This window comes from Mustela nivalis, assembly GCF_964662115.1.
Source record: "Mustela nivalis genome assembly, contig: HAP1_SCAFFOLD_556, whole genome shotgun sequence".
In the NCBI taxonomy this organism is placed as follows: Eukaryota; Metazoa; Chordata; class Mammalia; order Carnivora; family Mustelidae; genus Mustela; species Mustela nivalis.
Window position 1 is genome coordinate 453,069 of NW_028136103.1, and position 72,089 is coordinate 525,157.

Sequence of the window (72,089 nt, forward strand, 5' to 3'; positions counted from 1 at the left end):
ATACTTCATATGCATAAACACACACACACACACACACACACACACACACACGTGTGTATGTATATGTATTCCTATATATATCTATGTGTATAGATAGAAAGGGAGGAAGGAATAGACGGGAAAAAGAAAATACGCCTAGCGAGTTAGTAGACTTCACCTTTAACTTTTCAACAATGACCTTCAGAATGAACGACTGAAATTCTATTGAAAGAAAAGACCTGGATAGGTCAGTGAAAAATAAACTCTACATAGGAGGATGCAGTGGCTAGTATAGATTTTGTGGAAAGAGAAAGGATGAAAAGGCCTGACTGTACCCAAAGGAATCCTCATAGGCTGCTTTTCCGAGGTCTTGAGAAGAGACAATGGAAAGACACCCGATCCGTGAACAGAGAAAGAAACCATTGCAGAACAACAAGGGATCCTTTTAGAAAGACATGGCTATCCTCAAGGTGTCTGCATGCGATGAGAAAACTCACTGAGATCCACCACATTCAAGCCCATCCAACAAGGCTCCAGACACTTTTTGGAAAGCTTGTCTTTCTTTCACGGAGAGACAATGAGTGAGAGAGAGCATGAGAGAGGAGATGGTCAGTGGGAGAAGCCGACTCCCCCAGGAGCTGGGAGCGGGAGGCGGTAGGAGATCCTGCCAGTCCGGGGTCATGACCTGAGCCCAAGGCAGTCGCTGGACTAACCGAGCCACGCAGGCGCCCGTCTCCAGAAATGGGTCAGCAACAGCTGAGGAGCACCTGGGCGGCACCTTCAGTGAAGTGCCCAACTCTGGGCTCTGGCTCAGGGGGGTGATCTCAGGCTCTTGAGATTGAGCCCTGAGGCTAGCTCTGGGTTCAGGGCAGAGTCCACTAGGTCTCTCTTCGGCTCCTGCCCTTCCCCCCTTCCCCATGAAGAGTGTTCTTGCCCTGAAACCAACTAGGAAAAGCCTTCACAGAAATAAACAATGGTTGAGAGGGGGAGGGGTGGGGAGAGAAGCGACTGACCCGGGGCGAGCGGGAGGTGCTCGAGATGCTGCCCGCCCTGCCAGGGCCGGGCTCTCTCAGCCGCCACCGCCACCGCCTCGCGACACCGTCGCAGCCACCGCGGCAGCAACTCCTGCCGCCCCCGCTGCAGCCCCCGCTGCAGGGAACAGCTGAGCCCAGGGAGCCTTGGCGCTAGCCTCCAGGAGCGCCTCCAGCGCCCTCTGAGCGCGCTTTCTTGGGGCAGCGGGGCCATAGATCCGTCAGGGAGGAGGCGAGGGCGGCGCCCAGGCGTCCCCAGCGGGGCAGGGGCAGGCAAGACCTGCAGGGAGATCCCCTTGGGATTGTTGGAGCTGCTGCAGGGCTTCACGCTGCACTTGGCGACGCACCAGCCTGAGGACCCTGCCCTGCATCTGGCTCTTTCCTGAGCAGGGAGCCTGTTTGGCCCTCTCTCTCGGCCTGTCTCTCTCCCTCCTTCTCCTCTCTGTCTGTCCAAGGAAGGAAGAAAAACTTCCAAGAAATCATCAAACAACCCTCCTGATTCTTGTTGTTCATGAGGACCCCATGCGTCAACATTTGATTTTTACTTCTTGAATGGAAGGAATTGCTTGTTTGATAGACGCATTTGACAGAAAGACAGACACAGTGAGAGAGGGAGCCCCATTGGAGAGGGAGTACAAGAAGTGCAAGTGGGAGAGAGAGAAGCAGGCTTCCTGCTGAGCAGAGAGCCCCAGGCAGGGCTTGCTCCCAAGACCCTGGCATCAGGACCCCAGCACAAAGCAGCCACCCCGGTGCCCCACTCCATGATTCAATCCGTTTTTCACGATTCAGTCCGTTGCATTAGGCAACACGCTTCGAGGTCCTCCTCCACTGGGATAACACTAACCCAGAGGTTGTGTTTTCCTTGGCACTTTTGTGATCACTGAGCATTTTAGGAATCTTTTCATGGGTTTCTTGGCTGATGATTTTCTCCTTGGCATATTTCTGTGCAAGGATTTTGATTGTTTTGAAGGTACCTACCTATCCTTCTTGATTCCTAGTTATCCTCTCTCGAGTTGTATACAGTTCCTTAGGTGGTATCTCCATACAACCTTTCATACTTTTCGTCTTGTCCTTTGCTGGGCAAGATTTTGTGTTTGGAACCTTGGATTCGTAGAGTCCAACTTCCTAACCCTTCTTGGGCTTCCCGTTTTTGGTGGTGTGCTCCACTCATCTCTGCCACCTCCCCCAGATCCTCAAAAGGGTTTGCTATTGTATCTTCCAGACAACTTCTGATGTCTTCTTTCGTATGTAGGCTCCATCAGTCTGGAATAGCGTTCGGACCTCTTCTGTTCCACGTGGATATTCACGTCGTTTAGCACCGCTTGGTCAAAGTCTGCCCTTTCGTGTTGGTCTATTTCCTCGGGTCATTTCAAGAGACCTTTTGTAAGACATCCTATGCCATCAGATTCTCCTCTCACTCTCTTTCTCCCTCAGTCTTGCTCTCGCTTCTTTCTTCAGATTTGCCGGGGAATGACGAGCCCTTTTCGTGTCCAGGGCAATAGGAGAACTGGCTTATCCACAGACACAGGCACTTGCTAGATCAGAAACTGGATTGAATTGAATCCCTCCATCCAGTTGGGGTCCATTGAAACTGTACACTACCGTTCATCCAATCTCTGTACGTGTTCTATTCACCTAGGTAACCTATGAACCTATGGGCCATCCTCAGTCATCTTGGATGGTATTCTGATTGGAGCCTTGCTGGGTAGAGACGGTATAAAATCTTTGGAGAGACGAAGTCCTCCTTTTGCTCTTCTCATTAATAGGAGTTTCAAGCTTTGTTCGTATGTCCCAGGAGTCCATTTAATTTTCCTGAATTTTTAACTTCTATCTGATGACTTGGAGGAATTTACTTCCTGATTCTCATACTTTGTCCATTCTCTGAGAATATCTTTCTATACACATTTCACTCTGTGTTTTTTTTTTTCCAGTTGTTGTACCTTCAGTGTTTCCCCTGCCCCTTCTTGTACTCGCTATGATGTCCCCGTCTAGGTTGGTAGAAGTCTTGTTCAATTTTAGGGTTTCAATACTACCGAATTTTGTTTCTGCCTTCGTGAGCTGATTCTGTCTCTCCTCGAAGCAGCACAGCATTCTGTGTGGTTGTGGGTATTGATGCAATCTAACCAAGTTCACCTTTTCATTAGAGTAGAGAAACCATTGACATTTCATGAAAGGACTGAGCCCCTCAAATGATTCCCATTGTCTTGCATTTTCTTTGTTTCATCCCTTTGTACATCCCCATTTATTTATTTATTATTTTATTTCCATTATTTTTTTAAAAAAACATAGCGTATATTTTTATCTCCAGGGGTACAGGTCTGTGATTCACCAGGTTTACACAACTCACAGCCCTCATAGATCTCTTTTTAAAAATCCCTGTGTTTTTCTTTAAATGTTTTTATTTAAGTTTTTTTTCATTTTTCTCTTTTGTTTTTAATTTTCATTTCAGCATACCAGTATTTCTTGTTTTTACAGCAAACCCAGTGCTCTATGCAATCGGGGCCCTCTCTAATACCCACCACCTGGTTCCCCCAACCTCCCACCCCTCGCCCCTTCAAAGCCCTCATATTGATTTTCACAGTCCTTAGTCTCTCATGTTTCACCTCCCCTTCCAATGTATTTAATTTATATTTTTAATTCTAAATTTTCATTTGTAATTTCAAGTTTCATTTGAATTAAATATATTTAATTCAACTTCATTTAAGTTTTATTATAATTTTTTTAAAGGCTGATACATGCTGTCGGCCCCCAAATCTGCGGTCTCAGAAAGTACACAGAAAATGGGGAAATGGAATGTAGACTTACAAAGAAGAACCATTTCGCTTTTCTAGGTCCTTCTTTTTAAAGAGTAGAAAATATACTTTCCCAGAAAGAAACAAACTCAGAAGGAAAGAGTAGGATGAAAGTTACCTTCATCTGCCTATAATCAGATACTCAAACCAAAAACACTGGAAACTGCAAAAAGATGCCAACTGTTTTTAAAGAAATGCCAGACGACTTTAGGTAAGAATAACTTTCATGCAAATGGAAGTGGAAGACAGACGTGGTCGAATTGTTCAGGAGGCACCAAAAGAATGAGAATCACATTCCATTGAAAGGAAGGAAGACTGAGATTCTGAACAAAAATGTTTTATTTGGTAAAAGAATGTATAATATATATATACGTTATAATATATATAACCATGGTTTATATAATGGTTATATATATATATATATATATATATATATATATATATATATTAGCTTTCTATGGTTGCTACTACAAGATACCAGAAGCCTGGAGGCTGAAACCACAGAAGTGGACAGTGTCACATTTCTAGAGGCTACAATGTTGGTAGGACATGCTCCTTTTGTAGGTATTGTGGATGGATCTGTTCCAGGCCCCTTTTCCAGCTTGAAGTATTGCTCTGGCTTTGGACTTCTTCACCGGGCCTTCTCCCTCAGTGCATATCTGTGTATCCGCACTCTCCCTTCTTAGAAGCACATAAGTCCTCCTGAATTAGGGGCCCAGTCTACTCAAATATGACCTCATCCTAGCTAGTGACATCTCCAGGGACCCTATTTCCAAATAAGGTCATGCTCCCAGGTGCTGGGGGTTAGGACTGGGATACTTCATATGCATAAACACACACACACACACACACACACACACACGTGTGTATGTATATGTATTCCTATATATATCTATGTGTATAGATAGAAAGGGAGGAAGGAATAGACGGGAAAAAGAAAATACGCCTAGCGGGTTAGTAGACTTCACCTTTAACTTTTCAACAATGACCTTCAGAATGAACGACTGAAATTCTATTGAAAGAAAAGACCTGGATAGGTCAGTGAAAAATAAACTCTACATAGGAGGATGCAGTGGCTAGTATAGATTTTGTGGAAAGAGAAAGGATGAAAAGGGCTAGACTGTACCCAAAGGAATCCTCATAGGCTGCTTTTCCGAGGTCTTGAGAAGAGACAATGGAAAGACACCCGATCCGTGAACAGAGAAAGAAACCATTGCAGAACAACAAGGGATCCTTTTAGAAAGACATGGCTATCCTCAAGGTGTCTGCATGCGATGAGAAAACTCACTGAGATCCACCACATTCAAGCCCATCCAACAAGGCTCCAGACACTTTTTGGAAAGCTTGTCTTTCTTTCACGGAGAGACAATGAGTGAGAGAGAGCATGAGAGAGGAGATGGTCAGTGGGAGAAGCCGACTCCCCCAGGAGCTGGGAGCGGGAGGCGGTAGGAGATCCTGCCAGTCCGGGGTCATGACCTGAGCCCAAGGCAGTCGCTGGACTAACCGAGCCACGCAGGCGCCCGTCTCCAGAAATGGGTCAGCAACAGCTGAGGAGCACCTGGGCGGCACCTTCAGTGAAGTGCCCAACTCTGGGCTCTGGCTCAGGGGGGTGATCTCAGGCTCTTGAGATTGAGCCCTGAGGCTAGCTCTGGGTTCAGGGCAGAGTCCACTAGGTCTCTCTTCGGCTCCTGCCCTTCCCCCCTTCCCCATGAAGAGTGCTCTTGCCCTGAAACCAACTAGGAAAAGCCTTCACAGAAATAAACAATGGTTGAGAGGGGGAGGGGTGGGGAGAGAAGCGACTGACCCGGGGCGAGCGGGAGGTGCTCGAGATGCTGCCCGCCCTGCCAGGGCCGGGCTCTCTCAGCCGCCACCGCCACCGCCTCGCGACACCGTCGCAGCCACCGCGGCAGCAACTCCTGCCGCCCCCGCTGCAGCCCCCGCCGCAGGGAACAGCTGAGCCCAGGGAGCCTTGGCGCTAGCCTCCAGGAGCGCCTCCAGCGCCCTCTGAGCGCGCTTTCTTGGGGCAGCGGGGCCATAGATCCGTCAGGGAGGAGGCGAGGGCGGCGCCCAGGCGTCCCCAGCGGGGCAGGGGCAGGCAAGACCTGCAGGGAGATCCCCTTGGGATTGTTGGAGCTGCTGCAGGGCTTCACGCTGCACTTGGCGACGCACCAGCCTGAGGACCCTGCCCTGCATCTGGCTCTTTCCTGAGCAGGGAGCCTGTTTGGCCCTCTCTCTCGGCCTGTCTCTCTCCCTCCTTCTCCTCTCTGTCTGTCCAAGGAAGGAAGAAAAACTTCCAAGAAATCATCAAACAACCCTCCTGATTCTTGTTGTTCATGAGGACCCCATGCGTCAACATTTGATTTTTACTTCTTGAATGGAAGGAATTGCTTGTTTGATAGACGCATTTGACAGAAAGACAGACACAGTGAGAGAGGGAGCCCCATTGGAGAGGGAGTACAAGAAGTGCAAGTGGGAGAGAGAGAAGCAGGCTTCCTGCTGAGCAGAGAGCCCCAGGCAGGGCTTGCTCCCAAGACCCTGGCATCAGGACCCCAGCACAAAGCAGCCACCCCGGTGCCCCACTCCATGATTCAATCCGTTTTTCACGATTCAGTCCGTTGCATTAGGCAACACGCTTCGAGGTCCTCCTCCACTGGGATAACACTAACCCAGAGGTTGTGTTTTCCTTGGCACTTTTGTGATCACTGAGCATTTTAGGAATCTTTTCATGGGTTTCTTGGCTGATGATTTTCTCCTTGGCATATTTCTGTGCAAGGATTTTGATTGTTTTGAAGGTACCTACCTATCCTTCTTGATTCCTAGTTATCCTCTCTCGAGTTGTATACAGTTCCTTAGGTGGTATCTCCATACAACCTTTCATACTTTTCGTCTTGTCCTTTGCTGGGCAAGATTTTGTGTTTGGAACCTTGGATTCGTAGAGTCCAACTTCCTAACCCTTCTTGGGCTTCCCGTTTTTGGTGGTGTGCTCCACTCATCTCTGCCACCTCCCCCAGATCCTCAAAAGGGTTTGCTATTGTATCTTCCAGACAACTTCTGATGTCTTCTTTCGTATGTAGGCTCCATCAGTCTGGAATAGCGTTCGGACCTCTTCTGTTCCACGTGGATATTCACGTCGTTTAGCACCGCTTGGTCAAAGTCTGCCCTTTCGTGTTGGTCTATTTCCTCGGGTCATTTCAAGAGACCTTTTGTAAGACATCCTATCCCATCAGATTCTCCTCTCACTCTCTTTCTCCCTCAGTCTTGCTCTCGCTTCTTTCTTCAGATTTGCCGGGGAATGACGAGCCCTTTTCGTGTCCAGGGCAATAGGAGAACTGGCTTATCCACAGACACAGGCACTTGCTAGATCAGAAACTGGATTGAATTGAATCCCTCCATCCAGTTGGGGTCCATTGAAACTGTACACTACCGTTCATCCAATCTCTGTACGTGTTCTATTCACCTAGGTAACCTATGAACCTATGGGCCATCCTCAGTCATCTTGGATGGTATTCTGATTGGAGCCTTGCTGGGTAGAGACGGTATAAAATCTTTGGAGAGACGAAGTCCTCCTTTTGCTCTTCTCATTAATAGGAGTTTCAAGCTTTGTTCGTATGTCCCAGGAGTCCATTTAATTTTCCTGAATTTTTAACTTCTATCTGATGACTTGGAGGAATTTACTTCCTGATTCTCATACTTTGTCCATTCTCTGAGAATATCTTTCTATACACATTTCACTCTGTGTTTTTTTTTTCCAGTTGTTGTACCTTCAGTGTTTCCCCTGCCCCTTCTTGTACTCGCTATGATGTCCCCGTCTAGGTTGGTAGAAGTCTTGTTCAATTTTAGGGTTTCAATACTACCGAATTTTGTTTCTGCCTTCGTGAGCTGATTCTGTCTCTCCTCGAAGCAGCACAGCATTCTGTGTGGTTGTGGGTATTGATGCAATCTAACCAAGTTCACCTTTTCATTAGAGTAGAGAAACCATTGACATATCATGAAAGGACTGAGCCCCTCAAATGATTCCCATTGTCTTGCATTTTCTTTGTTTCATCCCTTTGTACATCCCCATTTATTTATTTATTATTTTATTTCCATTATTTTTTTTAAAAAAACATAGAGTATATTTTTATCTCCAGGGGTACAGGTCTGTGATTCACCAGGTTTACACAACTCACAGCCCTCATAGATCTCTTTTTAAAAATCCCTGTGTTTTTCTTTAAATGTTTTTATTTAAGTTTTTTTTTCATTTTTCTCTTTTGTTTTTAATTTTCATTTCAGCATACCAGTGTTTCTTGTTTTTACAGCAAACCCAGTGCTCCATGCAATCGGGGCCCTCTCTAATACCTACCACCTGGTTCCCCCAACCTCCCACCCCTCGCCCCTTCAAAGCCCTCATATTGATTTTCACAGTCCTTAGTCTCTCATGTTTCACCTCCCCTTCCAATGTATTTAATTTATATTTTTAATTCTAAATTTTCATTTGTAATTTCAAGTTTCATTTGAATTAAATATATTTAATTCAACTTCATTTAAGTTTTATTATAATTTTTTTAAAGGCTGATACATGCTGTCGGCCCCCAAATCTGCGGTCTCAGAAAGTACACAGAAAATGGGGAAATGGAATGTAGACTTACAAAGAAGAACCATTTCGCTTTTCTAGGTCCTTCTTTTTAAAGAGTAGAAAATATACTTTCCCAGAAAGAAACAAACTCAGAAGGAAAGAGTAGGATGAAAGTTACCTTCATCTGCCTATAATCAGATACTCAAACCAAAAACACTGGAAACTGCAAAAAGATGCCAACTGTTTTTAAAGAAATGCCAGACGACTTTAGGTAAGAATAACTTTCATGCAAATGGAAGTGGAAGACAGACGTGGTCGAATTGTTCAGGAGGCACCAAAAGAATGAGAATCACATTCCATTGAAAGGAAGGAAGACTGAGATTCTGAACAAAAATGTTTTATTAGGTAAAAGAATGTATAATATATATATACGTTATAATATATATAACCATATATATATATTAGTTTCTATGGTTGCTACTACAAGATACCAGAATCCTGGAGGCTGAAACCACAGAAGTGGACAGTGTCACATTTCTAGAGGCTACAATGTTGGTAGGACATGCTCCTTTTGTAGGTATTGTGGATGGATCTGTTCCAGGCCCCTTTTCCAGCTTGAAGTATTGCTCTGGCTTTGGACTTCTTCACCGGGCCTTCTCCCTCAGTGCATATCTGTTTATCCGCACTCTCCCTTCTTAGAAGCACATAAGTCCTCCTGAATTAGGGGCCCAGTCTACTCAAATATGACCTCATCCTAGCTAGTGACATCTCCAGGGACCCTATTTCCAAATAAGGTCATGCTCCGAGGTGCTGGGGTTTAGGACTGGGATACTTCATATGCATAAACACACACACACACACACACACACACACACACACACACACGTGTGTATGTATATGTATTCCTATATATATCTATGTGTATAGATAGAAAGGGAGGAAGGAATAGACGGGAAAAAGAAAATACGCCTAGCGAGTTAGTAGACTTCACCTTTAACTTTTCAACAATGACCTTCAGAATGAACGACTGAAATTCTATTGAAAGAAAAGACCTGGATAGGTCAGTGAAAAATAAACTCTACATAGGAGGATGCAGTGGCTAGTATAGATTTTGTGGAAAGAGAAAGGATGAAAAGGGCTAGACTGTACCCAAAGGAATCCTCAAAGGCTGCTTTTCCGAGGTCTTGAGAAGAGACAATGGAAAGACACCCGATCCGTGAACAGAGAAAGAAACCATTGCAGAACAACAAGGGATCCTTTTAGAAAGACATGGCTATCCTCAAGGTGTCTGCATGCGATGAGAAAACTCACTGAGATCCACCACATTCAAGCCCATCCAACAAGGCTCCAGACACTTTTTGGAAAGCTTGTCTTTCTTTCACGGAGAGACAATGAGTGAGAGAGAGCATGAGAGAGGAGATGGTCAGTGGGAGAAGCCGACTCCCCCAGGAGCTGGGAGCGGGAGGCGGTAGGAGATCCTGCCAGTCCGGGGTCATGACCTGAGCCCAAGGCAGTCGCTGGACTAACCGAGCCACGCAGGCGCCCGTCTCCAGAAATGGGTCAGCAACAGCTGAGGAGCACCTGGGCGGCACCTTCAGTGAAGTGCCCAACTCTGGGCTCTGGCTCAGGGGGGTGATCTCAGGCTCTTGAGATTGAGCCCTGAGGCTAGCTCTGGGTTCAGGGCAGAGTCCACTAGGTCTCTCTTCGGCTCCTGCCCTTCCCCCCTTCCCCATGAAGAGTGTTCTTGCCCTGAAACCAACTAGGAAAAGCCTTCACAGAAATAAACAATGGTTGAGAGGGGGAGGGGTGGGGAGAGAAGCGACTGACCCGGGGCGAGCGGGAGGTGCTCGAGATGCTGCCCGCCCTGCCAGGGCCGGGCTCTCTCAGCCGCCACCGCCACCGCCTCGCGACACCGTCGCAGCCACCGCGGCAGCAACTCCTGCCGCCCCCGCTGCAGCCCCCGCCGCAGGGAACAGCTGAGCCCAGGGAGCCTTGGCGCTAGCCTCCAGGAGCGCCTCCAGCGCCCTCTGAGCGCGCTTTCTTGGGGCAGCGGGGCCATAGATCCGTCAGGGAGGAGGCGAGGGCGGCGCCCAGGCGTCCCCAGCGGGGCAGGGGCAGGCAAGACCTGCAGGGAGATCCCCTTGGGATTGTTGGAGCTGCTGCAGGGCTTCACGCTGCACTTGGCGACGCACCAGCCTGAGGACCCTGCCCTGCATCTGGCTCTTTCCTGAGCAGGGAGCCTGTTTGGCCCTCTCTCTCGGCCTGTCTCTCTCCCTCCTTCTCCTCTCTGTCTGTCCAAGGAAGGAAGAAAAACTTCCAGGAAATCATCAAACAACCCTCCTGATTCTTGTTGTTCATGAGGACCCCATGCGTCAACATTTGATTTTTACTTCTTGAATGGAAGGAATTGCTTGTTTGATAGACGCATTTGACAGAAAGACAGACACAGTGAGAGAGGGAGCCCCATTGGAGAGGGAGTACAAGAAGTGCAAGTGGGAGAGAGAGAAGCAGGCTTCCTGCTGAGCAGAGAGCCCCAGGCAGGGCTTGCTCCCAAGACCCTGGCATCAGGACCCCAGCACAAAGCAGCCACCCCGGTGCCCCACTCCATGATTCAATCCGTTTTTCACGATTCAGTCCGTTGCATTAGGCAACACGCTTCGAGGTCCTCCTCCACTGGGATAACACTAACCCAGAAGTTGTGTTTTCCTTGGCACTTTTGTGATCACTGAGCATTTTAGGAATCTTTTCATGGGTTTCTTGGCTGATGATTTTCTCCTTGGCATATTTCTGTGCAAGGATTTTGATTGTTTTGATGGTACCTACCTATCCTTCTTGATTCCTAGTTATCCTCTCTCGAGTTGTATACAGTTCCTTAGGTGGTATCTCCATACAACCTTTCATACTTTTCGTCTTGTCCTTTGCTGGGCAAGATTTTGTGTTTGGAACCTTGGATTCGTAGAGTCCAACTTCCTAACCCTTCTTGGGCTTCCCGTTTTTGGTGGTGTGCTCCACTCATCTCTGCCACCTCCCCCAGATCCTCAAAAGGGTTTGCTATTGTATCTTCCAGACAACTTCTGATGTCTTCTTTCGTATGTAGGCTCCATCAGTCTGGAATAGCGTTCGGACCTCTTCTGTTCCACGTGGATATTCACGTCGTTTAGCACCGCTTGGTCAAAGTCTGCCCTTTCGTGTTGGTCTATTTCCTCGGGTCATTTCAAGAGACCTTTTGTAAGACATCCTATCCCATCAGATTCTCCTCTCACTCTCTTTCTCCCTCAGTCTTGCTCTCGCTCCTTTCTTCAGTTTTGCCGGGGAATGACGAGCCCATTTCGTGTCCAGGGCAATAGGAGAACTGGCTTATCCACAGACACAGGCACTTGCTAGATCAGAAACTGGATTGAATTGAATCCCTCCATCCAGTTGGGGTCCATTGAAACTGTACACTACCGTTCATCCAATCTCTGTACGTGTTCTATTCACCTAGGTAACCTATGAACCTATGGGCCATCCTCAGTCATCTTGGATGGTATTCTGATTGGAGCCTTGCTGGGTAGAGACAGTATAAAATCTTTGGAGAGACGAAGTCCTCCTTTTGCTCTTCTCATTAATAGGAGTTTCAAGCTTTGTTCGTATGTCCCAGGAGTCCATTTAATTTTCCTGAATTTTTAACTTCTATCTGATGACTTGGAGGAATTTACTTCCTGATTCTCATACTTTGTCCATTCTCTGAGAATATCTTTCTATACACATTTCACTCTGTGTTTTTTTTTCCAGTTGTTGTACCTTCAGTGTTTCCCCTGCCCCTTCTTGTACTCGCTATGATGTCCCCGTCTAGGTTGGTAGAAGTCTTGTTCAATTTTAGGTTTTCAATACTACCGAATTTTGTTTCTGCCTTCGTGAGCTGATTCTGTCTCTCCTCGAAGCAGCACAGCATTCTGTGTGGTTGTGGGTATTGATGCAATCTAACCAAGTTCACCTTTTCATTAGAGTAGAGAAACCATTGACATTTCATGAAAGGACTGAGCCCCTCAAATGATTCCCATTGTCTTGCATTTTCTTTGTTTCATCCCTTTGTACATCCCCATTTATTTATTTATTATTTTATTTCCATTATTTTTTTAAAAAAACATAGCGTATATTTTTATCTCCAGGGGTACAGGTCTGTGATTCACCAGGTTTACACAACTCACAGCCCTCATAGATCTCTTTTTAAAAATCCCTGTGTTTTTCTTTAAATGTTTTTATTTAAGTTTTTTTTTCATTTTTCTCTTTTGTTTTTAATTTTCATTTCAGCATACCAGTATTTCTTGTTTTTACAGCAAACCCAGTGCTCCATGCAATCGGGGCCCTCTCTAATACCCACCACCTGGTTCCCCCAACCTCCCACCCCTCGCCCCTTCATAGCCCTCATATTGATTTTCACAGTCCTTAGTCTCTCATGTTTCACCTCCCCTTCCAATGTATTTAATTTATATTTTTAATTCTAAATTTTCATTTGTAATTTCAAGTTTCATTTGAATTAAATATATTTAATTCAACTTCATTTAAGTTTTATTATAATTTTTTTAAAGGCTGATACATGCTGTCGGCCCCCAAATCTGCGGTCTCAGAAAGTACACAGAAAATGGGGAAATGGAATGTAGACTTACAAAGAAGAACCATTTCGCTTTTCTAGGTCCTTCTTTTTAAAGAGTAGAAAATATACTTTCCCAGAAAGAAACAAACTCAGAAGGAAAGAGTAGGATGAAAGTTACCTTCATCTGCCTATAATCAGATACTCAAACCAAAAACACTGGAAACTGCAAAAAGATGCCAACTGTTTTTAAAGAAATGCCAGACGACTTTAGGTAAGAATAACTTTCATGCAAATGGAAGTGGAAGACAGACGTGGTCGAATTGTTCAGGAGGCACCAAAAGAATGAGAATCACATTCCATTGAAAGGAAGGAAGACTGAGATTCTGAACAAAAATGTTTTATTTGGTAAAAGAATGTATAATATATATATATACGTTATAATATATATAACCATGGTTTATATAATGGTTATATATATATATATATATATATATATATATATTAGCTTTCTATGGTTGCTACTACAAGATACCAGAAGCCTGGAGGCTGAAACCACAGAAGTGGACAGTGTCACATTTCTAGAGGCTACAATGTTGGTAGGACATGCTCCTTTTGTAGGTATTGTGGATGGATCTGTTCCAGGCCCCTTTTCCAGCTTGAAGTATTGCTCTGGCTTTGGACTTCTTCACCGGGCCTTCTCCCTCAGTGCATATCTGTGTATCCGCACTCTCCCTTCTTAGAAGCACATAAGTCCTCCTGAATTAGGGGCCCAGTCTACTCAAATATGACCTCATCCTAGCTAGTGACATCTCCAGGGACCCTATTTCCAAATAAGGTCATGCTCCCAGGTGCTGGGGTTTAGGACTGGGATAATTCATATGCATAAACACACACACACACACACACACACACACGTGTGTATGTATATGTATTCCTATATATATCTATGTGTATAGATAGAAAGGGAGGAAGGAATAGACGAGAAAAAGAAAATACGCCTAGCGAGTTAGTAGACTTCACCTTTAACTTTTCAACAATGACCTTCAGAATGAACGACTGAAATTCTATTGAAAGAAAAGACCTGGATAGGTCAGTGAAAAATAAACTCTACATAGGAGGATGCAGTGGCTAGTATAGATTTTGTGGAAAGAGAAATGATGAAAAAGGCTAGACTGTACCCAAAGGAATCCTCAAAGGCTGCTTTTCCGAGGTCTTGAGAAGAGAAAATGGAAAGACACCCGATCCGTGAACAGAGAAAAGGCAAAGGCTTACCTACCCCAGGAGATGGTAATAGGCATAGAGTGCCATGCCAAGACACGCACGCTGCTGAAGGGTTGTGACTGTGTCTGCTTAGTTCGGCATAGCAAGGTGAACCCCGGGCGTGATCTTGAAGCCTGGGAAAGCAAGTCCCAAGAGGCACCAGCTCTCCTGCCTCTCTTCTTCCCTGCCGCGACAGAGTGAACACCCAAAGCCTTTCTGAGGAAACAGCAGCGAAGTGCGGTTCGTGCCAAGCTGAAAACCACTGCGAAAGCATAGCAGTCGCGGGGAAATCAGAGTCGGTTCTGTGGGCTGCTTTTGTTGCTTGCCTTACCTAGTATTCGCAGCACTATGGTAGCATACGGCATAGAGAGAAATCCTCTTTGCCCTGGCATCCCCTCTGGGAAAGCACAGCATTTTTTGCAAAACCAGATTCGGGTCTGAGGGATTCTCCTGTTGCCTGAGCTGGGCTCCTCAGCACGGTGTAATAAACCGGCATGGATCGAAATCTTCTTTGCCTGTGCATCTCTCTGCCTGAGAGAGAAGCGAGCTTGTGCCTGTGGAAAGAGCCTTAAGGAAAGGGAAATGTCTTTCACTGCGCACCCCAGGAGCATGTCTGTGAAAGGTGCAGCAAGCTGCCCAGTGAGAAGAGCAGGAGCCCTTGGCCTTCTGGTCTGGAAAAGGTTGCCAAGCAGGAGAGCCGTCCAGGCAGGCACAGCGGCCGGTGACAATACAAGTGTCACTAGCTCCCTGTGCATAGAAGGAAGTCTGGCCAGCTAAGGAGACAGGAGGGGATGAGGTGGGCAGGGCGCCTGGTCGTCTCTTAGGAAGGAGTCTGGGCAGAGAGCATGCCTGTCCTGAGCCTCTGGGCTTAAGGTGACAGCAGCTCCTTGGCCACCTGTCCCTGGGGCAGACATGCACTAGCCACCAGGCGCCTACCCTGAATTCGCAAAAAAGCTCCCTGAAATAACGGGGAGTCAGATGCCGTCTTCCTGCAGGATGTGGAAGCTTGGAGGAGGCACGGAGTTTAAGGGGAAGGAGTGGGGACAGTCCCCAAAGCTACCTATTCAGCGCACGGGCGTTTTGCTGGACCTATCACCTCTCCTTTCCTGTGGGGAAAGCACTGGCCAAGTCCGCGAGTCCGCCGGAGCTCCAGAGTAAAAGGCCAAGCGATGCCTACACTGGGAGATGGTAGTGTGCATAGAGTGCCATCCTAGGCTACGCACGCTACAGCAGGGTGGTGGCTGTGTCTGCTTAGTTCAGCCTGGCAGGGTGAACGCAGGACGCGAACATGGAGCCCTGGAAAGCAAGGCCCAAGAGGCAGCAGCTCTCCCGCAGTTCTTCTTCCCTGACGCGACGGTAGCCTTACTAGGAAGCAGCAGTGAAGTGCTGTTCGATCCAAGCCAAAGACTCTGCGAAATGTTCTGCAGGCTGCTGCTGCTTGCCAGAGCCCAGTCTCGCGGTGGGAGAAACCCGCATACAGCGAAAGCCTCTTTTCCTGGGCATCTCCCCTGGGAAAGCACAGCATTCCATGGGAAATGAGAGTTGGGTTTGGGGATGCTGCTGTTGCTTGCCTGAGCTAGTCTCCGCAGCTCTGTGGAAGATACCCGCATGGATCGAAATACCCTTTGCCCTAGCATCCCCTCTGCCTGAGAGAGAAGCCAAGTGTGGGGAAGGCGCAGCACTCCGCCCCCGGAAAAGAGAAGGAGCCGTTGGCCTTGGGGTCAGGAAACGCTCAGGAAGCGGGATAGCCTGCCGTGGCACTAACAGCAGGCCGGTGGCAAGACAAGTGTCACCCGCTCCATGTGCGGAGCGATGGAACCCCGGCTGCTAAGGAGACATGAGGGGACGACTATGGCAGGGGCGCGTGAACCACTCTGAGGAAGGAGTCTGGGCAGAAGCCAGGCCTGTCCAGTGCCTCTGGTCCCAAGGGGACAACATCTCCGTGGCCACCTGTCCCAAGGGCAGTCCTGGGCTTGCCACCACGTGCTATACCCGGAACGCGCATTAACAAACCCATGGAGAAACGGGCAGTCAGATGCCCTCTTACACCAAGATGTGGCAGCGATGTGGGTCTCAGGGGGTGTGCCGGGAAAAGAGTGGAGACAGACCCCCACAGTTCCCCATCCAGTGCACGGGCCGTGTGCGGTGATCCTGTCGCCTCCTCTCTCCTGTGGTGAAGGCACTGGCCTAGACCCCGAGTCTGCCTGAGCGCCAGAGCAAAAGGCAAAGCCTTACGTACCCCAGGAGATGGAAATAAGCATAGAGTGCCATGCTAAGACACACACGCTGCTGCAGGGTTGTGACTGTGTCTACTTAGTTCGGCATAGCAAGGTGAACCCCCGGCGTGACCTTGTAGCCCAGGAAAGCAAGTCCCAAGAGGCAGCAACTCTCTCGCGGCTCTTCTTCCCTGTCGCTACAGAGCAAACTCCCAAAGGCTTTCTGAGGAAGCAGCAGCGAAATGCGGTTCGTGCCAAGCTGAAAAACTCTGCAAAAGCATAGTAGTCGCTGGGAAATCAGAGTCAGTTCTGTGGGCTGCATTTGTTGCTTCCTTAACTAGTATTCGCAGCACTATGGGAGAATCCCGCATAGAGCGAAAGCCTCTTTGGCTTGGCATCCCCTCTGGGAAAGCACAGCATTCTTTGGGAAATCAGAGTCGGGTCTGAGGGATTCTCCTCTTGCCTGAGCTGGTCTCCACAGCACGGTGTAATAAACCCGCATGGAGCGAAATCGTCTATGCCTGGGCATCCCCTCTGCCTGAGAGAGAAGCGCGCTTGTGCCTGTGGAAAGAAACTTAAGAAAAGGGACACGTTTTTCACTGCGATCCCCAGGAGCATGTCTGTGGAAGGTGCAGCACGCTGCACAGGGCGAAGAGCAGGCGCCGTTGGCCTTCTGGTCTGGAAAAGGTTGCCAAGCAGGAGAGCCTGCCCTGGCAGGCACAGCGGCCGGTGGCAATACAAGTATCACCGGCTCCCTGTGCAGAGACGGAAGCCTGGCCTTCTAAGGAGACAGGAGGGGATGAGGTGGGCAGGGCGCCTGGTCGTCTCTTAGGAAGGAGTCTGGGCAGAGAGAATGCCTGTCCTGAGCCTCTGGGCTTAAGGAGACAGCAGCTCCTTGGCCACCTGTCCCTGGGGCAGACATGCACTAGCCACCAGGCGCCTACCCTGAACTCGCAGAAACAGCTCCCTGAAATAACGGGGAGTCAGATGCCGTCTTTCTCAGGGATATGGAAGTTTGGAGGAGGCACGGGGTTTAAGGGGAAGGAGTGGGGAGAGTCCCCCAAAGGTCCCTTAAGTGCACGAGCGGTGTGCAGGGATCAAGTCAACTCTCCTTTCCTGTGGGGAAAGCACTGGCCTAGTCCGCGAGCCCGCCTGAGCGCCAGAGTAAAAAACGAAGCGATGCCTACACTGGGAGCTGGTAGTGTGCATAGAGTGCCATCCTAGGCTACGCACGCTACTGCAGCGTTGTGGCTATGCCTGCTAGGTTCGGCCTGGCAGGGTGATCCCAGGACGCGAACATGGAGCCCGGAAAAGCAAGGTCCAAGAGGCACCAGCTCTCCCGGAGCTCTTCTGCCCTGACGGGATTGAAGCCTTGCTGAGGAAGCAGCAGTGAAGTGCTGTTCGCTCCAAGCCACAGCCTCTGCGAAAGCACAGCATTCGCTGAGAAATGTTCTGTGGGCTGCTGCTGCTTGCCTGAGCCCAGTCTCGCGGTGGGAGAAACCCGCATACAACGAAAGCCTCTTTGCCTGGGCATCTCCCCTGGGAAAGCACAGCGTTCCATGGGAAATGAGAGTTGGGTTTGGGGATGCTGCTGCTGCTTGCCTGAGCTAGTCTCCGGAGCTCGGTGGATGATACCCGCATGGATGCGAAATACCCTTTACCCTAGAATCCCCTCTGCCTGAGAGAGAAGCCAAGTGTGAGGAAGGCGCCGCACGCCGCTCTCGGAGAAGAGAAGGAGCCGTTGGACTTGGGGTCGGGAAACGCTCGGGACGCAGGATATGCTGCCGTGGCACGAGCAGCAGACCGGTGGCAAGACAAGTGTCACCCCCTCCATGTGCGGAGGCGATTGGAGCCTGGCTACTAAGGAGACATGTGGGGACGACTAGGGCTGGGTTGCGTGCTCCACTCTGGGGAAGGAGTCTGGGCAGAAGACAGGCCTGTCTTGTGCCTCTGGTCCCAAGGGGAGAGCATCTCCTTGGCCACCTGTCCCAAGGGCAGACTTGGGCTTGCCACCAGGTGCCATACCCGGAACTCACTGAAACAACCCCACGGAGAAACGGGCAGTCAGATGCCGTCTTCCACCAAGATGTGGCAGCGATGTGGGTGGCAGGGCGTGTGCCCGGAAAGGAGTGGAGACAGTCCCCCATAGTTCACTGTCCCAGTGCACGGGCCGTGTGCAGTGATCCTGTCGCCTCCTCTCTTCTGTGGTAAAGGACTGGCCTAGACCCCGAGTCTGCCTGAGCGCCAGAGAAAAGGCAATGCCTTACCTACCCCAGGAGATGGTAATAGGCATAGAGTGCCATGCCAAGACACGCACGCTGCTGCAGGGTTGTGACTGTGTCTGCTTAGTTCGGCATAGCAAGGTGAACCCCGGGCGTGATCTTGAAGCCCGGGAAAGCAAGTCCCAAGAGGCACCAACTCTCCCACCTCTCTTCTTCCCTGCCACGACAGAGTGAACACCCAAAGCCTTTCTGAGGAAACAGCAGCGAAGTGCGGTTCCTGCCAAGCTGAAAACCTCTGCGAAAGCATAGGAGTCGCTGGGAAATCAGAGTCGGTTCTGTGGGCTGCTTTTGTTTCTTGCCTTAGTCTAGTATTCGCAGCACTATCGTAGCATACGGCATAGAGAGAAATCCTCTTTGCCCTGGCATCCCCTCTGGGAAAGCACAGCATTTTTTGCAAAACCAGATTCGGGTCTGAGGGATTCTCCTGTTGCCTGAGCTGGGCTCCTCAGCACGGTGTAATAAACGGGCATGGATCGAAATCTTCTTTGCCTGTGCATCTCTCTGCCTGAGAGAGAAGCGAGCTTGTGCCTGTGGAAAGAGCCTTAAGGAAAGGGAAATGTCTTTCACTGCGCACCCCAGGAGCATGTCTGTGAAAGGTGCAGCAAGCTGCCCAGTGAGAAGAGCAGGAGCCCTTGGCCTTCTGGTCTGGAAAAGGTTGCCAAGCAGGAGAGCCGTCCAGGCAGGCACAGCGGCCGGTGACAATACAAGTGTCACTAGCTCCCTGTGCATAGAAGGAAGTCTGGCCAGCTAAGGAGACAGGAGGGGATGAGGTGGGCAGGGCGCCTGGTCGTCTCTTAGGAAGGAGTCTGGGCAGAGAGCATGCCTGTCCTGAGCCTCTGGGCTTAAGGAGACAGCAGCTCCTTGGCCACCTGTCCCTGGGGCAGACATGCGTTAGCCACCAGGCGCCTACCCTGAACTCGCAAAAAAGCTCCCTGAAATAACGGGGAGTCAGATGCCATCTTCCTGCAGGATGTGGAAGCTTGGAGGAGGCACGGGGTTAAAGGGGAAGGAGTGGGGACAGTCCCCAAAGCTACCTATTCAGCGCACGGGCGTTTTGCTGGACCTATCACCTCTCCTTTCCTGTGGGGAAAGCACTGGCCAAGTCCGCGAGTCCGCCGGAGCTCCAGAGTAAAAGGCCAAGCGATGCCTACACTGGGAGATGCTGGTGTGCATAGAGTGCCATCCTAGGCTACGCACGCTACAGCAGGGTGGTGGTTGTGTCTGCTTAGTTCGGCCTGGCAGGGTGAACGCAGGACGCGAACATGGAGCCCTGGAAAGCAAGGCCCAAGAGGCAGCAGCTCTCCCGCAGTTCTTCCCTGACGCGACGGTAGCCTTACTAGGAAGCAGCAGTGAAGTGCTGTTTGATCCAAGCCAAAGACTCTGCGAAATGTTCTGCAGGCTGCTGCTGCTTGCCAGAGCCCAGTCTCGCGGTGCGAGAAACCCGCATACAGCGAAAGCCTCTTTTCCTGGGCATCTCCCCTGGGAAAGCACAGCATTCCATGGGAAATGAGAGTTGGGTTTGGGGATGCTGCTGTTGCTTGCCTGAGCTAGTCTCCGCAGCTCGGTGGAAGATACCCGCATGGATCGAAATACCCTTTGCCCTAGCATCCCCTCTGCCTGAGAGAGAAGCCAAGTGTGGGGAAGGCGCAGCACGCCGCCCCCGGAGAAGAGAAGGAGCCTTGGCCTTGGGGTCAGGAAACGCTCGGGAAGCAGGATAGCCTGCCGTGGCACTAACAGAAGGCCGGTGGCAAGACAAGTCTCACCCGCTCCATGTGCGGAGCGATGGAACCCCGGCTGCTAAGGAGACATGAGGGGACGACTATGGCAGGGGCACGTGAACCACTCTGAGCAAGGAGTCTGGGCAGAAGGTAGGCCTGTCCTGTGCCTCTGGTCCCATGGGGACAGCATCTCCGTGGCCACCTGTCCCAAGGGCAGTCCTGGGCTTGCCACCAGGTGATATACCCGGAACTCTTAGAAACAAACCCATGGAGAAACGGGCAGTCAGATGCAGTCTTCCACCAAGATGTGGCAGCGATAAGGGTGGCAGGGGCTGTGCCAGGGAAAGAGTGGAGAGAGAACCACACAGTTCCCCATCCAGTGCTCGGGCCGTGTGCAGTGATCCTGTCGCTTCCTCTGTCCTGTGGTGAAGGCACTGGCCCGAGTCTGCCTGAGCGCCAGATCAAAAGACAAAGCCTTAAGTAACCCAGCATGGTAATAAGCCTAGAGTGCCATGCTAGGACACACACGCTGCTGCAGGGTTGTGACTGTGTCTACTTACTTCGGCATAACAAGGTGAACCCCCGGCGTGAGCTTAAAGCCCGGGAAAGCAAGACCCAAGAGGCACCAGCTCTCCGTCGTCTATTCTACCCTGCCGCGACAGAGTGAACACCCAAAGCCTTTCTGAGGAAGCAGCAGCGAAGTGCGGTTCTTGCCAAGCTGAAAACCTCTGCGAAAGCATAGCAGTCGCTGGGAAATCAGAGTCGGTTCTGTGGTCTGCTGTTGCTACTTGCCTTAGCCTAGTATTCGTAGCAGGATGGGAGAAACCCGCATAGAGCGAAAGCCTCTTTGCCCTGGCAACCCCCCTGGGAAAGCACAGCATTCTTTGGGAAATCAGAGTCGGGTCTGTGGTATGCTCCTGTTTGGCTGACCTGGTCTCCACAGAACAGTGTGACAAAACGGCATGGAGCGAAAACCTCTTTGCCTGGGCATGCCTCTGCCTGAGAGAGAACCGCGGTTGCGCCTGTGGATAGAGCCTTAAGGAAAGGGATACGTTTTTCACTGCGCTCCCCAGGAGCATGCCTGTGGAAAGTGCAGCACGCTCCCCGGTGAGAAGAGCAGGAGCCGTTTGTCTTCTGGTCTGGAAAAGGTTACCAAGCAGGAGAGCCGGCCCTGGCAGGCACAGAGGCCGGTGGCAATACAAGTGTCACCGGCTCCTTGTGCAGAGACGGAAGCCTGGCCTGCTAAGGAGACAGGAGGGGATGAGGTGGGCAGGTCGCGTGGTCCTCTCTTAGGAAGGAGTCTTGGCAGAGAACATGCCTGTCCTGAGCCTCTGGGCTTAAGGAGACAGCAGCTCCTTGGCCACCTGTCCCTGGGGCAGACATGCACTAGCCACCAGGCGCATACCCTAAACTCGCAGAAACAGCTCCCTGAAATAATGGGGAGTCAGATGCCGTCTTCCTGCAGGATGTGGAGCTTGGAGGAGGCACGGGGTTTAAGAGGAAGGAATGGGGACAGTCCCCAAAGCTCCCTATTCAGTGCATGGGCGGTGTGCAGGGATCCTGTCAGCTCTCCTTTCCTGTGCAGAAAGCACTGGCCTAGTCCGCGAGTCCGCCTGAGCGCCAGAGTAAAAGGCCAAGCGATGCCTACACTGGGAGCTGGTAGTGTGCATAGAGTGCCATCCTAGGCTACGCACGCTCCTGCAGCGTTGTGGCTGTGCCTGCTTAGTTAGGCCTGGCAGGGTGAACGCAGGACGCGAACATGGAGCCCGGGAAAGCAAGGCCCAAGAGGCACCAGCTCTCCCAGAGCTCTTCTTCCCTGATGCAACTGAAGGCTTGCTGAGGAAGCAGCAGCGAAGTGCAGTTCGCTCCAAGCCAAAGCCTCTGCGAAAGCACAACATTCGCTGAGAAATGTTCTGCGGGCTGCTGCTGCTGCCTGAGCCCAGGCTCGTATGGGAGAAAACCGCATAGAGCGAAAGCCTCATTGCCTGGGCATCTCCCCTGGGAAAGCACTGCGTTCTTTGGGATATCAGGATTGGGCTGTGGGATGCTGCTACTGCTTGCCTGAGCTAGTCTCCGGAGCTCGGTGGAAGATACTCGCATGGAGCGAAATACACTTTGCCATAGCATCCCCTCTGCCTGAGAGAGAAGCCAAGTGTGGGGAAGGCTCAGCACGCCGTCCCCAGAGAAGAGGAGCCTTGGGCTTGGGGTCAGGAAACGCTCGGGAAGCAGGATAGTCTGCCGTGGCACGAACAGCAGGCCGGTGGCAAGACAAGTGTCACCCGCTCCATGTGCGGAGCGATGGAACCCTGGCTGCTAAGGAGACATGAGGGGACGACTATGGCAGGGGCGCGTGAACCACTCTGAGGAAGGAGTCTTGGCAGAAGCCAGGCCTGTCCAGTGCCTCTGGTCCCAAGGGGACAGCATCTCCGTGGCCACCTGTCCCAAGGGCAGACTTGCCCTTGCCACCATGTGCTATACCCTGAACGCGCATTAACAAACCCATGGAGAAACGGGCAGTCAGATGCCCTCTTACACCAAGATGTGGCAGCGATGTGGGTCTCAGGGGGTGTGCCGGGAAAAGAGTGGAGACAGACCCCCACAGTTCCCCATCCAGTGCACGGGCCGTGTGCAGTGATCCTGTCGCCTCCTCTCTCCTGTGGTGAAGGTACTGGCCTAGACCCCGAGTCTGCCTGAGCGCCAGAGCTAAAGGCAAAGCCTTACGTACCCCAGGAGATGGAAATAGGCATAGAGTGCCATGCTAAGACACACACGCTGCTGCAGGGTTGTGACTGTGTCTACTTAGTTCGGCATAGCAAGGTGAACCCCCGGCGTGACCTTGTAGCCCAGTAAAGCAAGTCCCAAGAGGCAGCAACTCTCTCGCGGCTCTTCTTCCCTGTCGCTACAGAGCAAACTCCCAAAGGCTTTCTGAGGAAGCAGCAGCGAAATGCGGTTCGTGCCAAGCTGAAAAACTCTGCAAAAGCATAGTAGTCGCTGGGAAATCAGAGTCAGTTCTGTGGGCTGCATTTGTTGCTTCCTTAACTAGTATTCGCAGCACTATGGGAGAATCCCGCATAGAGCGAAAGCCTCTTTGGCTTGGCATCCCCTCTGGGAAAGCACAGCATTCTTTGGGAAATCAGAGTCGGGTCTGAGGGATTCTCCTGTTGCCTGAGCTGGTCTCCTCAGCACGGTGTAATAAACCCGCATGGAGCGAAATCCTCTATGCCTGGGCATCCCCTCTGCCTGAGAGAGAAGCGCGCTTGTGCCTGTGGAAAGAACCTTAAGAAAAGGGACACGTTTTTCACTGCGATCCCCAGGAGCATGTCTGTGGAAGGTGCAGCACGCTGCACAGGGCGAAGAGCAGGCGCCGTTGGCCTTCTGGTCTGGAAAAGGTTGCCAAGCAGGAGAGCCTGCCCTGGCAGGCACAGCGGCCGGTGGCAATACAAGTATCACCGGCTCCCTGTGCAGAGACGGAAGCCTGGCCTTCTAAGGAGACAGGAGGGGATGAGGTGGGCAGGGCGCGTGGTCCTCTCTTAGGAAGGAGTCTGGGCAGAGAGCATGCCTGTCCTGAGCCTCTGGGCTTAAGGAGACAGCAGCTCCTTGGCCACCTGTCCCTGGGGCAGACATGCACTAGCCACCAGGCGCCTACCCTGAACTCGCAGAAACAGCTCCCTGAAATAACGGGGAGTCAGATGCCGTCTTTCTCAGGGATATGGAAGTTTGGAGGAGGCACGGGGTTTAAGGGGAAGGAGTGGGGAGAGTCCCCCAAAGGTCCCTTAAGTGCACGAGCGGTGTGCAGGGATCAAGTCAACTCTCCTTTCCTGTGGGGAAAGCACTGGCCTGGTCCGCGAGTCCGCCTGAGCGCCAGAGTAAAAAACGAAGCGATGCCTACACTGGGAGCTGGTAGTGTGCATAGAGTGCCATCCTAGGCTACGCACGCTCCTGCAACGTTGTGGCTGTGCCTGCTAGGTTCGGCCTGGCAGGGTGATCCCAGGACACGAACATGGAGCCTGGGAAAGCAAGGTCCAAGAGGCACCAGCTCTCCCGCAGCTCTTCTGCCCTGACGGGATTGAAGCCTTGCTGAGGAAGCAGCAGTGAAGTGCTGTTCGCTCCAAGCCACAGCGTCTGCGAAAGCACAGCATTCGCTGAGAAATGTTCTGTGGGCTGCTGCTGCTTGCCTGAGCCCAGTCTCGCGGTGGGAGAAACCCGCATACAAGGAAAGCCTCTTTGCCTGGGCATCTCCCCTGGGAAAGCACAGCGTTCCATGGGAAATGATGTTGGGTTTGGGGATGCTGCTGCTGCTTGCCTGAGCTAGTCTCCGGAGCTCGGTGGATGATACCCGCATGGATGCGAAATACCCTTTACCCTAGAATCCCCTCTGCCTGAGAGAGAAGCCAAGTGTGAGGAAGGCGCCGCACGCCGCTCCCGGAGAAGAGAAGGAGCCGTTGGACTTGGGGTCGGGAAACGCTCGGGACGCAGGATATGCTGCCGTGGCACGAGCAGCAGACCGGTGGCAGGACAAGTGTCACCCGCTCCATGTGCGGAGGCGATGGGTGCCTGGCTGCTAAGGAGACATGTGGGGACGACTAGGGCTGGGTTGCGTGCTCCACTCTGGGGAAGGAGTCTGGGCAGAAGGCAGGCCTGTCTTGTGCCTCTGGTCGCAAGGGGAGAGCATCTCCTTGGCCACCTGTCCCAAGGGCAGACTTGGGCTAGCCACCAGGTGCCATACCCGGAACTCACTGAAACAACCCCACGGAGAAACGGGCAGTCAGATTCCTTCTTCTACCAAGATGTGGCAGCGATGTGGGTGGCAGGGCGTGTGCCCGGAAAGGAGTGGAGACAGTCCCCCACAGTTCCCTGTCTCAGTGCACGGGCCGTGTGCTGTGATCCTGTCGCCTCCACTCTCCTGTGGTAAAGGCACTGGCCTAGACCCCGAGTCTGCCTGAGCGCCAGAGAAAAGGCAAAGCCTTACCTACCCCAGGAGATGGTAATAGGCATAGAGTTCCATGCCAAGCCACGCACGCAGCTGCAGGTTTGTGACTGTGTCTGCTTAGTTCGGCATAGCAAGGTGAACCCCGGGCGTGATCTTGAAGCCTTGGAAAGCAAGTCCCAAGAGGCACCAGCTCTCCCGCCTCTCTTCTTTCCTACCGAGACAGAGTGAACACCTAAAGCCTTTCTGAGGAAACAGCAGGGAAGTGTGGTTCCTGCCAAGCTGAAAACCTCTGCGAAAGCATAGGAGTCGCTGGGAAATCAGAGTCGGTTCTGTGGGCTGCTTTTGTTTCTTGCCTTAGTCTAGTATTCGCAGCACTATGGGAGCATACGGTATAGAGAGAAATCCTCTTTGCCCTGGCATCCCCTCTGGGAAAGCACAGCATTTTTTGCAAAACCAGATTCGGGTCTGAGGGATTCTCCTATTGCCTGAGCTCGTCTCCTCAGCTAGGTGTAATAAACCCGCATGGATCGAAATCTTCTTTGCCTGTGCATCTCTCTGCCTGAGAGAGAAGCGAGCTTGCGCCTGTGGAAAGAGCCTTAAGGAAAGGGAAATGTCTTTCACTGCGCACCCCAGGAGCATGTCTGTGAAAGGTGCAGCAAGCTGCCCAGTGAGAAGAGCAGGCGCCGTTGACCTTCTGGTCTGGAAAAGGTTGCCAAGCAGGAGAGCCGTCCAGGCAGGCACAGCGGCCGGTGACAATACAAGTGTCACTAGCTCCCTGTGCAGAGAAGGAAGTCTGGCCATCTAAGGAGACAGGAGGGGATGAGGTGGGCAGGTCGCGTGGTCCTCTCTTAGGAAGGAGTCTGGGCAGAGAGCATGCCTGTCCTGAGCCTCTGGGCTTAAGGTGACAGCAGCTCCTTGGCCACCTGTCCCTGGGGCAGACATGCGTTAGCCACCAGGCGCCTACCCTGAACTCGCAAAAAAGCTCCCTGAAATAACGGGGAGTCAGATGCCATCTTCCTGCAGGATGTGGAAGCTTGGAGGAGGCACGGGGTTAAAGGGGAAGGAGTGGGGACAGTCCCCAAAGCTAGCTATTCAGCGCACGGGCGGTTTGCTGGTCCTGTCACCTCTCCTATCCTGTGGGGAAAGCACTGGCCAAGTCCGCGAGTCCGCCGGAGCGCCAGAGTAAAAGGCCAAGCGATGCCTACACTGGGAGATGGTAGTGTGCATAGAGTGCCATCCTAGGCTACGCACGCTACAGCAGGGTGGTGGCTGTGTCTGCTTAGTTCGGCCTGGCAGGGGGAATGCAGGACGCGAACATGGAGCCCTGGAAAGCAAGGCCCAAGAGGCAGCAGCTCTCCCGCAGTTCTTCTTCCCTGACGCGACGGTAGCCTTACAAGGAAGCAGCAGTGAAGTGCTGTTCGATCCAAGCCAAAGACTCTGCGAAATGTTCTGCAGGCTGCTGCTGCTTGCCAGAGCCCAGTCTCGCGGTGGGAGAAACCCGCATACAGCGAAACCCTCTTTTCCTGGGCATCTCCCCTGGGAAAGCACAGCATTCCATGGGAATTGAGAGTTGGGTTTGGGGATGCTGCTGTTGCTTGCCTGAGCTAGTCTCCGCAGCTCGGTGGAAGATACCCGCATGGATCGACATACCCTTTGACCTAGCATCCCCACTGCCTGAGAGAGAAGCCAAGTGTGGGGAAGGCGCAGCACTCCGCCCCCGGAGAAGAGAAGGAGCCGTTGGCCTTGGGGTCAGGAAACGCTCGGGAAGCAGGATAGCCTGCCGTGGCACTAACAGCAGGCCGGTGGCAAGACAAGTGTCACCCGCTCCATGTGCGGAGCGATGGAACCCCGGCTGCTAAGGAGACATGACGAGACGACTAGGGCAGAGGTTCGTGAACCACTCTGAGCAAGGAGTCTGGGCAGAAGGTAGGCCTGTCCTGTGCCTCTGGTCCCAAGGGGACAGCATCTCCGTGGCCACCTGTCCCAAGGGCTGTCCTGGGCTTGCCACCAGGTGATATACCCGGAACTCTTAGAAACAAACCCATGGAGAAACGGGCAGTCAGATGCAGTCTTCCACCAAGATGTGGCAGCGATAAGGGTGGCAGGGGCTGTGCCAGGGAAAGAGTGGAGACAGAACCACACAGTTCCCCATCCAGTGCTCGGGCCGTGTGCAGTGATCCTGTCGCCTCCTCTCTCCTGTGGTGAAGGCACTGGCCCGAGTCTGCCTGAGCGCCAGATTAAAAGACAAAGCCTTAAGTACCCCAGCATGGTAATAAGCATAGAGTGCCATGCTACGACACACACGCTGCTGCAGGGTTGTGACTGTGTCTACTTACTTCGGCATAGCAAGGTGAACCCCCGGCGTGAACTTAACGCCCGGGAAAGCAAGACCCAAGAGGCACCAGCTCTCCGTCGTCTATTCTACCCTGCCGCGACAGAGTGAACACCCAAAGCCTTTCTGAGGAAGCAGCAGCGAAGTGCGGTTCTTGCCAAGCTGAAAACCTCTGCGAAAGCATAGCAGTCGCTGGGAAATCAGAGTCGGTTCTGTGGTCTGCTGTTGCTACTTGCCTTAGCCTAGTATTTGTAGCAGGATGGGAGAAACCCGCATAGAGCGAAAGGCTCTTTGCCCTGGCAACCCCCCTGGGAAAGCACAGCATTCTTTGGGAAATCAGAGTCGGGTCTGTGGTATGCTCCTGTTTGGCTGACCTGGTCTCCACAGAACGGTGTGACAAAACCGCATGGAGCGAAAACCTCTTTGCCTGGGCATGCCTCTGCCTGAAAGAGAAGCGCAGTTGCGCCTGTGGATAGAGCCTTAAGGAAAGGGATACGTTTTTCACTGCACTCCCCAGGAGCATGCCTGTGGAAAGTGCAGCACGCTGCCCGGGGAGAAGGGCAGGAGCGGTTTGTCTTCTGGTCTGGAAAAGGTTACCAAGCAGGAGAGCCGGCCCTGGCAGGCACAGCGGCCGGTGGCAATACAAGTGTCACCGGCTCCCTGTGCAGAGACGGAAGCGTGGCCTTCTAAGGAGACAGGAGGGGATGAGGTGGGCAGGTCGCGTGGTCCTCTCTTAGGAAGGAGTCTTGGCAGAGAGCATGCCTGTCCTGAGCCTCTGGGCTTAAGGAGACAGCAGCTCCTTGGCCACCTGTCCCTGGGGCAGACATGCACTAGCCACCAGGCGCATACCCTAAACTCACAGAAATAGCTCCCTGAAATAATGGGGAGTCAGATGCCGTCTTCCTGCAGGATGTGGAAGCTTGGAGGAGGCACGGGGTTTAAGAGGAAGGAATGGGGACAGTCCCCAAAGCTCCCTATTCAGTGCATGGGCGGTGTGCAGGGATCCTGTCAGCTCTCCTTTCCTGTGCGGAAAGCACTGGCCTAGTCCGCGAGTCCGCCTGAGCGCCAGAGTAAAAGGCCAAGCGATGCCTACACTGGGAGCTGGTAGTGTGCATAGAGTGCCATCCTAGGCTACGCATGCTCCTGCAGCGTTGTGGCTGTGCCTGCTTAGTTAGGCCTGGCAGGGTGAACGCAGGACGCGAACATGGAGCCCGGGAAAGCAAGGCCCAAGAGGCACCAGCTCTCCCAGAGCTCTTCTTCCCTGACGCAACTGAAGGCTTGCTGAGGAAGCAGCAGCGAAGTGCAGTTCGCTCCAAGCCAAAGCCTCTGCGAAAGCACAACATTCGCTGAGAAATGTTCTGCGGGCTGCTGCTGCTGCCTGAGCCCAGTCTCGTGTGGGAGAAACCCGCATAGAGCGAAAGCCTCATTGCCTGGGCATCTCTCCTGGGAAAGCACTGCGTTCTTTGGGAAATCAGGGTTGGGCTGTGGGATGCTGCTACTGCTTGCTTGAGCTAGTCTCCGGAGCTCGGTGGAAGATACTCGCATGGTGCGAAATACCCTTTGCCATAGCATCCCCTCTGCCTGAGAGAGAAGCCAAGTGTGGGGAAGGCTCAGCACGCCGCCCCCAGAGAAGAGAAGGAGCCTTGGCCTTGGGGTCAGGAAACGCTCGGGAAGCAGGATAGCCTGCCGTGGCACGAACAGCAGGCCGGTGGCAAGACAAGTGTCACCCGCTCCATGTGCGGAGCGATGGAACCCCGGCTGCTAAGCTGACATGTGGGGACGAGTAGGGCTGGGTTGTGTGCTCCACTCTGGGGAAGGAGTCTGGGCAGAAGGCAGGCCTGTCTTGTGCCTCTGGCCCCAAGGGGAGAGCATCTCCTAGGCCACCTGTCCCAAGGGCAGACTTGGGCTTGCCACCAGGTGCCATACCCGGAACTCACTGAAACAACCCGATGGAGAAACGGGCAGTCAGATTCCTTCTTCTACCAAGATGTGGCAGCGATGTTGATGGCAGGTCGTTGCCGGGAATGGAGTGGAGAAAGTCCCCCACAGTTCCCTGTCCCAGTGCACGGGCCGTGTGCAGTGATCCTGTCACCTCCTGTCTCCTGTGGTGAAGGCACTGGCCTAGACCCCGAGTCTACCTGAGCTCCAGAGAAAAGGCAAAGCCTTACCTACCCCAGGAGATGGTAATAGGCATAGAGTGCCATGCCAAGACACGCACGCTGCTGCAGGGTTGTGACTGTGTCTACTTACTTCGGCATAGCAAGGTGAACCCCGGGCGTGATCTTGAAGCCCGAGAAAGCAAGTCCCAAGAGGCACCAGCTCTCCCGCCTCTCTTCTTCCCTACCGAGACAGAGTGAACACCCAAAGCCTTTCTGAGGAAAGAGCAGCGAAGTGCGGTTCCTGCCAACCTGAAAACCTCTGCGAAAGCATAGCAGTCGCGGGGAAATCAGAGTCGGTTCTGTGGGCTGCTTTTGTTGCTTGCCTTACCTAGTATTCGCAGCACTATGGGAGCATATGGCATAGAGCGAAATCCTCTTTGCCCTGGGCATCGCCTCTAGGAAAGCATAGCATTCTTTGCGAAACCAGATTCGGGTCTGAGGGATTCTCCTGTTGCCTGAGCTGGTCTCCTCAGCATGGTGTAATAAACCCGCATGGAACGAAATCTTCTTTGCCCGTGCATCTCTCTGCCTGAGAGAGAAGCCAGCTTGCGCCTGTGGATAGAGCCTTAAGGAAAGGGACTTGTCTTTCACGACGCTCCCCAGGAGCATGTCTGTGAAAGGTGCAGCAAGCTGCCCAGTGAGAAGAGCAGGAGCCGTTGGCTTTCTGGTCAGGAAAAGGTTGCTAAGCAGGAGAGCCTTCCCAGGCAGGCACAGCGGCCAGTGACAATACAAGTGTCACTCGCTCCCTGTGCAGAGAAGGAAGTCTGGCCAGTTTAGGAGACAGGAGTGGATGAGGTGGGCAGGGCGCGTGGTCCTCTCTTAGAAAGAAGTCTGGGCAGAGAGCATGCCTGTCCTGAGCCTCTGGGTTTAAGGAGACAGCAGCTCCTTGGCCACCTGTTCCTGGGGCAGACATGCACTAGCCACCAGGCGCCTACACTGAATTCGCAGAAACAGCTCCCTGAAATAATGGTGATTCAGATGCCGTCTTCCTCCAGGATGTGGAAGCTTGGAGGAGGCACGGGGTTTAAGGGGAAGGAGTGGGGACAGTCCCCCCAAACTCCCTATTAAGTGCTCGGGCGGTGTGCTGGGATCCTGTCACCTTTCCTTTCCTGTGGGGAAAGCACTGGCCTACTCAGCGAGTCCGCCTGAGCGCCAGAGTAAAAGGCCAAGCGATGCCTACACTGGGAGATGGTGGTGTGCATAGAGTGCCATCCTAGGCTACGCACGCTCCTGCAGCGTTGTGCCTGTGCCTGCTTAGTTAGGCCTGGCAGGGTGAACGCAGGACGCGAACAAGGAGCCCGGGAAAGCAAGGCCCAAGAGGCACCAGCTCTCCCATAGCTCTTCTTCCCTGACGCAACTGAAGGCTTGCTGAGGAAGCAGCAGCGAAGTGCTGTTCGCTCCAAGCCAAAGCCTCTGCGAAAGCACAACATTCGCTGAGAAATGTTCCGCGGGCTGCTGCTGCTTGCCTGAGCCCAGTCTCGTGTGGGAGAAACCCGCATAGAGCGAAAGCCTCATTGCCTGGGCATCTCCCCTGGGAAAGCACTGCGTTCTTTGGGAAATCAGGTTGGGCTGTGGGATGCTGCTACTGCTTGCCTGAGCTAGTCTCCGGAGCTCGGTGGAAGATACTCGCATGGAGCGAAATACCCTTTGCCATAGCATCCCCTCTGCCTGAGAGAGAAGCCAAGTGTGGGGAAGGCTCACCACGCCACCCCCAGAGAAGAGAAGGAGCCTTGGGCTTGGGGTCAGGAAACGCTCGGGAAGCAGGATAGCCTGCCGTGGCACGAACAGCAGGCCGGTGGCAAGACAAGTGTCACCCGCTCCATGTGCGGAGCGATGGAACCCCGGCTGCTAAGGAGACATGAGGGGACGACTATGGCAGGGGCGCGTGAAACAATCTGAGGAAGGAGTCTGGGCAGAAGCCAGGCCTGTCCAGTGCCTCTGGTCCCAAGGGGATAGCATCTCCGTGGCCACCTGTCCCAAGGGCAGACTTGGGCTTGCCACCACGTGCTATACCCGGAACGCGCATTAACAAACCCATGGAGAAACGGGCAGTCAGATGCCCTCTTACACCAAGATGTGGCAGCGATGTGGGTCGCAGGGGGTGTGCCGGGGAAAGAGTGGAGACAGACCCCCACAGTTCCCAACCAGTGCACGGGCCGTGTGCAGTGATCCTGTCGCCTCCTCTCTCCTGTGGTGAAGGCACTGGCCTAGAACCCGAGTCTGCCTGAGTGCCAGAGCAAAAGGCAAAGCCTTACGTACCCAAGGAGATGGAAATAGGCATAGAGTGCCATGCTAAGACACACACGCTGCTGCAGGGTTGTGACTGTGTCTACTTAGTTCGGCATATCAAGGTGAACCCCCGGCGTGACCTTGTAGCCCGGGAAAGCAAGTCCCAAGAGGCAGCAACTCTCTCGCGGCTCTTCTTCCCTGTCGCTACAGAGCGAACTCCCAAAGGCTTTCTGAGGAAGCAGCAGCGAAATTCGGTTCGTGCCAAGCTGAAAACCTCTGCGAAAGCATAGCAGTCGCGGGGAAAGCAGAGTCGGTTCTGTGGGCTGCTTTTGTTGCTTGCCTTACCTAGTATTCGCAGTACTATGGGAGCATATGGCATAGAGCGAAATCCTCTTTGCCCTTGGCATCGCCTCTGGGAAAGCATAGCATTCTTTGCAAAACCAGATTCGGGTCTGAGGGATTCTCCTGTTGCCTGAGCTGGTCTCCTCAGCATGGTGTAATAAACCCGCATGGAACGAAATCTTCTTTGCCCGTGCATCTCTCTGCCTGAGAGAGAAGCCAGCTTGCGCCTGTGGATAGAGCCTTAAGGAAAGGGACTTGTCTTTCACGACGCTCCCCAGGAGCATGTCTGTGAAAGGTGCAGCAAGCTGCCCAGTGAGAAGAGCAGGAGCCTTTGGCTTTCTGGTCTGGAAAAGGTTGCTAAGCAGGAGAGCCTTCCCAGGCAGGCACAGCGGCCAGTGACAATACAAGTGTCACTCGCTCCCTGTGCAGAGAAGGAAGTCTGGCCAGTTTAGGAGACAGGAGTGGATGAGGTGGGCAGGGCGCGTGGTCGTCTCTTAGAAAGGAGTCTGGGCAGAGAGCATGCCTGTCCTGAGCCTCTGGGCTTAAGGAGACAGCAGCTCCTTGGCCACCTGTCCCTGGGGCAGACATGCACTAGCCACCAGGCGCCTACACTGAACTCGCAGAAACAGCTCCCTGAAATAATGGGGAGTCAGATGCCGTCTTCCTCCAGGATGTCGGAGCTTGGAGGAGGCACGGGGTTTAAGGGGAAGGAGTGGGGACAGTCCCCCCAAACTCCCTATTAAGTGCTCTGGCGGTGTGCTGGGATCCTGTCACCTTTCCTTTCCTGTGGGGAAAGCACTGGCCTAGTCCGCGAGTCCACCTGAGCGCCAGAGTAAAAGGCCAAGCGATGCCTACACTGGGAGATGGTGGTGTGCATAGAGTGCCATCCTAGGCTACGCACGCTCCTGCAGCGTTGTGCCTGTGCCTGCTTAGTTAGGCCTGGCAGGGTGAACGCAGGATGCGAACATCGAGCCCGGGAAAGCAAGGCCCAAGAGGCACCAGCTCTCCCAGAGCTCTTCTTCCCTTATGCAACTGAAGTCTTGCTGAGGTAGCAGCAGCGAAGTGCTGTTCGCTCCAAGCCAAAGCCTCTGCGAAAGCACAACATTCGCTGAGAAATGTTCTGCGGGCTGCTGCTGGTTGCCTGAGCCCAGTCTCGTGTGGGAGAAACCCGCATAGAGCGAAAGCCTCATTGCCTGGGCATCTCCCCTGGGAAAGCACTGCGTTCTTTGGGAAATCAGGGTTGGGCTGTGGGATGCTGCTACTGCTTGCCTGAGCTAGTCTCCAGAGCTCGGTGGAAGATACTCGCATGGAGCGAAATACCCTTTGCCATAGCATCCCCTCTGCCTGAGAGAGAAGCCAAGTGTGGGGAAGGCTCACCACGCCGCCCCCAGAGAAGAGAAGGAGCCTTGGGCTTGGGGTCAGGAAACGCTCGGGAAGCAGGATAGCCTGCCGTGGCACGAACAGCAGGCCGGTGGCAAGACAAGTGTCACCCGCTCCATGTGCGGAGCGATGGAACCCCGGCTGCTAAGGACACATGAGGGGACGACTATGGCAGGGGCGTGTGAACCACTCTGAGGAAGGAGTCTGGGCAGAAGCCAGGCCTGTCCAGTGCCTCTGGTCCCAAGGGGACAGCATCTCCGTGGCCACCTGTCCCAAGGGCAGACTTGGGCTTGCCACCACGTGCTATACCCGGAACGCGCATTAACAAACCCATGGAGAAACGGGCAGTCAGATGCCCTCTTACACCAAGATGTGGCAGCGATGTGGGTCGCAGGGGGTGTGCCGGGGAAAGAGTGGAGACAGACTCCACAGTTCCCAACCAGTGCACGGGCCGTGTGCAGTGATCCTGTCGCCTCCTCTCTCCTGTGGTGAAGGCACTGGCCTAGAACCCGAGTCTGCCTGAGCGCCAGAGCTAAAGGCAAAGCCTTACGTACCCCAGGAGATGGAAATAGGCATAGAGTGCCATGCCAAGACACGCACGCTGCTGCAGGGTTGTGACTGTGTCTGCTTAGTTCGGCATAGCAAGGTGAACCCCGGACGTGATCTTGAAGCCCGGGAAAGCAAGTCCCAAGAGGCACCAGCTCTCCTGCCTCTCTTCGCCCCTGCCGCGACAGAGTGAACACCCAAAGCCTTTCTGAGGAAACAGCAGCGAAGTGCGGTTCCTGCCAAGCTGAAAACCTCTGCGAAAGCATAGCAGTCGCGGGGAAATCAGAGTCGGTTCTGTGGGCTGCTTTTGTTGCTTGCCTTACCTAGTATTCGCAGCACTATGGGAGCATATGGCGTAGAGCGAAATCCTCTAAGCCCTGGGCATCTCCCATGGGAAAGCACTGCATTCTTTGGGAAATCAGGGTTGGGCAGTGGGATGCTGCTACTGCTTGCCTGAGCTAGTCTCCGAAGCTCGGTGGAAGATACTCGCATGGAGCAAAATACCCTTTGCCATAGCATCCGCTCTGCCTGAGAGAGAAGCCAAGTGTGGGGAAGGCTCAGCACGCCGTCCCCAGAGAAGAGAAGGAGCCTTGGGCTTGGGGTCAGGAAACGCTCGGGAAGCAGGATAGCCTGCCGTGGCACGAACAGCAGGCCGGTGGCAAGACAAGTGTCACCCGCTCCATGTGCGGAGCGATGGAACCCCGGCTGCTAAGGAGACATGAGGGGACGACTATGGCAGGGGCGCGTGAACCACTCTGAGGAAGGTGTCTGGGCTTAAGCCAGGCCTGTCCTGTGACTCTGGTCCCAAGGGGAGAGCATCTCCGTGGCCACCTGTCCCAAGGGCAGACTTGGGCTTGCCACCACGTGCTATACCCGGAACGCGCAGAAACAAACCCATGGAGAAACGGGCAGTCAGATGTTGTCTTCCACCAAGATGTGGCAGCGATGTGGGTGGCAGGGCGTGTGCCGGCTACGGAGTGGAGACAGTCCCCCACAGTTCCCTGTCCCAGTGAACGGGCGTTTTCAGTGATCCTGTCACCTCCTCTCTCCTGTGGTGAAGGCACTGGCCTAGACCCCGAGTCTGCCTGTGCGCCAGAGCAAAGGCAAAGCCTTACCTACCCCAGGAGATGGTAATAGGCATAGAATGCCATGCTAAGACACGCACGCTGCTGCAGGGTTGAGGCTGTGTCTGCTTAGTCCGGCATAGCATGGTGAACCCCGGGCGTGAACTTGAAGCCCGGAAAAGTAAGCCCCAAGAGGCACCAGCTCTCCCGCCTCTCTTCTTCCCTGACGCGACAGAGTGAACACCCAAAGCCTTTCTGAGGAAGCAGCAGCGAAGTGCGGTTCCTGCCAAGCTGAAAACCTCTGCGAAAGCATAGCAGTCACTGGGAAATCAGAGTCGGCTCTGTGGGCTGCTTTTGTTGCTTGCCTTAGCCTAGTATTCGCAGCACTATGGGAGCAAAGGCAGACTTGGGCTTGTCACCAGGTGACATACCCGGAACTCGCAGAAACAGCCCCATGGAGAAACGGGTGCACTATCTAAAAAGAGATCAGTGAACTTGGACGGGAATTAGTAGACATGGAAGAAAATAAAATATTACAGAGAAAAATACTCTGTGGTCCACAACCTAAACCGGCTGGAATTCCCATCATTTGGATCCCTGTAGCATACAAATGTCAATTAAATTTTTGTATCCTCGATTAAAGTTGATTCCCCAGTACTTTTTCAAACTTCTCTTGTAAAGTATTCTTTCCCAGAAAAAAAGGGAATTTGCACATGTATCTACGTTTGTCTCTGGTCATGATCTCAGTCAGGATCCTGGGATCGAGCTCCATATCGGGCTTCCTGCTCATTAGGGAGTATATTTCTCAGTCTCTCTCTGCAGCTACCTTCCCCTGCCCCACTCATGCTCTCTCTGTCAAATAAGTAAATACAATCTTTAATTTTTTAATTAAAAATAAGATAAATAAAATAAAATAAAAAGTCTGGTCTTACTGCCCCATTTAGCTCCTTTTTTTTGAGTTGTATTTAAAGCAGCATGAGAGAAGATGGGGCTCTCAAACTTTAAAAAAAAAAAAGGAAAATATTGATTGAGTTTTGTTAGGATTTAAGATCTTGTCTGCTAGACAATAACGTTGGCTTTGTTAACATGTGAAAATTAACAAGAGAATAAGATAGAATTCTAATAATTTTTGTAGAAATTAAAAATTTCCTCCAACCCAATTACATACAGACCCATTAAGTAAATTCATTCCAATGTCCCAAACCAACCTTTTCTAATAGTAATGCATCTGTGTAAACAGGGTCAACCCAAGGAATAAATAAATATTATTATTTTTTTCCTGTCTCTTCCACAGTCACATCGGGGTATATTGGTAGCAAGCCAATTATCTATCTTATAAGACATGATATCATAAGGAGGGTATTCTGTCCATTTGGGACAACTGAAAATCATTGTATTTTTATCTTGGAGCAGTAACTTGAGATGGCACAGTGTGGGTTATGAATATATTTTATTTTTTTTTTTACTGGGAAGAAGAGATTATAGAGATATTTGGTTATCCAAGAGAGACTTACAGGTGTTGATAGTTGCCAGGTCAATATCCATCTACTTTTTCCTTTAATATCAGAAAGCACTGAGGGATTGACAACAAGGAAACTTAAAACAACATCAAATATTTTATTGTCTCTTTTCTAGTTATATTGTAATCATATGACAAAGTATGAGTCGTACAAGCCATCATGCTCTTTTACCTCTATCTTTCTGCCAGAAATGTGGGCTTAATACTGAGAACTCCAACAGCAATTTTTGCAACTGTGAATAAAAAGCCATGAAAACCTCTAAGATAGTTCACATGTCTTTCTTTTTATTTTTTTAAGGGATTTTCATTTATTTATTTGACAGAGAGAGGTTACAAGTAAGCAGAGAGGCAGGCAGAGAGAGAGAGGAGGAAGCAGGCTCCCTGCTGAGCAGAGAGCCCGATGCGGGACTCGATCCCAGGACCCTGAGATCATGACCCGAGCCAAAGGCAGTGGCTTAACCCACTGAGCCACCCAGGCCCCCTCACTTGAATTTCTTAAAACTCTGAACCAACACCAGAAAACACTATCTGTAGTCTTCATGTTAAATGAAAAAATATGGTTAAACCACTTTTGACAGTCTACTACATACAGCAAAATGTAAATCTTAATTGAAATATGTCCTCTCAGCTGTGCTTAAGCAACTGAGTCCTGAGCTTTTCAGGTTTTCAGTCTGAAAGAGTACACCTCTGGTGCTCTGAAAGGGAAGAGAAAGGACACCCTGTTCTCCATATAAATTAAAGAAGAGAAATCTGTGCATTTAAGTGGGCCATATAAAATTTAACAGCAATTACCTCCTAACTCCTTCCTATCCAAATTACCTGATATGCTCTCCCTACTCCTTTATTCCACGTTACTGCCTTTTCCAGGATTCTGTCTCACATCACAACATGTCTTCTGTTATATCCTTCTTGAAAGCTAGTTTTGTTTTCTCCATCTAAAAAAAATCAACAATCATTGTGTATTTCAATTCCCATTTTCCTCAAATGCATTGATTCTTCTTATCTATTACTCTTTTCTCATACTCAGTGTCTTTGTCTTTATGGGGTTTGTACTTTGCTTTTCCCCATCCTTTACTGCCATTATATAATCAAATCTAATAACTTCTTAGAGAAAGTTAAAAATTCCTGCATAGCCACACGTGAACACAAAGTCACTGATTTTTAGCAAACCTATAAGATAGTCAGACGTCCATTCAATTTCTTTTTTGTTAAGATTTTTTTTATTTATTTGACAGAGAGAGTTGACAAGCAGGCAGAGAGGCAGGCAGAGGGAGAGGAGGAAGCAGGCTCCCTGCTGAGCAGAGAGCCCGATTTGGGGCTCGGTCCCAGGACCCTGGGATCATGACCTGAGCCGAAGACAGTGGCTTAACCCACTGAGCCACCCAGGCGTCCCTCCATTCAATTTCTTAACTGAGTCTCAAATGCATCCTGAGTTCTAACCTAGACCTAAGCTCTACTTCTTACACGTTGTTATATGACCAAATTCTTTCAGTTCAGTATTTTGTAACATTTAAATATTAATCAATTGATGCTTTCTCTGTGTATTTCTATGAAAATACTAAGAATACTGTAGATTTATTGTTATATTTATACATTTATAATCAAAGTTTCATCATTTGAAGTTTTTGGAAATTTCAGATATAATGATTAACCTAAAATGATACTGCCTCAAATCCCTCTGATATCAAGGCCCAACACCTGATTATAGCCAAACCTGTGGTGGATAGTTCTATGGGAAATTGCAGTTACTTAACACTGATAGCATCTCATGTTCTCTCTCTCATTTTAGAATGTCTCCAACACAACCCAAAAGTGTAGGAAGAGAGTTAATGTCCTCTGAGGACAGCTGTCAGTGAAGTGGAAATAAGAACCATAGATAAAATTGTCAGTTTTCAGGTCTTCATGAGGACAACTTAAAGAAGTTTCCCAGGACCTTTCAGTAAAAGCAAGCCTTCATTTTCTATCCACAACAATTATATCAACAATGTACCTCTTTGACAAAGTTGCTTCTTCACTGTATCACTTTCCCATTCTTTTCTCCCTTGGATAATCTCCCAGATAAACTAACAGTACTCAAATCCTTTGTCCTACTCTTTGCTCTCAGGATAAATGGAGCCAAAAGACTTAGATTAATATCAAGTTCTGAATGGGATCTTAGAGCTATTTCTGTCCAGATTTTCATAAACCTAGGGACCTTTGAATTATCAGGCTATAAATAAGTTCTAAATGGAGGGGGCAAATGCAAAATGTAGAAATTTTTATGTTTAATTTTTAATCATGATTAATTGACTTTATTGATTATTAAAAATACTAACATTATAAAAGTGTGGATCTTTGTAAAACAATGTCATAATGTAAGAAATAAGTTGCATAGTCCTTTGGAGAATATTAAACCAAGTGTTCAGGTGCCATCTAATTTCTTGTTTAATCCAGAACTTTGGTGTGCATTATCTTGAGGAATAGGATTTTGAAGTCCAGACAGACTAACACAAAACTGATCCAAATGTGTGTGTTTATATTTCTGCATTTGTTGTAAAAATCAAAGTATGATTGCTGGTTTAAAATGGTAAAACTAATAATGTTCATGGACTTTATTATAAATTTTCTAATTGTAGGGGAAGAATCCAATAAACATAGAATTAATTGATTTGCAAATCCTCAAAGAGCTACAGGATCAGGTAGTGGTACGTTCTGATTCAACAGCATCATAATGCAGCATTTTATATGTGTGGCTAATGGATATTTTCATGAATAGTTCAAATAATTCTGGTTGGTCTTGAGCAAATGTGTCATTTTTTTTTCTCTGTGTGTCATAAAAGAAAGAAGCAATAGTAAATTCTTGCTGTTATTCCATGGAGCCAATAAAATCATACTGCCAACAAGAGGCTGTTGACACTGTAAGTGTAGTTAACTGTCTTGAAATACTAGGCCTGGAAATAAAATTCCAATATTTCACATAACCTCTTTTTTTTAAAGAAAAAAACAAACAAAAAACAAAACAAAACAACTATACTGCTTACATTTAGGGCCCTGCTGTTGTGTAACTATTTTTGAACACGTCTACTATAAGTGTATATATATATATATATATATTTTTTTTTTCTGGCAATAAATTCATTTAGAGATAAATTTGGATTGCAAATTATTTGGGGGGAGGCATGGTATTTGTGGCTAGTCTTACAAGTAAAAAGGACTATAAGAAAGAAGAAAAACATTTTTTAAGAGTCTCATGCTCTACCGACTGAGCTAGCCGGGCGCCTGAAAAACATTTTTTATTACAGCATATTTACATCTGTCCAAAGTACTTATTTACTATAATACTGACTAATGTATAATACTGCACACAAAGAAAGAAGTTAAATGAGTTATAATTCAGTCAAAGTATAGCTGGCCGTTTTAAAACTTACCACTGAATCTTTCTGGTATGAAATGTGATATCAGACAATCTGTTCCAGTTCATTACATCAGGTCATTTGTATGTTCTTTTACCATTTTGATAGCATAGCACATTTTATAACCCAGACATTTTACAATGGAACTAGGATGCATGTATTTTCAAAAGTATAGACATACATGAAGCTATGAGGTCAAAAAAGATGAATGTCCATAGTACCATATAGACTCAACAAATATAAGTGTCCAAGGCTCCAAGTGAGATTTATGAATATTGTGTAAGTTTAGGCCAACATGTGGTTTTGATATAAATCTGTTCTTAAATTAGAATTACAGTCGTTGAGTACAGTGTTGAAAATGGCAGATAGATTTTAGCTATCTTTGCTCACTAGGGAAAATGGAAAAATGTTTAGTTTGGTCAGATTTTTACTTAACGTCTGAAAAATCTTACGTTTGAGAGAACCCTTCTGAAATAAGAATCCTTAAAGACATAACCCCTTTGGCACAAGTTTTCAAGAAACTTGTTTGATGTTGTAGACAATTATATGGCACACGTACTGTTCTAGATGTTTCATGCCAATAATATGTAAGCCATACCAAGGCTACATATACATATAGAGATGTTCCTCCGCTTACAAGGGGGCTATGTACAGAGAAACACATAAAAAATTGAAAATGCATTTAATACCCCTAAACTATCAAATATCATAGCTTACCTTAAGCTTATTTAAACATACTCAGAACACTTACATTTGACTGCATTTGGGCAAAATCATCTTAAGCAAAGCCTATTTTATAACAAAATATCAAATATCACATGCAATTTATTAAATATTACACTAAAAAAAAGAAGAATGGTTATATATAGAATGGTTGTAAGAATATCAGGTGTTCACCCCTGTAAAATTCTAGCTGACTGGGAGCTGTGTGGCTCACTGCCCCTGCCCAGCATCAGAAGACGGCACCATACCACATGTCACTGGCCCTTTTTATAAAGACCCAAATTCAAAATTCAAAGTAGAGTTTCGACTGAATCACTTTCACTTTCACATCATTGCCAAATATATCATAAGTTGAATCATTGTAAATCAGGAGCCATCTGATTTGAAAGTTAAACCACAGTCACCCATATACACACAAAAAAAGGCCTTATGTAGGGCCATCTATGTATCTCTAAACAACAAAGCATGACATATCAACGGCAAAAAATGGAGGTGAAGGGGACAATTGCTTTGCGTCAATACTCTGAGCAGTAACATACATGGCCTTACTCACCTAGCAGAACTCCAGAGCTAGCTGATGGCAAGGAATTTTACAAATGTTTGCTGAACAGCTTAATCACTATTATTTTAATTACTGTGCATATCTGTTTTCTAAAGATATGTTAATTTATTTTATTGACTTATTACAAAACCAAATAATTTCCTCTTATTTAAGTGGCAGGTAAATAGAATTCTTTTTAATTTAAATCAAATGGCTTTTTAGGGAAAATATACTAAAAATTCTGAAACTTGTATTGCTTATGAATCTTTTATTGGAATCCTTATCAAGTTGTATTTTTCAAGTTTTTCTTAAGTAATCTTCAATGAATTGAAAATATTTTTTGGATTTTATTCAAGGCTATTAACACACAATTTCACTATGTTAAATATAGTGCTAAACGTTCAACCAAAACGTTGTGTCTTTTTTTTTCCACTACCACATCCTCCGTCTACTGACTGGATTCTCTCCACAACTAGCACATATATACCTTTGTCTATCTTTAGGATAAGTAAGGGTCATCTTTCGTCTTTATCCTATTCCTCGTTTGCTTCTGAACTTGTTGAATTTTCATATAGTCACACCATAAGCATCACATATTTGATTCCCCTTTCAATAGTAAACAGTGCACAACCAGAGCATACCTTCAAAGCTATCAATATACTTACTCTGGTATATTATTTTTGTATTTTTGTAAATTAAAATAATTAAATTATAGAACAAGAGTTTCAGGTGGTAGGTGTTGTAAGTTTTACCCAAACTGACTTTTGTCAACCTCGTTTTTGTCATCATATATGTCAAGTAGTTTTCTCAGGTTTATTTTTAGAATATCCTTGTATAATGAATATTTACACTGATATCTAGTATAAAAAGCTTGCAATTTATTTTAGAAACATTAAGATATAGAAAATCAATCTATTTCTTTAATTCATTAAAGACATTTTTGGCTTGTTTCCAGTACTTTCTTACTGGTTAAAAAATGAATTTGAAGTAGTCTGAATTTCATTATTATATGTCACTTTCCCTTTGATGAATACAAAGACGATATTCTATATTAGCTATCTGAGAAGAATTCATTTTTTTAATTTTATTTATTTGTAAGAGTGAGAGTGAGAGAGATCGCAAGCAGGGGGAGCAGCAGGGTGAGGGAGAAGCAAACTCCCAGCTAAGCAGGGAATCTGTTGCAGAACTGAGTCCCAGGACCCTAAGATCATGACCTGAGCTAAAGGCTCAGGTGTTTAACTGACTGAGCCACCCAGGTGTCCCAATCTGAGAAGAGTTCTGTATGTTATTCCTATTCATATGAAGTTTAAAGTCTAGGTAATTAACTTAATATTTTAGTGGCTATTACATAGATAGCACTATGTTCCAGGCAGAGAGTAAGAAAGAAATATTAAATCAACCATATTCTATGCATTCTAAATGAAAATAATTCATCAATCATAATAAATCCTTCTATTTATGGAATATCAACTTATAAGCTTTCCTCCATATGAACAATGCCAAATACCAGAATAAAGGGTCATCTAATACAAATAAAGGATAGAATTAAAGAATTCTGGTAAGCCATTTAATTTTGAAAAATGGTGCTATACTGTTGCTGAGTTGTGGTTTTCAGTTACATAATATCTGATAAGTGTAGAAATAACGTGAGTGTTACGTGAGAAGAGAAATGGTATATAATTAAGATATTTTTAAAAGTACAGATAAATACAAATTTGTAAACATAGCATTATGGAGGAATAAAAATAAATGATAGCTACACACTCTAAAGTGAATAAATCTTGGAAAGTTAATAGAGAACTAAAACAAGGACAGTGAAAAAAGTATGCTACCTTTTTATGAAGTTCAAACAAATTCTGTGAAACCGTGGATGAACTTAAAGATACTATTATGTGTCAAATATTGTAAAAATTAAGCAAGGAAGTAGCAAACATAAAATAACCAAAGCATATAAACTTGGGTAGATACAATAGGTGTGATCATGTTCTACTTCATAAAGAGATGAGTTAATAGATAAATAAAAGTAACTAGACTTTTAGAAGTTAATAAAATTTTGCCTGTTATTTCTTAGCAATATAAAATATATGGTTTTCTAACAAAAACGTTTATCTTAAAAATATTTAAAAATAAATTTCAGGCTACTCATAAGGTTCTATTTACTTTTCCACTGAAGGAAAAGCTGGTTGTTGTAGTTGTAGTTGTTTGTTTGTTTTAGTCTCCTCCTAGTTTTTATTATTATAATGTGGAATGAGGAATGTTAGATTGAAAATTGAATTATTTTATAGACAAAAATCATTACTTGATTCACCTCCTGGTACAGCAGATGGAACTCCTGAAAATATGCCCTTTTGCCTTATGGAAGAGTAACAGCTATGCTTACTTCTAAAACATGCTTGGTGGCGGCCCTAAATAGTGACACCATAGTAAACATTTTGAATATTTGCAATTAATTTTTATAGTCATAGGGCTCCAAAAGGCACTGCTGGTATCTTAGCAGGTATTTCAATAAAGCTAAAAGTTGCCTGACTGTTTAAAAATATTAAGAAGGCACAAAACATGGCAGAAGTATTGTCCTCAGATATTATTTTTTTTCCATATGCTCCTGATTCCAGACATGACAAGTAATTTTTTTAAATTTTTGTTATAAAAGATTTTATTTATTTATTTGACAGAGATCACAAGTAGGCAGAGTCAGGCAGAGAGAGAGGAGGAAGCAGGCTCCCTGCTGAGCAGAGAGCCCAACGCAGGGCTCGATCCAAGGACCCTGAGATCATGACCCGAGCCGAAGGCAGCAGCCCAAACCACTGAGCCACCCAGGCGCCCCAATGTTTTACTTTTCAATATACTACTTAGAATATAAAACCTATTCCATTTTGTAAGAAGTTTACTATTTAAAAAATGGTAATTTTCTCATTGTGTCTTCCCCTCTAATTGCTTTATTTTGAATAAAAAATTTCACAATAAACATAACGGATGCTTTCCTTTTGATGGTCCCTCTGTTGGTCATATTGTATATGAGTCATGACAATTAGTTTTACAAAATTTATTGATGTTTGTTGATATGTTTTATCATAACTAATTTTCCCTCCCTTATCTAGATTCCCCAGCTTTCAGACCGGTGGACACTTCAATAAAACATACCCAACGGATGTATCAAGTACTTCTTAGACATCTCTCAGATCCTTGAGGTCTCATTTTCCCTAGGGATTTGCAATAGGTTCTGCCAGAGGCACCACTGTGACAACTGATGTCCATGGTCTATCTCCTGCTAAGCTCAAGAGGTCACTGGTTTCCAAGGTTATCTATACAATTAATGCATTCCAGCAAGTTCTTTTTTTTTTTTTTTTTACTATTAACAAACTTATTTTAAAGTTTATATGGAGAAGCAAAGACTCACAATAGTCAACATAGTGTTGAAGGAGAACAAAGACTGAGGACTGACTTCAAAGTTTACCATAACGATGGGGCGCCTGGGTGGCTCAGTGGGTTAAGCCTCTAACTTTGGCTCAGGTCATGATCCCAGGGGCCTGGGATCGAGTTCCGCATAGGGCTCTCTGATCAGCAGGGAGCCTGCTTCTCTTCATCTCTCTCTCTGTCTGTCTCTCTGCCTATTTGTGATCTCTCTCTCTGTCAAATAAATAAATAAAATCTTTTAAAAAAAAGTATACCATAACGATAATTATAAGCAAGATAATGTAATATCACAGAAAGACTAGATTAAAGGAACAGAATATATATTATCAATTATATTTTATATTTAATAGAAAAGCAAAAGCAATACAAGAGAGCAAAATACAATCTTTCAAACAAATGGTTCTGGAGTAATGGTGAAGCTAAATGTAAAAATATAAAATAAAAATAAAATAAAATAATAAAATAAAATAAATCCATGCAGATATCATACACTCTTCACAAAAATTAACTCAGATTGGATTATAAACCTAAACATGAAACATGTAGAAGGTAATATAGAAGAAAATTTAAATGACCTTGGTTTTGGAAATAACTTTAGCTACAAAAGCACAAGCACTGAATTTAAAAATGTCTACTCTGTGAAACACAATGCCAAGAGAATGAAAAGGCAAAGCACAGACTATGAGAAAAAATTTGCAAAATACACATCTGGCAAAGGACTGTTAATCAAAAATACACAAAGACCCCTTAAAACTTGAAAGACCCGCGGATCCCCTTACCCAAGAATCCAACACTGCCACAGGATGCAATCAGCAAGAGGTTCTTTATTGTTACGCAGGCGCCTGCGGGTGGTCAGCGCGCGCCTGCGGGTGGTCAGCAGCTCCTGCTAGCTGAGCACACCCGGCTAGGGTGGTGCCGGGTTTTTATAGACAGGTACAAACAAGTTTTGGGTGGGGCACAACTGATTGGTGGACAGTTTGAACTTTTGAAAAAGGCATACTTGGTGTTAGTGGATTGGCCCTGGAAGACCCCCCCTCGCGCGAAGAGAAAGGCGGGAAGGGGAAACAAAGAGGGGAAGTTTGACCTTATTACTCAGCAGAAAGACATCCTGTCTATGTGACCATGCAGCCCCCTTGCCTACGTGACCATGCCCCGGCTATTAGGAGAGGGTATCTTGTTCAAACAGGAGTCAAGTGTCATGCCCTAAAAGCCAAGCGAGTTACAGAAAGGCAAAAGAGCAGTTACATTGAATTCAACCCTGGGGGAAGGGTCTTTTCATTGCAAGGGGAGGAGGGGTACTTTTACACAACAAAAGAGCAGTTAATTACTTAACGACGAGGGGGGGTCTTTCATTCCCCCCTTTTTCTTGATCATGGATAGAATCTTATATCCATTTGTCCTTTTCTTGCACTAAGTGGGGTGCAAGGCGCCAGCTTTTGCTTTCTCCTCAGCCAGCCTCCTGCTCCTTCATTTCCCCCTGAACAATCTTGACCCTGAAATCTTTAAGGGGGTTGAAGGTGGAAGGTCTCATCTTCTGTAACTTCTTCCTGCTGAATAGGGGCGTAGAGCTGTCCCTACCTACTGGGGTCAATATTGATCAGGGTAGGAATGTATAAGGGAGTTACAAAGGTGGAGGCAGCTGAATCCAGTGCTGACAGTGAAGAGGCGTCCTCTCACGCAACAAGGATCGTCTGTCATGGTGAAGTCATTGCAGCAATGGAGTCTCGGCACCAAGCAGAGAAACATGGAACAAAGCAACATATTAGGATTAATAAGGCGATAAGAAAGAGAAGCCCGAAAGGGAGATTCGGCCATAGTCCTCCTTCAAATTAGGAACTTAACCATTTACTGAGAAGGATCTTGTAGGGCCTTAATCTGGGTGTTCATATCCTTTATTATTTCTGTGACATTTTTGTGATAGTCTGGGATGTACACACAACATTCTGTCTTGATAATTGCACATGTGCCACCCTGGGCTGCTGTCAGGACATCTAAGGCCATCCTATTTTGTAGGACTGTCTTGCATATCTGTGACACTTCGGTATTAAGCCGGGAGATGCCATTTAGTGAATCATTGAGTGCCTTTGTAGTATATTTATTAAGGGCTTCTACTTGCCACATGACATCCTCTAGTCCCGCAGATGGAACAAAGATGGATACTAAGTAATCATACCATTTAAAAACAGATCGTGTCCATCTTTGTTTCAAGTTGGAGAGATTAGCTAGAGTTGTAATGGTTTTAGTAATGCGCCCATGAATCCAGGCAAATCCTAAAGTACAGCGACCTATCCATCCTGGAGGAAGCCAGGCCCACAGGTTAGTTCCACATATCCAGTGGGTTCTGTTTGGAGCTGGCCATCTGATGCCAGGTCACCTTGCCCAATCAGTAGCAAACCAGTCAGTAGCCTGGAGTACTATTACTTGGGAACGCATTTCTAGTGAGCCATCCTAGACATCATATGTTATTTGCCCAAGTACCACTCGTATGATTCCTTTGTTCCCAGCATAAAACTGCCTTCTCACTGAGCTGTCCAATCGTGGGCGTAAGCCAGAGATATGTATCCCAGATTTGATATATGCCATCCTTAGTATAGCGATAAGGAGGGTTTTGTAACTTAGGCCCATATTTGATTGGGGAGTTATGGCTTGACAGTAATCCCCTTTCCTTCCAAATAGCTCCATGGGCATGTAGTACCAGGAAAGCATATTTGGAGTCAGTACAAATGTTAATTCTTAGGCTTTGGCAATTGCAAAGTGCTAGTGAGCACTATGGCACACCTAGCTTTTCTTATTCTTTCTATGAAAATTACTGTCATCAGAAAACCAACTGTCATTCATATTTTTAACAGGGGCACCTTAAATCTGGCCAGATAGAGTAAGCAAGATCAATAACCTTTGAACATTTTTGCTCTATAGAGAAAGAAGTACAGTGGTCAGGTTCAGGCATACAGGTAACTAGGTTTAAAGTTTGACAAGTTTTAAGTATTATTTCTGGCATATAGCCCAATATTTAAATTAGTTGGCCTATATCATCCATTGGTGGTCTTTGGCTTCTAAGACAAATCTGGACCTGATGTGACATCATTACAGTCAAGGACTGTCCCATAGTGAGCTTTGAGGCTCTTTTTATGAGGAGGGCTGTTCTAAGTTTCGCTAAAGCATCTGTTTGCAATTGTACCTCAACAGAGGTGACTTCTAAGATAAATATGACTAAGGGATAAAACCAGTAAGACCTTTGAGTGGTCCAGCCTTAACAGTATCCTGATTACAGAGGATCACTGGCAAGTGAGAAAACTTGTCAAGAGATAAGGGGAGTCCGCCATGCATCATCCAATCCACTCATAAAGAAAGTGGGGTCATCCATTATCTCCACAAGTCCATAGTTAATCCTATGGAGTGTGGTATGGTGGCTTTAATAAGATTGACTAAAGAAGCTATTGTGCAACTTTTCTTTAGTTTACCTCAAATTGTTTAGCATAGGTAAACAAACATTTAAAGACAATCAAATCTAGAATTTAACATCCATAAAGGTGTGTTACTAAAACAATTTTTCTCTCTAAAATAACCCTCATTTCCAGAGATAGCCAAATCAGGACTAATTCACTTGTGAAACAAGTCCAGTTTTAACAAACTTGGCCTATTATTTACATAAGCTCAGCAAGAACAGTGAGTGTGATCAATAGATCTTTTAGAATCTGCTTTGCTGGAACTTTGTATAAGGAATCTCTAGGTTGAACTTTTACTAGCCTCTCCGGGCCAGAAGCCAAGCCCTGTACTTGCCATGAGGCATGCCTGCAATGCCTTTGGGCGAATTCCTCTTCCGGAGACTGCACCTACCAAGGAGTGACATTCTTTACTCACCTGGTGGGGCTGCTGGGAACTCTGTAAGCAAGGTATCAGGCCAACAGTCCCAAGGGGCTTTATGGCTCCAGGTTTCATAAACTCAACCTTAGTTCCTTAAAGCTGTCTGGTCATATCTGAGTCTTTTCAAATATGACATCCCAGTCAAAGCCTTGGTAAAATAACCCGTTTCCAATGGTGTCCTGTTACAAGGAAAACAGATTCTTATTGAACTTATGCAAATGACTGATTGCCATGGAAGAATGAATACTTACTGAGACCTTTTGGTTTCAGAGGGTTCAGATAGAGAGAAAATTTGAATGCTTTGAGCATTTTACTAATGAGCACTTTTACATCTCTATAAGTTGCAGATAACTAGGAGGAAGTATCCCTAGTCTGGAAGAGCAAACATTAGAGGGAACCGGCAATGTTTAAAGTAAGACAAAACATTAAGAGACACAACACTATAATCTTTTAGTCCCATGTTACTAAATCTGGTGAATGCGGCTTTAGTCAGTTTTGGAAATTCTTACCCATTTCAGTTTTAGGATTTTCAAGTATATCAAGTATCTGTATTTGTCCTGAAAGTCCTTTATATGAATCTCCTTGAAGATAAAACTCATTAAAATAAGAGAATTAAAACAATTATAAATGACAAAAACTCAGAATGGATATGGTTAGAGCTAAAGAGACACGGGAGTTTACAATTTAGCTGCAAGGAAATCAGGTTATTTCTGTGATACATATAACATTCCCATAATTACAGTATCAAGTGGTGATTTCTCAAAACGTTAAAACTTTAGGAAGTGCGTAGAATCTCTAGAATAGTTATAGCATTTTCCCAAATGTAACCCAAGGTTTATCATTGGTTCCGTAGTACTTCATGAGCAACTTCACATACCAAGGAAAAGCCTGAGTTAAAGAGATTTACGATTTAAATCTTGTCAACATTTCCTAAAATCTTAGAAAGTGTTGAAGCACATGCCTAAATATAATTAGGGATGTTGAACACCTGATAAAACAAAACATAGGAACTGAATTTTTCAGGCAGGCAAAGAGAAAACCATTTACACTTTTTAACAGATCAATTAGCTAAGAAAACTTTGCCCCTTTTTTTTATTTTACTTCTAAGTGTGCAGTCTTAAGATAGGAGTTTTCTGGGTTTCCCTCCTATCATGAATGATGTCGCAGACAAAGGAGGGGGATCTTTCCCCTTCTGTCCTGTTCCCATCCCTCATGGGAATTTAGGAGCGTCTTAGCTAAGGCCTGTCCGCTTAAACCCCGGACCAGGCTACTCCGTGGAGTAGATGACTGTTATGCCATATGACGCCCAGCGAGACTCAAGGTGCAGCCCACTCAGACTCCGAAGTGGTGGAGCCATACAGACACATTCACACAGTCAGGCACTCTTCAGATTCAAACAGGTTGGATACCCTCCCCTTCTGGGCATCTCTGGCTAATGGGAGGTAATCAGTCTCCCCTTTCACTCTTTACAGATTAGAGTGAGTTTCTATGGTTACAGGCAATGGAGGATGGTAACAGGGTGTTTTCGCAGTCCCTCAAGGTTGGGCTGTTTCCTTAACCCTTAAGGCCAAATGGCCCTTATACTTGGAAGTATAATCTGTGTGGAGGCAGGTCAGGAGAGTGCTAAATTACCTTGGAGGCTGTTTTTCTTTCTTTTTTAGTCTGTCCTGACCATATCTAAAATTTCTTTTGTGAAGATTTCCGTTCACAAACCTTCTACAACTTTCCTTTGCATTCAGGTTTTGTCCCAAGCCATTTCCTTCCAAACAACCATCTCCTTTAGGACAAAATTACCTTCCCTTACCTTCAACAAAATGTATTCCCATTCCTTAAATCTTTCTTACTTATCATCTACTTTCCTACAGAGTTTCCCTTATTTCCATCAGTCTTAGTTACACTAAGCAGAACTTTGTAGTCTTAGAAACACCTTTAGTTATTAACCAATTGTGAACTGTTACAACAGAATTCTTCAGGTGGCAAATTTATGAATCAGTTAAGTGGCAAACAAGTTTACCAACAGATTTAAATACTCTTAGTTTCTTTGCAGTAAGAAGTCAAAAGCACAAACCTACATCCAGTAATTAACGACTTAGCAGTTTATCCTGTTTGGTTAAGACCTAGATGTCCACAATTCAATTCCATTTGTCATCCAAGCAAAACTTTAAAACTTTCAGGTTACCAAAGACTTAAAGCTACTTCAGCAATTACCCATTAGAACTTTGAGATAGACAATTAACCATCAGTTTAGTCATTTCTTTGCTAACAAATTTTAATAAGTAACACAAGCTTATCTGACCTTCAGTAAACTGATAGAATAAAAGTTTCACATTTACTGCTGTAACTTCAAAGACACGTCTTAATTAAACCAACAAACTTAACTTAGTTCCAATACTGATTTACGTTCCACCTGGACCCACTCCACTTTGAATGTAAGATCTGGAGTGGGGGTGTTCTTCTTGCTCCTTGACAGTGAAGAGAGAAGGAGCTGTGGTGCATGATCTAGAGGCCAGTCATGCAGGCTGCACACACGTTGGTACAGAAACACGTAAGGGGGAAACAGAAGAAACAAAGCGCCGCCAGGAGGCAGAGAAAGGATTCCCAGTTTTGGAGCTCCTAAGCCCCAACAGAGGAGCAGACGCCATGCTTTCCCACCAGCAAGGGGGGAGGGGTTAGGCAGTCCAAGTCAGGCCAGAGGACACAGGGAAACTTCCCCGAAACAAAGAGAGTTTCGGCAGCTGCTTGGGAATATTCCCTATGGTCTCTGTCTCGAGTTAGACCAACCCCAGTTGGCTCCAGTTAACCTTAATCAAGGGAAACACAAAGGGCGACGAGAAAAGCACACAAGACACACAAGACAATTAACAAAAAGGTCGCTGCGCGGTTTCGGTATATCACCGAAAGCAAAATTTCCACCGGCCCAGGGAGCCTCGAGGTCTCCCTGCGGTGGACAGACTCCGTCCAGAGCCGAGGCACCTCTGGAATGGACAGACGGATATAACCCTCGGACAGATGAGGGGCACCGAAAAATCGGGCCCCTCGACACCCTGGAGCGTCCCCCAGGGCTGGCAGGGGAGAAGTCCGAGCTCGTCAGCTCCTTCTCAAGCTGCCTACAGAATACAGACCAACAACGCACGCTGTTGTACAGTCCTATTCTGCTACCCGCAGAACAGGCAGGACAGAGGCCTCACAAGACGAGAGACAAACAAGGACGTGAGAAAGGAGACAAAGACACAGTTATTAAAAGTTAAATGCTGGCCAGCTTACCTCCCGGTGGGAGTCAGTTGGATCCGTGGGCAGGAGTCCGATGATCTCGGTGGAACCTCCAAATGACAGACCCGCGGATCCCCTTACCCAAGAATCCAACACTGCCACAGGATGCAATCAGCAAGAGGTTCTTTATTGTTACGCAGGCGCCTGCGGGTGGTCAGCGCGCGCCTGCGGGTGGTCAGCGCGCGCCTGCGGGTGGTCAGCAGCTCCTGCTAGCTGAGCACACCCGGCTAGGGTGGTGCCGGGTTTTTATAGACAGGTACAAACAAGTTTTGGGTGGGGCACAACTGATTGGTGGACAGTTTGAACTTTTGAAAAAGGCATACTTGGTGTTAGTGGATTGGCCCTGGAAGACCCCCCCTCGCGCGAAGAGAAAGGCAGGAAGGGGAAACAAAGAGGGGAAGTTTGACCTTATTACTCAGCAGAAAGACATCCTGTCTATGTGACCATGCAGCCCCCTTGCCTACGTGACCATGCCCCGGCTATTAGGAGAGGGTATCTTGTTCAAACAGGAGTCAAGTGTCATGCCCTAAAAGCCAAGCGAGTTACAGAAAGGCAAAAGAGCAGTTACATTGAATTCAACCCTGGGGGAAGGGTCTTTTCATTGCAAGGGGAGGAGGGGTACTTTTACACAACAAAAGAGCAGTTAATTACTTAACGACGAGGGGGGGTCTTTCAAACTCAACAATGGGGGAAAAACCTGATTAAAAATGAGCCAAAGACCTTAGCAGATACCTCACAGAATTAAATATTACAGATGGCAAATAAGCATATAAAAAGATGCTTCACATCATATGTCATCAGGAAAATGCAAATTAAAAAGAAAAAGAGACACCAGTACATACCCAGAATCCAGAACACTGACAACAGAACACGAAATGTTGGTGAGGATGTGGAGCAACAGGAATGTTCTTCCATGTCTATTGAGAATAAAGAATGGAAAACAACATGGCAGTTTCTTACAAAACTAAACATATTCTTGCCAGATGATTCAGCAGTAGCAGTTCTTGGTATTTATCCAAAGAAGATGAAATCTATACTCACAAAGATGTCTATAGTAGTTTTATTCATAACTGACAAAAGCTTGGAAGCAACCAAGATATCCTTCCATAGGTGAAAGGTCAAATAAAGTGTAGTACATGCAAACAATGGAATCTTATTTAATGCTAGAGAGATGAATTACCACGCCATGAAAAGATATGGATATAAATATTTAATAAATATTTGATTTTAGGCTTCTACCAGTCTATCAATAGTATTAGTATATTTTAACAGTGAATGCTCAGCATTCATGAATTTACCTAATAAAATATTTTGGGTTCAATATTTTAAATACTTCAACCTCTATGATTAACTTCCTAATAATTTTGAATTGGGGTAAATAAACCTTAATTTTTTGTAACTTGTTTCTTATTGCAAAAGAGCTCAATGAAATTTTAGAAAATAAAAATTTACCAAAAAAAAAGTTTAGTTTACTATTGCCAAATAATTTAAAACTTTACCTTATATTCAAATACATATATTTTTCTAAATTGATTTATATGCTACTAAAACCAAAAACTTTTAGTTATACTAGATTTCATATCATACAATCAATGCCAGAAAGCCATCTGGCGATGACTTGTCTTAAATAGAGTTAAGATGGGTGTTATTACAATGCAAGATGGAAACAAAGATAGTATAACAATTGAGTGCTACATAACTTTTCTGTTTTGATCAAGTTACTAATCTACAAAAGGCTTTTATCGGTGACAGACTTGGGAATTTAACAAAACTTTTAAGCTAGCATGTGCGACTCATTCCTAGAAAACAACACAATCAATAACACTTTATTTAGATTAAATCATGACTATTTCTCCATTTGAATAAAAAAGGTAGCAACCCCAATAAGTTTATTGAACAGGAAAAGTTGAAATGCTATAATGCTCCTAAGGAATTAAATGATCCAGTCATGAATTACAAAAAAAGAATATAAATTATCAAAGTGTTTGTATAATTGGAATGTACAACTGCCCGTTATCGTTCAATAGTGTAGGCTTGTACAAGAACTCTACAAAAGAAATCCACTTCTAAACCATGGAAAATATGTTCCCTTTCCCCCTATATACAACTATTAAGCCATTCATTTAGCTTTTAAAATATCCACTTAATACAGGCTTTTTACTCATTTGAACAGGCAGCAGGGCTCTATTCTTATTCCTTACATCTGAGGGATAGACTTTTAGCATAAGAGGTAAAGCCCATAAAGGAGCCCAATAATAACAACAAAATACAGTTTAGTGAGCCCTTACAATCTGCCAGCTACCTTTCTGAGAATACTTCAATTAATAAAACATATAAAATACCTGACCACAAAGCGCTTACATTCTTTTGAAATATAATAGTGAAATAAACCAATAATAGAGGGGCACCTCGGTGGCTCAGTCCATTGAGTGACTGCCTTTGGCTTGGGTCATGATCTCAGGGTCCTTGGATGTAACTCCCCAGCAGGCTTTCTAGGCAGTGGGGTGTTTTCTTCTTCCTCTGCGCCCCCTCCCAATTCTTTCTCTCTCTGTCTTCAATAAGAAAATAAACCAGTAATAGAAAAATGATTGATGGTTGATGGTGATAAGGGTTACAAAGAAATACAAGAAAGGTAAAAGCCATTGGAGAATGCTGGGATGAAAGTTAATTTTATTTTGTGTTGGGTGGTTATATCTCATTTATGAGATGTTATTTGCACAAAGACCCACGAAGTGAAGGAGGGTATTATATACATATTAAAGGAAAAGATTGCTCTAGGCAGAGCAAGTAAGTATATAGACTTTGTGTGAACAGCTGGTCTGTTACTTTTGAGGAAAAGCAAGGAGGCCAATGAGGAGTTCATAGTGGTGGAGAGAGGAAGAACGTATTGATGCATGACCTTCTAGTACATGGAAACGCCTTCAGTTTTTATTTAATATGAAAGGGGAAGATACCAAAAGACTTTCAACAGCAGAATAAAATCATCTGACTTGATTTTTAGGTTAAGTTGCTTTACCAAAATAAATTTGCAGGGAGAAAGGAGTGCAGTATGTGTGGAAGTGGGGTTATCAATCAAGTCAAAAATTCAGGAACATATGATGGTGTTTTTAGCATGCTGGGTGGTAATAGAAGTGGTGAGGTATGGTTTTTATTTGTATATATTTTGATGGTGAATATTCTGGTGAACAGGATGGAGTATGTGCAGGACAGACAATATCAACATTTATTTTACCTGCACAAACAGAAGGGTGGAGTCTTCATTCCCTGATATGGAGAGAACACTGAGTTCAAATGCTCTTTCTGATTAAATGGCATAGTGATGATGAGGATTTAGTCAGACAGTGAAAGAGAACAGTAAGCATAGTGTTAAGCGGTAAGACATTATAACATTTGAACAGCAAAAAACGTTGTGTTGGATCATCTGTTTATGTGAGTAAATAAATAAATAAAGCTTCCTGGGGTTCTGATAGAGGTAAAGAAGACTACTATATGATCCAAAGGGGCACGTGCACCAAATGTTTATAGCAGCAATATCCACAATAGCCAAACTATGGAAAGAACCTAGATGTCCATCAACAAATGAATAATATATATATATATATATGTGTGTGTGTGTGTGTGTGTGTTTGTGTGTGTGTGTGTGTGTGTGTGTGGGTGTGGGTGTATACGATGGAATACTATGCAGCCATCAAAAGAAACGAAATCTTGCCATTTGCAATGACATGGATGAAACTAGAGGGTATTATGCTTAGCAAAATAAGTCAACCAGAGAAAGACACTATCATATGATCTCCCTGATATGAGGAAATGGAGGTGCAATATGGGGGCTTTGGGGGACAGGAAAAGAGTAAATGAAACAAGATGGGATCGGGAGGGAGACAAACCATAAGAGACTCTTAATCTCAAAAAACAAACTGAGAGTTGCCGGGGGGGTGGGGAGGGTAGGGAGAGGGTGGTGGGGTTATGAACATTGGGGAGGGTATGTGCTGTGGTGAGTGCTGTGAAGTGTGTAAACCTGGTGATTCACAGACCTGTACCCCTGGGGCTAATAATACATTATATGTTAATTTAAAAAAAGAAGAAGAAGAAGACTACTATAAATCAAATGCTATGGTTTTCAGCAAAGAGTGTGTAATCAGGCATATTTTATTAAAGTAACCAAGTAAAATGATGGTCGAAAATTGGAATAACAGAAAACATAAAAATCAGAAATTTTAAAAAGAGATATGGGACAGTGTAGAGAATATAGTCAATGATATTATAATAATGTTATATGGTGACAGATGGTGGCTATATTTGTAGTGATCATAGAATAATGTATGGAGATATTGAAAACCTGAAACCAATGTAACACTGAATATCAACTATACTCAAATAAAAGAATAGTAAAAATAAAATATTTTAATTTAAAAAGATAAAACGAGGGACAAGAATTTGAAAAGTGAATTTCAAAAAGAGTAAAGATGAGGCTAAGACATACTCTGAACCTTGAGGAAAACACCATTTTGAAAATTCTTCCCATTTTGAGAAAGCCCAAATGAATCAATACCATAAAAGAACCCATTTTAACTGAGAGATGTAATGAATGCTCAAGAAATAATTTTATGACAGGATAATTCTTCCCTATGAAACAGCATACAGAAACCAGGGGAAACACCTGGAAGCAAAATAAACTATACTGAAAATAAGAATTAGGAAAATGATAAATGATGAAAGATAAGAAAATTAGGCCTGCGACAGAGACCTAGTGAAGAGAACTTTTAGCTTGTGGTTTAATGTTTTTGAGGATAATCTAGAGTTCATAACTGCCTTGAGACAGGCTGGTTGTAGGTAGTTTAGGCAGACCCCTAGGACAGGCATACTTTGGGCAGGTGGTGTTGGAGGAGGCCATTGGGCTGGACAAAGAAAAATCCAACCATTTGACTAAAGTGTCTGTGAAGATGTTGAAGTCACATGCAACAGAGAAAGACCTGTCAAACCTAATCTCAGAAATGGAGATGATGAAGATGATTGGACAGCACAAGGACACCATCAACCTGCTGGGTCCTGCACACAGGATGGTCCTTTGTACACTCTCATGGAATATGCCTCCAAAGACAACATACAGGAGTACCTGCAGGCCCAGAGGCCTCCTGAGCTGGAGTACTGTTCCAATATCAGCCACAATGCAGCAGAGCAACTCTCCTCCAAGGACCTGGTATCCTGTGCCTATCAGGTAGCCTGACGCATGGAGCACCTTGCCTCCAAGAAGTGCATACACCAAGACCTGGCCACCAGGGAAGTGCTGGTGACAAAGGACAACATGATGAAGATCTCAGACTTCAGCCTTGCCAGAGATATCACCACATCAGTTACTATAAAAAGACAACCAACAGTGGACTGCCTGTGAAGTGGATGGTCCCTAAGGCCATGTTTGAACAGATCTACGTCCACCAGAGTGACTTCTGGTCTTTTGGGGTGATCCTGTGCAAAATCTTCACTCTGGAAGCCTCCCATATCCTGGAGTGCCTGTGGAGGTGGTTTTCAAGCTGCTGAAGGAGTCATTTGATGGATAAGCCAATAAGTGCACCAGAGAGTTATACACAATAATGAGGGGTGGCTGGCATGTGGTACCTTCAAGCTGGTGGTAGGAGACCTGGATCATACTGTGGCCTTGACCTCCAACCAGGAGTACCCGGACCTGTCCTTGGCCCTGGAACAATACTGTCTATGCTTTCCCAACACCCAAAGCTCCACCTGCTCCTCAGAGAAGAATTCCACCTTCTCTCATGTGCCGTTGCCCAGGGAGGCCTATCTGCCCTGACACCCAGCCCAGCTTGCCAATGGTGAACTCAAATGACTAGTATCCCTATTACTCCTGTCCAGATTCCGTCATAAGCTGTAACCCTTACCCCCCACCCTCCCTGCAAGACTCACTGCCTTCTCCTTTGTCCCTTTCCTACTGGCAGGAGCCAGCTGCCTACCTGAGGCCTTCACCCCTTGAAGTTTACCTCTCTTCCCCTTCCTCTTCCTCCTCCTTACAACCTGCTCATGAAAGAAAGGCACAGAGAGGCAGGTACTTGCTCGTGGCTACTTCCTTCCCTCCCATATGTTGGACCAAGGCCCCTCCCTGGCATCTGGTACTGCCTGGACGTCGAGGGAGTGGGAGATGAGGCATGCCAGTGAAAGCTGTCAGAGCTTTCCTGTTTTGGTTTTGTCTGCTTAGCATAACATGTAAGACTGAGTTCTGATGGCAGGGACCTAGTCCTTGGGGCTATAGCACTAGCGAGGGGAGGTCAACTGCTCTGGGCCTTGGCTAAGAGCAACCCCTGCTCCAGAGATATGGTGCCAAGGGCTTATTAATTTTGATACTAATTTGCTTTGCTGACCAAATACCTGGTATCAAAAGATGGGAAGGCAAAGACTGGAAGCAGTGTTGTGACCATGGGGTCCAGCCCCAAACTATGAAGAAAACACAAAGTGTATAAATCTGAGTAAGTATATATTTACACACCTCTTTAAATAGGTTGTTATCAAAGATTTAATCAATGGGTAATATGCTCCTCGTGGCTGGGAAGCATCAGTTGCCATATATTAAAAACAAAGAAAAGAGGTGTCTGGGTGGCTTCCTCCATAAGTGTCCCTTCTTTTCAGGTCATGAACCCAGGGTCCTGGGATGGAGCCCCACATCAGGCTCTCTGCTCAGTGGGAAACCTGCTTCTCCTTTTCCCTCTGCCCTGCTTAGAGTTCCTCTTCCTGTCTCTCTGACTGTAAAATAAATAAAATATTAAAAAAAAGAAACAAACAAAATGTTTTTAAAAGGTCTTTTTTTTTTAATTTTCTAGGGGTGCCTGGATGACTCAGTTGTTTAGGCAGATGTTTGCCTTTGGCTGATGTTATGATTCCAGTGTACAGGGATCCAGCCCTGCATGGGACTACTTGCACCCCAAGGAGCTTGCTTCTTCCTCTCCCTCTGCACGTGATTAACCCCGCTTGTGTGCTTCCTCTCTCTCCCTCTCTCTCTCGCTGTCAATAAACAAAATAAAATCTTTTATTAAATAAATAAATAAATAAATAAATAAATAAATAAAGTTCTAAACCTACTTTCAGTTTAGGTCCCTTAACAAAAATTACTACTGATTCATTAAAAAAAAAAAAAAAAAAAAAAAAAAGAAAAGATAATTTAGAAAGATGCTTCCAGAGCTAAAAAGCTGTTTTTTTTTTTTCAGGATTGAATATAGAAGTGCTTTATAAATTAAAAGAAAAACTATGGTATATTAACACTAATCACACTATAACTTTGGTGGTTATGTCAAGATAATGAAAAGTGATTTTAAAGCAAATTTCATTATCAGACATAAAGATCAAGTCAAAATTACAGAAGAGTAAAAGGATGAATTCATCAGGGTGTATAATAATTCTTGACTTTTAATACTTAATAACAGTTTTGGGGATATATAGGGAAAAACTAAGAACAAAAATCATAACTTATACCTTAGAAGAGAAATGGAAAAATATTTCAACACCTTTATTTTAAGATTATATAGACAAATGGTCATCAAATTGATAAGATATGTAAGACTTGAACAAAATTATCAACTAACTACATATGCTTGATATTACAGAACCCTCCCAACAACCGCAGACTACATATATCTTAAGCCATGATTTTCTTTGCAAAGGTCAACATTGATAATGTTCTAGTCATACCTCCGTGTACCAGGAAAGAAGTAGCATATTTCTTGAAAGACACAGCTATCAAAGCTCCATTGAGAAACCGTAAAGATGGAAAAGGGGTTTGCAAATTATATATCTGATAATGGACATCAACTCTGATTATTAAAAAATGAATAAAAATAAAAAAACCTTACTAATAACCAAACAGAGTATCCAATTTTACATGTGAAGAAAATTATTGAAGAGACATGTCACCAAAAGGATATGGATGGCTTATAAGCACATGACAAATTTCTCAACATTTAGACATTAAAGAAATACAAATTAAAATCATAATGAGACATGCCTCCATATCTATTAGAATGGCTAAAATTATAAAGGCTAATTGTACTTCGTCTGAGCTAGATTGAAAAGCAACAAAAAATCTAAACTCTTATTGACATATATCATGATACCACCACTTTGGAAAATAGTTTGGAAATTTTTTTAAATGCAAAATATGTTGCAGTTACACGAATAGCCATTTTACTTCTAGGCATTTAACCAAGAGAAACAAACCCTATGTTCGTACAAGGACTTGTATATGAATTTCATAGCAGCTTTATTTTTAAGAATTGAAAACAGTGGAAATGCTCATCAATGTCCATCAATAGAGCAAAGACAAATTATGATCTATTCATTAAAGAAATTACTGTTCAACATCAAAATGAACTATTTACAATTGGAGATTCTCAAAGTAATGGTGCTGAGAAAAGAAAAGCCAGGCAATGTATAGTATATACTGTGTGATTCCATGACTATAAAAAAATCTAGAAAATACAAATTTATATATAGTCACAGTCATCAAATATATTGGTGTGATTTTAGTGCCTTCTTCTGTGCTCCCATAGCTTCCTACACTTGGATCTCCGAGCATTTGTTACACCATGTGAAAATTTGAACTCTTTTTCTTTATTCTGTCTTACTAGAAAAAGAATCCTTGAAATTTTATGGACATTTGAACTCTCAGATATTAGCAGAAATTCTATCACACAGTAAATTTCCAAATATAAAAGCCAGAGTTTTACCATGACTTCTAAGCTTTTACATGATCTAGCCACTCATTTAACCTCTGTGACCTCTTTCCCTGCTACTCTTCAGTCCCTCACAGTGGCCTCCTTGCTATTCCTCAGAAATGCCAGGCACGATCCAACCTTATGGCCTTCAAGATAGCCAATTCCTTTGTCTGGAGTGACCTTATTGCTGATAGTTCTGGGCAAATTCATCACCTTTCCATACCTTTGTTCAATTGTCAGCTTCATTGTAACTACCCTGATCTTCCTATTAAAATTCTTACTACCTCCCCATCCCCTGCCTAGCAACCTTGATTTTTCTCACCCTGATCTAATTTTTCTTTTTCCCCATTGTACTGATCATTTTTGAATGCACTATGCAATTTTTATTAAGGTTCATAGCTTTTAATTGTCTCACCCATTAAAATAAAAGTTCTACAAAGCCAAGTATTTCATTTACCAGTGTAGTCTGAAGTAATATCTGCCATATAATAGGTTCATGTGACAATTGGTAAATTTCAGAATAAATTAATGTTGAGAGTATACTGAATTTCATAAGTCATTTCAATATTTTTTTTCCAAAAAATAAACTATGTAAAAAATACCTTAAATTTACTTTCAAAATATTTTATAGCATATAATGGACAAAATAAGACAAAAAAAAACAAAATAAGACAAAAGCATAAAAGAAACAATCATATAAATAACCATTTCAAACCTACTTAAAAATTGCATAATACCACACTCCTAGATCCTCTCTGAATGCTCTAAAATAACCCTTCAAATGAAATACATTTTTAAAAATAACAGATTTTTTGGCAAATAATTTAATAAAATAAAAGTTTCATTCATCTATATAGATCATAATAAATGTTTTTAATAAGCATGAAATTATAACTCTGAAGTGTGCTAAAATGAAACCACCTGCTAAGGGTGAGAGAACAAAAATAAACATCATTTTTCCAAATAAGAGGAATTTATTACCTTTGAATCAAAGCATGTGGATTTGTTCAAACTGGCAATAAAGGAATATGGAAACACAAACCATAGAAAGTCATATTTTAGATTTCTAAAAGACTTCATAGTGAAGAGTATACATTTTTTAAATGCTACATAATGCTACATAATGACAAGATGACAGGGTGTGACAAATAGCATTTTAAAAGCTCTACTCATAATGGAACGGAAGGTGTCATTTCCCGATAATTTTATATATGTCATTAATTTACTATATCTGGATACAACACATTACCAAACAGATGTTCATCAAAGACTAAATCATTTTTAATGGAACATAATAATTTGAACCTACATTTATTAATCATTTATTTCGATCTAACATTTATAGTCTCGCTAAACATTTTATCAGTTGTCGACAAAAATAAAAAAAAAATAGGATAAAAATTCGTGTTTGGAAAAGTAGATTTTCTTTGAAATTTGCATTTAAATGAAAATATTTGCTGATATTTTTAAAACTTTAAATGTAATTTTATATATATCTGACCTATCAGATGATATAAAATTTTTGGAGAAAATATGACATATTTTTTTGATCTTGGTTGAAGGTATTAATAAAGAGCAACTGTTTGTATTATTTGTATTGTGATATCTTAGTTAATAAACATGAATAACTGGTATAAAATGTGTTTTTTTTTTAATTTTATTTATTTCCTTGACAGAGATCACAGGAAGGCAGAGAGGCAGGCAGAGAGAGAGGAATGGAAGCAGGCTCCCTGCTGAGAAGAGATCCCACTGTGGGACTCAATCCCAGGAACCTGGAATCATGACCTGAGCCGAAGGCAGAGATTTTAACCCATTGAGCCACCCAGCTGCCCTAAAATATGTTTTTTTTAAATATAGAATTATAGTTCTTGCCAAAATATGGAACTAGCTGGAACTGAATGCCTCCTTCAAAGTCAGCTCTGGAGAAATTATGCAAGTGTAATATGGAACTATTTCAGATATTAACCAAAAACATAGAAATGATGATAAATTCCTTAAAAGACTCAAAGTTGCTCTTGACTGGTATGTTTCAAGCTCTATTCCTGGTTTGAGGACAGTTTTTAACAGGCCTGTCACTGTAGAAATCAGCTGGATGTTTAGAGGCTATCAGAACTGTACAAAAACCTTGAAGGGGTAAAGAATTGAAAATTCTTTAGAGAGATTAGCTCCCTAAGGCATTATTCATCCACACATTTTCCTCCAAACAATTAAGACTGATGGATGAGGGGCACCTGAGGGGCTCTCTCATCACGTGGATGGTGGGTTAGGCCTCTGCCTTTATCTCAAGTCATGGTCTCTGGGTCCTGGGATCCAGCCCCACATCGGGCTCTGCTCAAAAGGAAGACTGCTTCCCTCCCTGCTTGTCTGCCTCTCTGCTTACTTGTGATCTCACTCTCTCTGTGTGTCCAATAAATAAATAAAATCTTTAAAAAAAGGCTGATGGATGCTAAATTATGAAAACTGCTCCCTCCAAATGATGCTTCTTCATAAGGATTTAAGAATTTAAAATTGTAAGAATTTAAAATTGAAACTTGGTCATAGGATTTATCTTATAGAATAAAATCAAGTGCAGGCAGTTATTATTAGATCTGAAGTATTTGTGATTCTGAATTCTTGGCCTCATTAGTCAATTTATTTTTAATAAATATTATTTAATATATAATAATATATATAATATACTATATGAAACATATATAACATATATAATATATATAATAAATTCATTCATTTATTTATTATTTATTTATTACTTATTTATTTATTATTATTATGTATTTATTTATTAACTGAAACACAAGAAAATGAATGACCTGATTGAAAAATTGGCAAGGACTGGAACAGACACCTCACTGAAGAAGATATTGAGATGACTATAATGATATGAAAAGATGCTGTGATGATCCACAGCCTGTCTAATTAAGGAATTGTAAATTAAAAGAACAATGAGGGGCACCTGGATGGCTCAGTGGGTTAAGCGGCTACCTTTGGCTCAGGTCATGATCTCAGGGTCCTGGGATCGAGTTCCACGTTGGCCTCTCTGCTCAGCAGGAGCCTGCTTCTCTTTCTCTCTCTGTCTGACTGCCTCTCCGTCTTCTTGTAATCTCTCTCTGTCAAATAAATAAATAAAATCTTTTTAAAAAATAAATAAATAAATAAAACAATGATATATCACTACATATCTCTTAGAATGGCTAAAATCCAAAATACTGACAGCATAAAATGCTTTTGATGATGAGGAACAAGAGAAACTCTCATTCATTCTGGTGAGAACACCAAAATGGTGCTACCACTTTGGAAGACAGTTGGGCAATTTCTTACAAAACTAAACATATTCTTACCATATGATCCAGCAATCGTGCTCCTTGGTACTCACCCAAAAGAGGGAAAACTTTGTGTACACAGAATCCTGCATATAAACCTGTGTTTGTAACAGCTTTACCCATAAGTGCCAAGAGTTGGAAGTAACCAAGATGTCCTTCAGGAGGAGAATGGATAGATAAACTGTGGTCCATTGAAACAATGGGATATGGTTCAGCGATAAAGAGAGATGGCTATCAAGCAATGAAAAGACATGGAACAAACTTAAAATCCGTCATAATAAGTGAAAGAAGTCAATTTGAAAAAGCTTCATGTTGCAAGGTTCCAACTATATGAGCTTCTAGAAAAGGCAGAACTATGCAAATGGTATAAAGGTCAGCGGTTTGTAGCAGTTAGGAGAGGAGGAGGATGAACAGGCAGAGCACAGAGGATTTTTAGGCCAGTGAAAATGTTCTGTATGATATGTATGATATTTTAGATATATATCGCTACACAGTTGTCAAAATGCATAAGATACTATACCAAGAGTGAACTCTATGAGAAAAGGTTTTTTAAGATTTTATTTATTTATTTGACAGGCATCAAAGCATGCAGAGAGGCAGGCGGGGAAAGCAGGGGTTGGGGGAAAGCAGGCTCCCTGCCAAGCAGAGAGTCTGGTCTGGGGCTTGATGCCAGGACCGTGAGATTATGACCTGAGCCGAAGGCAGAAGCCTTAACCCACTGAGCCACCCTGGTGCCCCACCAAGAATGAACTCTAATGTAAATTGTGGACTTTGGGGTGATAATGATGTGTCAGTGTAGGGTCAGTGAGCATGAAAAATTATCACCGTGGTACAGGATGTTGATAATGGGGAAGGCTGTGTATGTGGGGAAAGGGAATTTTACTTTGATCCCCAAACTACTCTAAAAAATTCAGTCTGTTAAAAAAAAACCTTATAATGCAATATAATACAAAACAAGAATGCATATCAAGAGAGAAATAATGTTTAAAGGGAACGAAGAACTTCAGTAATGTGTACCTAGGGATTTTGATTGCACATTTGTAGGAAGTTCACATTGTCATTAGCAATTGTTTATCTGTGAAGTAGAAGTAACATAAAGAGTGATGAAAACTCAAAAATGCAACATTAAAAAAATGCCATCTATGGGCTATTAAAAAATGGAACAAAATTTGCTTGGCTTCTTAAGCTTTGTGGGGAATGAAGGGACAGAATTTAAATTCAGCTTTATAAAAGATTGGATAATATGTTCTACAAAGAAGGCTCCTCTGAGTAACACAGAAATAAACATGGTAGCAGAAAGTGGAGAAAGGGTTACATCTCTTGTGAGCTCACGTTCTCTGAAACACTGTCACTTAGTGGAGACAGTAACTGTCTGATGAATAGCAAATGGTAGTCTTTCAGATTCCCGGGATTTTCACTAAGAATCGTGAATGGATTTTTAAAAAAATATGTAAAGAATGTCTACAGTGCAAGTACCTGCAAATAACTGACATTTTGGAGAGAATATTTTAATCAGCAGGCAAGGTCAAAATGACAAAGTTCCAGGATCAGAGTAAACATATGGGATTAAAAAATAAAAAATTTTAAAAAAAGATTTTTTTGAAAGGACTTTTGTTTAAAGGACTTTAAACAAAAGTCCTTTTTAAGAGACATTGGCTGTTTAAACCAAAAGTACAACTCACTGAGAGAATCGCTGCTTTATTTATTGGGGTAGAAAGGACCTGGAATGTAGAAAGACCCATTCTGCAGAGGAAAAAATAGAATCACTAACAGGCCTCATGCCTTGCACAGCCAGTGGCTAGAATCCCTGCCTCATGACACCCTGTGCTAGAAGGCCGCTAGTACCATCTCTACTATGTTAGTCTTTATTGGAAGCCAACAAGTGTTTGCCCCGTTAAGAGCACGGTAACAATCAGTCACGTTATGTTATAATGATTGTCGATATCTTTAAAAGCCTTGTCAAGTTCCTTTTTGAGTAACCCTCACCCCACCCTTAGAGAAATTTATCTGTGGTTCACCTCTTTGAAATACCTCACTGTTGTTCCACATTTACCATAGCCAAAAAAAAAAAAAAAAAAGCTTTTTATTAACAAAGTGTCAGAAGGGGCGCCACTGTAAACAATGAGAGTTTTCGCTGCCGGGACAACTTTGTTGCAGAAACAGCTGAAAGCAATCAGGTCAGACAGAGCCAAGGGCTGGAGGGATTTTTAAAATTACAAAAACCGAACCAAATCAAACCAAAACAAAAATCAAAAGCAATGGCCAAGATTTCAAGTTTGCTACTAAAGGTATGACATTCTCCTAAACATGCACGTGACTTGATCAGTATATTTATATATTTATATTTGAAGAAGAAGGACCTATTTGATGCGACAAATCCACGTTGATTAAAAATTACCAGATATGGCTCAGTGGATTAGGCCTCTGTCTTCGGCTCAGGTCATGATCTCAGGGTCCTGGGATCGAGTCCCAAATCAGGCTCTCTGCTCAGCAAGGAGCCTGCTTCCTCTTTTCTCTCTCTCTGCCTGCCTCACACCTACTTGTGATCTCTCTCTGTCAAATAAATAAATAAAATCCTTAAAAAAAACAATTACTAGGTGTGAAATACATCGGGGTTATGGGAAGGAAAATGATTTCACCTGATCTGACTAGGAAGTGGTTGAAGCCTGAATTAAAGTGCTATACAAAGAGTAAAGACCTGGGAAATATATGGGGGAAAAAATCCCTAGAAAAACAGCCATAATAACTGGCTGCTCTTTATTGATCCAGATCATGCGGTAGGCAAAGAAGAGCTGGTTTTATCCAGAGGATGATCTCCGTTTGTCTTCATGATCTGGCATTTCCTGCAAGCCAGGCATAGGGCTCTGCACTAGAGCTGCAAATGCTGGGGGCCCTCACTGTCCCTTTTCTCTTCTCAGGGGGACAACGGGCATGTCCATGTTGCAGTGTGACAGGTTTTACCACAAGGAGATAAAGACTGCCAATGGAGGTTGAAGCTGGAAAAAGCCACTTAGGAACAGATTTTCAGGGGAGGTGATAGACAAGGGCAATGCGAAGAATGAGGATGAGTGTGTCAAGTTTCAAAGTGCCAGGAGGCAGCACAGTGCATTCGGGAAACTACAGCAAGTTCATGTCAACCGACAGCTGATCTGGCAGCATCACTTGGGGATGGAGGCTGAGCCCCGGGGTTAACACTGGGGGTGAGAAGGTTTGTATACTATGCCGAGGAGGTGAGGTACTACACTGTGGGGGCACAGGGAGCTACCAGAGGATTTCAAATATCAGAATCGTAACCATAATAGAGTATTTCATTGCATCCTAGCTTTCATCAAGAGTAAGATGCACTATAGTTTATGTTAGACTAATAAAGAGAAATGCTGTCAGTTAAACTAGGATATGTCCTCAAGTGCAAGGTGAGTGCCACCTTAAGAGATATTAAAATGGGGGGGGGAGGAGAAATCTTAGAACAAGTAAACATTGGTACTAGAATAATTAAGAAAGTTCAAACACTTGGATCAACAAAAAAAAGTGATTAATCCTTCCATGTGCCCCAACCTATATTAAGTCTTAGAACAAGAGACATTCTCATCTTGATGCCCCGCAGCTGTTAGACCCAAGGTACAGAGGGCAGTAGCCAATGACCAGCAGGCCCCAAGTGCCATGTGCAGCCTCTAAGAGCAACTGCCTTTGAGAGAGGAAACGGTTGAGAGTGGGCTTTCTGAGGTAGAGAATTACTAGCTGGGAAAGTAGGAAAATTGACACAGAATCGGAATTGATGCCCCATACATGACAGAGTTGGTGAAACTTCCCTTCTCAGAGATCTTGAGGCTCCTCAGAAATGTATTTTTCATTTTGGACGGAACATTCAGGATAAATATGATCTGTTCGAGTTCCTGGTTCTCTCATCAGGACTGTTTCTTAGGCTTCACTGGCACAAGAAAAGGGTTTTGATAGTCCAGGGTAAATCCTGACAAAAGCAAAGCACGGTATCTATGAAAAACTAACCACTCAGAAGAGAACAACAGATAAAAGGCCAGGCCGACCTGACCCTGCAGGACAGGTTAGGTTGTTCTGGCAACAGGGGTAGAGGGGAAGTGCCCATCTCCTGCTAGAAGAGCTAGAGAAGACCCCTTCCGGAGAGACCACCAGGAGAGGAGAGCAGTAGGTGCTGATGATGAAGAATATTTTAATCAGCAGAGAAGGTCAAAATGACAAAGTTCCAGGATCAGAGTAAACATATGGGATTAAAAAATAAAAAATAAAAAACACATTTTTTTGAAAGAATATTTTTTAAAGGAATTTAAACAAAATTTCTTTTTAAGAGACAGTTGGCTGTTTAAACCAAAAGTACAACTCACTGAGAGAATCGCCGCATTATTTATTGGAGTAGAAAGGACCTGGAATGTAGAAAGACCCATTCTGCAGAGGAAAAAATAGAATCACTAACAGGCCTCATGCCTTGCACAGCCAGTGGCTAGAATCCCTGCCTCATGACACCCTGTGCTAGAAGGCCGCTAGATCCATCTCAACTATGTTAGTCTATCATGGAAGCCAACAAGTCTTTTCCCAGTTAAGAGCACAGTAACAATCAGTCACGTTATGTTATAATGATTGTCGATATCTTTAAAAGCCTTGTCAAGTTCCTTTTTGAGTAACCCTCACCCCACCCTTAGAGAAATTTATCTGTGGTTCACCTCTTTGAAATACCTCACTGTTGTTCCACATTTAAGACACAATGAAGAAAAAAAATTGACAATGAGTTCCAGATTTTAAAAGTCACTTGCCATTCAATCAAAATTGTGAGTTTGATCGGTTACCGAACACTTTATAATGCACCCCCGGTAATTTTACAGAGATTATTTTTTTCTTACCAATTCTTGATTATTCTGTCTTGCAATGCAGAGAACGCTAACTAATTTAAAATAAACTTCCGTTAATTTTGATTGTTATAAACTTAAAATTGATTAATTTCCATATACAGAGTTTAAAATGTTCACAATTTACATTAATTATATATGCTGGCTATACCTTGGAAAAATTATACTGAAAATTGAAATTAAAATGATGTTGTATATAGCTGCAAGAAGCCACCTGTCCCATTTCATCTTACTATATAAGTTGTGTCAGGTAATTTATAAAATCCCTACTGCATAACAAATCTATTTTTTGTTGGAATGGGTAGTAATGTTTGTTCATATTTCTAAATAAGATTTTGTCTATGAGTGCATCTGCAACTGTATTTTTCCTAAGTGGCTTCATGGTCTTGAACTGAGAAAGCTCAGAACATTAAACATCAAAATAATATAATTTGACATAATTAGACATCAAGGAAATGCAATTAAAATGTCACTGAGATATCACTACACAGTTATCAGAATGGCTAAAATAAAATATAATGACAAGTCCAAAAGAAAAAAATATACCGTTTGATGATACACAATGGCAAGTTGTACCATAACTTAACCATCTCAGACTAGTGTAGTGTTAAATTTGTTTTTCTAAGCAATGTTTTGGGTTACTTAACACTATTCAAGGATTTAAAGTGCTATCATTTTACTTAAAACTGTGAAATTTGGTCAGATTTAAATTTCAATTTATGTTAAAATATTCTGTAAACTGTGTTAAACTTTGACATTCGTTCCCTCTGTTCAGTGAATAACACTATATCATATTTTGAAAAATACACTAATTTTCATTTTGAAAAATATCCCTTTTTCCTCTTATGGTAATTATTAATATGAATTAATAGTAGAATTTGATATGGTTCCATATGACCATAAATACTTTATTGTATATTGTCAAATTTAATAATGAATATAATGTACTTCTTTGGACAATTTTTAAAGACCAGTCTACTCTTAAAAAAAAAAATGGAGACGCACTTCTTCAGTTCACACAAATTTCATTTTATTATATATAACCTCAGATAAATTTCAACAAATCATAATTTACTAAAATTATGTCTATTTAAAAATCTCATAGAAGAGTTAAACCATCAAAAATAAAAATAAACACGCACAACACACACACATCAACCATGTATTGGCAAATCACAATTGCTGTAACAATACATTAGACATTCCACAGTTAAGGGCTATCATAATTTCCATCAGTGACAAAAAGATTTGTATCCAAATGGACTGATTTTCCAGAATCCGAGAAAAAGTCTCCTAGGGTTTATTTAAAGAAAAATATTTGAACAAATACTTTTTAAATTTAGGAAATACAGAACATATGATTAAAGAATATTTGCAGTGCAGACTATATTCAATCCTTCCTTCAAAATGTGCCTTTGAGTACATAATTCTGTTTTCTCTATCTAAATTGAGCTGTCCTCCAAAGAAGTTTTCTAAAATGTGTGTCTCTGTGTGATAAATGTTCTAAGACCTAACATGCTTCATTGTATTTTTACTGTGCTCTCAAATTTAATCAATAATTTGGCTTGATGTATAATATCTAGTTTCAAATGTCTTTTCCATCTATACAAACACCCAGCTGTCTCCTTTATATGCTATTACTATTGAGAATTCTGCTGTCAGTATTATTCTTGTACATTTTATGTGATTTGTTCTCTTGGGCATTATTTATGCTCTTCTCTGTTTTTGATATTCTTAAAACTCACCATAATATATATGAGTGTTTTTTTTAAGATTTTATTTATTTGACAGAGAGAAATCACAAGTAGTTGGAGAGGCAGGCAGAGAGAGAGAGAGAGGAGGAAGCAGGCTCCCCGCCGAGCAGAGAGCCCCATGTGGGACTCGATCCAAACCCTGAGATCATGACCTGAGCCGAAGGCAGCGGCTTAAACCACTGAGCCACCCAGGCACCCTATATGAGTTGTTTTGTGTGTGTGTGGTTTTTGTTTTGTTTTGTTTCTGATTTCACATGTTTGGCATTATTTTAAGTCTGGTATCTTTTATCTTTCTTTAATTCTCCAAAATTTATCTCAGTACTTATTTAAATATTTTCTTTATTTTTTTTCTCTTCTACTGCATTTGGGCAGAAGTCATTAATTTATTTGTTTTTTTTTTCCCAACTCACTTATTCATTTTACAGCTATATTCATCTTAGTCTCCATTTATTGTATTCTTTATTTCAACAATTTTCACTTAATTTATATTCACAGTATAGTATCTTTCTTTTCTTTGTATATGTATATCATTATTTTATCATATACTTTTAAGCTATTTTTAAAAATATTTTATTTATATATTTGACAGTGAGAAATCACAAGTAGGTAGAGAGGCGGGCAGAGAAGCATGCTACCTGCTGAGCAGAAAGCCTGATGTGGGGCTTGATCCCAGGACCCTGATATCATGACTTGAACTGCAGGCAGCGGCTTAACCCACTGAGCCACCCAGGTGCCCCTTTTAAGCTATTCTTTAAAAGTACAGTCATTCTTTTTTTTTTAAGATTTTATTTATTTATTTAATTGACAGAGAGAGATCACAAGTAGATGGAGGGCAGGCAGAGAGAGAGAGTGAGAAGCAGACTCCCTGCGGAGCAAAGAGCCTGATGCAGGATTTGATCCCAGGACCCTGAGATCATGACCTTAGCTGAAGGCAGTGGCTTAATCCACTGAGCCACCTAGGCGCCCCTAAGCTATTTTTTAAATTCCTGTTCCAATAACACTTGGATTGCCATATAAAGTTAACCACATCATCTTTTTTAGGTAAGTAATTGTACTTTATATGTGCATAGTTATTTTGGTCCATGAGTTCAGCTCCTCTTAGGATCATAAAATCTCTGTAAAGTCTGGGTATGCTAAGATTGTCTAAGCAACAATAAAATACATTGAAACCTGGTAGCTTAATTATAATAATGTTCTCTTTCTCAATCATTCACAATAGCATTACATTCTGAGTAGCTCCCTTCTATTTTGCAACTATAGTGTTTGGTAAAACTTGAATTGTGATATCACTGTGATAATGTGAATTACTCCAG